The 72,089-nt window shown below is 44.0% G+C and overlaps 1 protein-coding gene across 1 annotated transcript; it reads left to right on the forward strand.

The window, feature by feature from the left end:
* Window positions 1–1,769: 1,769 nt before the first annotated feature.
* Window positions 1,770–45,104, forward strand: FAM107A (family with sequence similarity 107 member A). Its single transcript, XM_069968799.1, has 4 exons — window positions 1,770–1,895; window positions 36,406–36,580; window positions 40,931–41,087; window positions 41,529–45,104. Exons 1-4 carry the CDS (start codon window positions 1,814–1,816, stop codon window positions 41,640–41,642), a joined length of 528 nt encoding a protein of 175 aa, XP_069824900.1. The 5' UTR covers window positions 1,770–1,813; the 3' UTR covers window positions 41,643–45,104.
* The last annotated feature ends 26,985 nt before the right edge of the window (window positions 45,105–72,089 follow it).

The raw sequence follows: 72,089 nt of genomic DNA on the forward strand, positions 1-72,089 counted from the left end.
TAATGTGCCACTGCCCTCTAATGTACTGTGCCCCTTTCCCCTCTAATGTGCCACTGCCCTCTTAAGTACTGTGCCACTGTCCCCTCTAATGTGCCACTGCCCTCTAATGTACTGTGCCACTATCCCCTCTAATGTGCCACTGCCCTCTAATGTACTGTGCCACTGTCCCCTCTAATGTGCCACTGCCTTCTAATGTACTGTGCCACTGTCCTCTAATGTTCTGCACCACTGTCCCCTTGGATGTGATGTGCCACTGTTCCCTCTAATGTACTGTACCACTGTCCCCTCTAATATACTGTATCACTTTCCTCCTAATGTACTGTACCACTGCCCTCTAATGTACTGTGCCCCTTTCCCCTCTAATGTGCCACTGCCCTCTTAAGTACTGTGCCACTGTCCCCTCTAATGTGCCACTGCCCTCTAATGTACTGTGCCACTGTCCCCTCTAATGTGCCACTGCCCTCTAATGTACTGTGCCACTGTCCCCTCTAATGTGCCACTGCCCTCTAATGTACTGTGCCACTGTCCCCTCTAATGTGCCACTGCCCTTTTAAGTACTGTGCCTTTGTCCCCTCTAATGTACTGTGCCACTGTCCCCTCTAATGTATTGTGCCACTATCCTCTAATGTACTCTGCCACGGTGCCCTCCAGTGTACTGTACCACTGTCCCCTCTAATGTACTGTACCACTGTCCCCTCTAATGTACTGTGCTACTGTCCCCTCTAATGTAATGTGCCACTGTCCCCCTAATGTACTCTGCCACTGCCTTCTAATGTACTGTGCCACTGTCCTCTAATGTTCTACACCACTGTCCCCTTGGATGTGATGTGCCACTGTTCCCTCTAATGTACTGTGCCACTGTTCCCTTTAATGTACTGTGGCAATGTGTTATAATGGACTGCACCACTGTCCCCTCTAATGTACTGTACCACTGTCCTCCTAATGTACTGTACCACTGTCCTCTTATGTACTGTACCACTGTCCTCTCTAATGTACTGTACCACTGTCCCCTCTAATGTACTGTACCACTGTCTTGTATGATGTACTGTACCACTGCCCTCTAATGTACTGTACCACTGTCCTGTATGATGTACTGTACCACTGCCCTCTAATGTACTGTACCACTGCTCCCCTCTAATGTGCCACTGCCCTCTAATGTACTGTGCCACTGTCCCCTCTAATCATGTATTGTGCCACTGTGCCCTCTAATGTATTGTGCCACTGTGCCCTCTAATGTACCACTGCCCTCTAAAATACTGTGCCTTGTGATGTACTGTGCCACTATCCTCTAATGTACTGTGCCACTGTCCTCTAATCACTGTTTCCCAATCTGTGCCTCTCCAGCTGTTGCAGAACTACAACTCCCATCATGAGCTGTCAGCAGAACAAGATGGGAGTTGTCTTCTTGCTTTCTGGTAAGCTACAGGCTGCAAAACTACGTTTCTGGTCCAGCATCTACATCATTGTTTGTATCCTTCATTTATACTTTAAGTTGAATGAAAAACATGATTTTTTTATTTTTAAACTGAGGTTTCTCTGCTGAGTAGTGCGGGATCCTGTGAGATAACCCCCAGCATGTAGAGTAAAGTTGGTGGGTGCGATGCTCTGCAGAGTGTGTGGGCTGCTGGGATACAGCCCAGTGCTGGAGGATGGAGCTGCTATAGCAGGGGAGGCTCCGCACAATAGCGAGCAGGCTCGGGTCACGTGACTGCTGCTCTCCTAGAAAACACCGCGGAGTGGTGCGAGCTCTGCAGATCCCGTCAGCTGCAGCCGGGGCTCGGTGTGTGCGGGCTGGACTGCAGGGGGCGCACTCATGTCACAGAGGTGGTTTGACCGGGTGAGGGTCCCTGATACGGCGGGCACCGGGATGCACAGGGCCATGCTGGTCAAGTCCGGTAAGCGAGGGATTTATTCTGTATTCTGCTCATGGCTTCTACATGCAGTGCTGACAGGCTGCAGAGCATCGCACTGTGCGCAGCCCATAGGTGATGGAGCAAGATTGACACCGGCAGTTTACATTTCAAGAGGTTCTGCAGCAGCTTTGCATGTTATTTTATTGCATTGTGTCCTATAACCTGTGGCTTCTGTGGATGTTAGGAAACTACAACTCCCAGCATCCCCTGCCCATAGCATGCTAGGTGTTATAGTCTCACAGTAGCTTCCATCCTTCTGGATTGCTGGGAGTTGTGGTGTACACAATTGTTCACATACAATGTATCCTTTATACCATAGCTGGGACTGTCAGTATCTGCTAGTAATGCACCTGTATACATATGGAGGGGGCAAAGGGATAAGTAACTAGGAAGGAGCAGCCCTTTGGGTGTCTCCTTCTATTAGGTGCAAGTTGTATCTGTCACTGGGAAAGCTGGGTAACAATAAGTAGAGACGCCATTATAGATCTCATAGGTTGTCCCTGATTTCTTAGTGTAAAATTGACATATCTGCCCACTTATATATAATAATATCTTTATATACTTCTTTATTGCTGCAGAATTCTTTCCGTCTACTGTGGGAGTTGTACCGGTGCCCATGGACATGTAGTAAAGTTGGAATTATCTCTGTTTTTTTTCTAGGACAGGGAACCTTGGCTCTACAGCTGTTGCAGAACTACAACTCCCATCATGCCTGGACAGCCAAAGCTTTAGCTTTGTCTGTCCATGCATGATGGGAGTTGTAGTTTTGCAACAGGTGGAGAGCCAAGGTTCCTTACCCCTGTTCTGGGACAATGTTATCAAACCTGTAGCTTTCCAGCTTTTGCAAGACTACAACTCCCAGCATGCCCAGACAGCCAACGGCTGTCTGGGCATGCTGGGAGTTGTGGTCTTGCAACTGCTGGAGAGTCAAAGGTTTAAAGCTACTCATCTACAGTAATAGGAGTCTGTTTTCCTCCTTATACAATGCGTATATAACTGTATAGCTGCCTATAGATCCTGGTGGGTCCATAGGGCGACACAGAGACATTTTTATTCATTGTCAATTGCAATTGTAACTTATGTCGAGAGGGAAAAGGGAGCCCCCACCCCCGCGAGGTACACTGCCGTCATTGGGATAGACAGTCATTGTAACGTCTTTGTGATCCTGCGCTGAGCATTACAAGATTCCTTATAGGAGAGGTCCCCCCATGTATGTCACATCATTCTCACAGGGTAGATAGGAAACCATCAGTTTCTATAGTAAAGTTACTATTCAATTTATGTAGTGATGGAAATATTTGTAAATAAAAATCTAAATATTTACAAATTTAAAATAAATGCTGTTACTGAGAGTTAGAAACTACTTGTTCTGGGAGAGTTTAGTCCTTCTGGATGGAATATCTAGATCTGGATCATACTTGTAGTTGTTCTTCTGTGCAGTTCCGTTAAATAGGTGAAGACCATAGTTGAGCAAATCTCCCAGTAAGAGCTGCCAATCCTGAGTTTGGGCTCTGTTCTTACCATCGTCATGGCTTATGTCGCAATGGAAGCCATAACACCGGCACAGAACCTGCCAAATGACAGATAGCAAATGGGACCAAGGGACTAGTGATGAGCAAACATCAGAAGAACGTCCAGGTCCAAGCCACATGGCCGAACCCAAACACTCAGCGTTCAACTCCTGGCGTCTATGGAGTCCTGGAAAGCTCCTTCACCGGCCTACGTCTGTTTCACGCCCTCCGGCGCTTTGTCAAAGCTGCCTTGACAAAGCGCTGGAAGGCGTGAAACGGACGTAGGCCGGTGAAGGAGCGTTCCTCATGTGTCCTGTTATGCTATTTTAATCAATCAAGGTGGATATATGGTGAGTGCCGCTAATGCTACGTTTACACGGAGCGATAATTCGCCCAATCGATCGTTTAACGATTTTGAAGCAACGATTTGGTTTTGATAACGATCAGCGTTTAGTCCAATAAATCGTTAGAAAAATCGTTTGAAAATTCGTAAGAAAAATCGTTATTGCAATCGTTTTTAAGATCTCTTAAGCCCATCTTTTACATAGGGTAAATCGGTGAAAGACTGTCTACACGAAGCGATCTGCGAATTTTCAGCGAACGACGATTTGAGAACATGTTGAAAGATCAAAATAAACGTTTTCTCACTCGTCGTTTGATCGTTTGCTGTGTTTACACAGTACGAGTATCGCTCAAATGCGATCGCTTATGAAAAAATGTGAACGATAATCGTTCCGTGTAAACGCAGCATTAGAGTCTTCTTTATTATCTACATGATGAACTGATATGATAAGCAGAGCTCCACCTACACCGCTATACCTGCTCTCGATCTGCAGAGCCCTGTAGTTCCTGGATATAGCCAAACATGATGTTTGCTTATCACTACAAGGGACCCCATTGCTTTCTTATAAGGTCCTTCAGGTTCTAGCATGGTGTCTGTGGTTTTGACAGGACGAACAGGGTGGAGCCCCTGACTATAGTGTGCATTGAGCCTTAAGGCCCTATCACACCTAGCGATTAGCGGACGTATTAGGCCACTTAGCGTCCGTTATGACCGATAATCGCTTGGGGTAATAGCTCCTGTTAAAAGGCAACGATCAGCCGACATGTACAATGCCTGCTGATCCTTGTCTTTCAACATGTTGAAAAAAAAAAACCAAGAATGATAGTGACGATCTGCTCGCTTCGTAAAATAGATCGTCCGGGCAGCCCCCCTGCTCCTACCTGCTTGCTGTCGGCACGTGTAATAGCACGGGCAGCGATCAGGGAATGAGGAGCAAGCGAGCGCTGATCTGACAGGTCGGCGCTCACTTGCTCCTAAACATCGGGCCATGTAATAGGGGCTTTAGTCCTGCAAGTATTTCCCTGTATTTCCATTGAATACAGTGGGAAAGTCGAGCATTTAACCAGCATTTAACCTATTGCATTTTTCATTCTAATTACAGTACATTTTGTCCCTTGAAGGGATGCTTAAATAAAATATACCAAAATTTTAATGAAAAAAGGTAATAGGTATAACTGTTTGGCCATCAGTTATTGAAACACCTCAAGGTGTCTGGCCGAGCATCAAGCTCAAACAGGCACCCTGATGCATAACTGAGCACGCTCGCCCAACACTAGTGGAGACCGTCTCATTTCAGAATTCTGAATTTGAAAAATAGAACAACTCTTACAGGACCAAATGAACGGATGGCCATCAGCTTGTTTGTCAGCTGATCACATCTTATAAGTGGGTTTAAAGGGTTTGTTCACCAAAAAAAAAATAAAAAATTCTTTCAAATCAGCTGGTACCAAAGATTTGTAATTTACAAAGTCTCCCAGTACTTATTAGCTGCTGTATGTCCTGCAGGAGGAGGTGTATTCTCTGCAGTATAACAAAGTGTTCTTTGCTGCCACCTCTGTCCATGACAGGAACTGTCCAGAGCAATAGCAAATCTCCATTAAAACCTCTCCTGCTTTCTAGACTACACCACTTCCTGCAGGACATACAGCAGCTGATAAGTACTGGAAGATGTGAGATTTTTTAAAATAGATTAAATTACAAATATTAACCCCTTTAAAAATACGTGTGTACATAATATGCCTTACTAACAGGCCTCTAGAGTGCTCCAGATGACTCCTGACATCCACAGGAGTGTCGTACCCAGGGGTCAGTCAGTAAAAGGGTGAAGGCCTCGCCTGTCTCGGGTTCCTCTATGCTGCTTGTCTTGGCACCACATGTGTTTATTCTGTAATCTTTGTATAACTTGCCGGTATTAGTTTTGGTTGGTTCTTAGGCCGATAATTCTGTAGTAAACATCTTCATTGTCCTGAACTCACCAGGTCATTGCTTTACAGTGACACATCTCTCATCCTCCCCCATATAACATATAGATCCCATGTGCGTCATGTTTACATCCGAAGCTCGGCCATGACTTTTTGTCAGGTTATATGTTTATTGCACCTGTAGCACAATGCTGGCTAGGAAACACATTGTGAAATAGAGCTGGTTTACTGTTGTATATTGTGCTGTAGTTTATCAATGCTGTCACCGGGGCCAAGACAAACACTTATCTTCAGTGGAGTAATAGATGAAGACATGGTGCAAGAGTGGAGAGGTCTGTGGTAGGATCACCCGGATGTAAATAAAAGGACAGTCACATTGGGGCGCTGGAAAATGTGGGGGCTGTCTGTGGTTTTGTTGGTAATGGAACTTGATCAGAATAGAAAGTGTCTTGGCTGTGTGTGGGCAGTGGGATAATGTGTGTGGCCGCCAACAGGCCAAGGTGGGGACAGAATTCAAACTTCTCTTTGGTGAGGTGCCACCTTTAAAAGGAAACTATCAGCAGGTTAGATTCGTCTAACCTGCTGATGGTTTCCCTTTAGGGTAGCTTCACACGTACCGGATCCGCAGCGGATTTGACGCTGCGAGTTTACAGTGAAATCCGCTGCGAATCCATGTAGTGTGAAGGTCTATGGGGTTACATATCCGCAGCGGAATTTTCATTCCACTGTGGATATGTAACCTGGCCCTTTAACCCCCAGCAGCTCCCGTCCCGAAGCATACATTACCTGCTCGGCGCCGCTGCTGTGTGTGAAGCTCCCTGCTCCCCATCAGCCAATCACTGCTGCCGTGCACTGATTGGCTGATGGGGATTGCCGGGAGCCTCACACACAGCGCAGTAATGTATGCTCCAGGCGGCTGGGGGTTAAAGGGGCCGGGTCACATACTGGTAACGGAATGAAAATTCCACTGCAGGTATGTGACCCATTCAACTTCACACTACCAGGATCCGCAGCGGATTTCGCTGCAAACTCGCAGTGTGAAATCCGCCGTGCATCCAGTACATGTGAAGCTACCCTTAAAGGGATTTTCCACTCTTTCCTCCACAAACAGCACCATTACCTGGGTGTGGTTTTACTGCTCAGTTCCAATAAAGTGAATCCAGCTGCAATATCACACAATACCTGAGAACAGAGATGGCGTTGTGCTGTTTTTACACATAGACAACAATGGGAGAGCTTATACTAGGTGTAGGGGCGGCGGCAGATCTTTGCCATCTCCTAAGGACCCTTTAGATCATCTGGGGAGCCCCTCCGCAGCTTCCCGCGGCCCCTCCCCCCACTGCCAGCGCATGTAATATTGCCGGCATCGAGCTGGAAACGAGAATCAAGAGAACGCTGACCTGACAGGTTGGCGCTTGCTTGCTCCTTGAGATCGCCCTGTGTAATAGGGGCTTTAGACATCAGAACCCTCATTATTCTGAACAGCTAGTAATCGGTCCTGTAATAATAAAGCAATGGTATTGGATTTGTCATATCTGATCTTTTGCGCATTCTGAATCAGTAATGTGATGTTTTTCATAGACCATCTGTTCCTGATAGATGCTGCTAAGTCTCGGGCCCTTCAGTTCTTGTATTTTCCTCTTCTGATTAAAAAAAAGCCTGTTGAGAACTTCAAGTATTTTCATTTTATTTATGTGACGTCTTAAAGGGGTACTCTGACACTTTACAACTTTTAATATAATGATCCTTTATATAAAATAAAACATCTTATTCTTACCTCACCACACTCCCCCGATGTCCTCCTGCTCTGTCTCCGGGTCCCCTCTGACTCTGCTGCTGCCTCCACTTCTGAGATGAACTTGTCTCAACAGCGACAACCTGCTCAGCCAATCACTGACTGAAATGGGAGAGCTCCGTGGCCAGTGGTTTGCTGAGTGGGCCGTCACTGCCAAGACAAACACGTCCCCAAAGTGGCAGCGGCAACGGTCAGAGGGAAAACCCAGGGACAGTGCAGAAGGACCCAAAGGGGAGCATGGATAAGTAAGGCTAGCATTATATTAAAAGTTTTCAAAGTTTATCTGGGAAGTTGTATAGTTTATAGTCTCTTTCTACATTGGCAATGTCAATTTAAGTCATCAGACTCATAAGTGGGTTGAGGTCAGTTCTCATTATGCGCAGTTTTGATGCATTTTCTTATTGAAAATGTGTTTTTCAGAGAAGTATTGCCATGAGGAGAAAGTGATTTGACCTGCAATCACAACTGATGTGTTTTATGAAGATCTTGTGGTTACTGTATGTTGACATGTTGCGTTTTTACTTCATTTTTGTAACGTTTTTACTGTGTTTTGGCCTGCAATTTTCCAAAACTTTTGTGAGAATAATGCATTATACCTTGATTTCTGCAAATGCAGTGAAATATTGCCTTCTTTAAACGATTTTGAAGAAATTACAACAATTATATTATTAAATGTGGCAAAGACACAACATGAGAACTCATGTAGCTGCTACATGTCATGATCCCCTCAGGACAGACCAATTCCTTAGACACATAAAACCATTTGATTGTCTTGTGGTCTGACAAAGATCAGCGATAATCGGCTGATCGTGTCTTTTGGTCCTGACCTAAAATCATGTGCTTCGGACCAACAGCTGATTAATCTGTAAAAAATTAAATTAAACAAACTATACTTACCTCTTCACGCTCCCTGATGTCCTGCTAGCTTTGGCTCGCTCCTGGCAGTGTCTGAAGTGACAGGTCCCTCAGCCAATCATCAGGACAGTGGTACAGCCAGTGATTTGCTGAGCAGCCTGTCACTTCCGACACTGCAGGGAGCAGGCTGAAGCTAGCAGGACATCAGGGAGCAGGGAGAGGCATGTATAGTTTATTATGTTACAAGGGCTGCACGGACATCGCTAATGATATACACACAGCCCTTTCTGCACAATTATAGGCCTGTATACAGCCACAACAAGTAAGCGCCGATCTAGCAGATCGGCCTCGCTCATATCATGTCATTGGGCTGTGTAATAAAACCCTTAAAGACCCCTCTGCCATTTGACTGTGGGGGGCTCAAACTGGTTTGGGCCCAGGAGCCTGAACACCCCATAGTTGAATGTAGGATGCAGGTTCAGCAACATGGCTTTATAAATTCACAGAATCTCACCTTTTATTGTGGTGACTCATGAATCCTGTTGTGATTTACTAACAATCAACACAACTTGCCACCTTCACAACTCCATATACATTTATTATATTTGGAAATACAGTTTTCTTAGATGAAACACGCACGTTGCTTCTGTACACCCACATAAGTGGCTCTAAATGACTCCCCGAAGAGCCTTACATAAAGCTTAGCCATGGCACACTGAGTACACTGAAAACAGGGATTTTTTTCCACTTACTTTGCTTTCTATTATCTAAAATATGTGGTGGGTTGATTTTAAGTTTATTTTGCAGTTTGACTATTTCTTTGTATAGGTGTTTACAGCAACTACCTTACCAGAAGTTAGTGGACTTTCTAAACCAGGCAAATGTCAGGCTCTAAGATTTTTTTATTGTCCCCAGAAAACTATTTTAGGCATTGTTCTTTTTTTTGCCTGTTTTTTTTTTTTTTTTTTTTGGCCTGCCATGATTTGGAGGCAAAAAGACAGCTGCATTATGATACTACAAACATAATTTTCAAAATACGGCTATATTTTCATTGCAAAATGATGGCTGTCAAAAATAGGGGCTCAGGAGTTAGCACTGTAGCCTTGCAGCGCTCAGGTCCTGGGTTCAAATCCCACCAAGGGCAACATCTGCAAAGAGTTTGTATGTTCTCTCTTTGAGTTTGTATGTTCTCCCGATAGGTAAATTTACAGTGGGCCCAAATTGACAAAGTAAAGTGCTGCAGAATCAGTTGGCGCAATACAAATAAAAGCATTACATACCCTAAGGGCCAGTAATGGAGTAAAACTGGCGGAACTCTGTGTGAACTGGCCCTAAAGGTGTGATGCTTACAACATGAAGCTATGGCATGCCATCAGTTTATGATCAATAGGGATCCAATTTCTTGGTTTGGCATATCCTAGCTATATGATATCACTTTATAGTATACACCCTTAAAGTAATGTCAAGTTGTATAGTTAAAGGGGTTGTCCTCCCACAACAATGAAAGTGACTCCAAGGAGTACTTACGTGTGTTAACCTAGCAACAAGTTATCATAGCAGTGCCACTTCAGAAGGCTATCTATGAAATTCAGACAAACTTTTTACTTGAGAGACATTCTATGTAGGCACTTTTCATTCCGACAAGCATATGAGAGTCATTAACGATGTACCCTCCTTCTATTACATCAGAATTCCCCTATAAGTATAGAAAAGGGAATGCCAGAGAATTTTTTTCTTTAAATCTTCCCGCACTGCCATATGCCCTGCAAGAAGTGGTGTATTTTTTTCTGCAGACACAGTGCTCTCTACTGCCAACTCTGTCTATGTCAATAACTGTCTAGGAGCCAACCCTTGGCTTGGTCCTTCCACAGGCTCTTTTTTGCATATTCATGTTACCCAGGGAGCAATGTACTTAGAATTTCATTGCATTGAGTGCTTTACTGCTCCACACTGATGAGGGGCAACATCCCGAAACAGCTGTATGTGGATGGATACCTGGCCTTAGTTTTTCCCTTGTCATTACATTGACTTATAGGGCCACTTAATATGGTGGTTTTTGTGGTTTCCCTACAGGTGTCACCCCTTGGCTGGGTCCTTCCCGGAGGGATATCAGGCTAGTCCTCTGTTACCAGACTCTTAAATGAGGCTCCACAGGCTCTTTTTTGCATATTCATGTTTCCCAGGGAGCAATGCACTTAGAATTTCACTGCATTGACTGCTTTATCTAGCAGCCGGCAGTGTTATCTTTGGCTGAGATCAGTGATCTGTTTCTCTTATGGCTCTACTAGCATTTCTCCCACCTAGCCAAAATCCTGCTCCACACTGATGAGGGGCAACACCCCGAAACAGCTGTATGTGGATGGATACCTGGCCTTAGTTTTTCCCTTGTCATTACATTGACTTTTAGGGCCACTTAATATGGTGGTTTTTGTGGTTTCCCTACAGGAGTCACCCCTTGGCGTGGGTCCTTTCTGGAGGAATATCTGGCTAGTCCTGTGTTTTGAGACTCTTAAATGAGGCTCCACAGGCTCTTTTTTTGCTTATTTATGCTTCCCAGGGGGCAATGCACCTAGGATTTTTCACTGCATTGAGCGCTTTATCTAGCTGCCAGCAGTGTTATTTTTGGCTGGTCTCCCTGAGATCAGCGATCTGTTTTTCCAATAACTGTCTAGAGCAGGAGGGTTCTTAATGGAGATTTCCTACAGGTTTCATCATTTGCTGTCACAGACAGAGGTGCCAGCAGCGAGCACTGTGTCAGATTGGAAAGAATTCACCACTTTCTGTGGGACATACAGCAGTTGATAAGTACATTTTTTAAATAGAAGTAATTTACAAATCTGTTTACCTTTCTGACATCAGTTGATTAAAAAAAAAAGTACTGGAGTTTTTAAACCCCTTTGACTCCCACTTTAAGCTGCAGATCTTCATGTTCAGATTGGCTGCCGTATATTAGCAGAAGCCCACCCCAAGCTCACCAGGAAATGCTTTGTGAACTGGTTTCTATTCCTGTAAATAGAAGAATGATTATTCTCTGCTAGCAACCACTGAGACATAGAAGTTTACCAGGTAAACATTGCACATATAATGAAGTAAATGAGCCTCGATAAGGGATCCCGGAGAATTACTTTACAGCTGATTACTGTATTTCATGCCTATTATGTTCTAGCGTTACTTTAGAGACAGTTTCAGCACAGATTTTTGCATTAGGATTGATTCACCACCTTTATAGGATATCAGTTAAATAAAATGTGACGTGTGTTTTCTGAAAGGTTGTTTTTTTTTTGTCCAAATCAAATATCAGAAAAATGAAGGAAAGTAGGAGCGTTTGCTATGGAAACACAATTTAACGTTTAAAAACGCTAAAGAAGATAAGAGCACATATCCCATTCACGGAAAATCAGATAACGCCTGCTTCCTTCAACATAAAGAGGATTCCGTCAGTTTTGCAGTTATCTAGATGCATCCACCCCCACAGATTGCATAGAATCATCAACACTCAGTCCAACCCGACACACTCCCTGCTCCTGGCCCGCACCCTCCGAGACGGCATCACGTGTCCTCAGTCTCTTCAATGGTCCAAGTTAACCCAGGGATGATAACTACAGTCTCCCTCAGCTTCCTCCAGTGCTGCTGTGACCCCCTCCCCCCACACACACACATCCAACCATGCCCGCTCCTCTAAGCCCCCGGCTCACCCCTGTGCTGTGACATCTCCCCCCCACACACACATCCAACCATGCCCGCTCCTCTAAGCCCCCCGGCTCACCCCTGTGCTGTGACATCTCCCCCCCACATCCAACCTTGGCCGCTCCTGTGATCCCCCGGCCTGCTCCCCCCCCCCCAAGGTCCAACCATGCCTGCTCATGTGTTTCCCCAGCCCACTTCCCCCCCAGATCCAAAGATGCCCGCTCCTATGAAGCCCCAGCCCACTCCCCCCTCCTACATCCCACACACAGCCGGTATGACAGCACAGGTGCGGGCTAGGCGGCTGACAGGAGCGGGCACCATCGGCTGTGTGTGTGCCGGGAGAAGTGTCACAGCACAGCTCACCCGCGGCACACACCCCTCCTCTCCCCCCGCGGGGTGCGCTCCTGTTCCAGCATGATCCACACATATATGTGATCGGTGCTGCGCGCCGGCTGCATCACCCCCACTTACCCACGGCAAAACTCCGCCCCATCCCCCCCGCGGGACTGGCCGGCGGTGTGACCCCCACGGCAAATCCCCCCCGTGACTCGCCGGCGGCATCAGCTCCGGTCACCCGTGGCAGCAAAACAACCCCCCCCCTCTGGTCGGTGGCATCACTCCAACTCACCCCCCCCCCCCTTTGACTAGCCTGCGCCCCCCCCCCCCCCGCTCCCGCTACTCACCTGCGGCGTTGTTGCCGTTTAAAAATGCTCCCCGCCAACCACAACTCACCTGCGGCACCGCAACACCCCCCTGCTGCGGCACAACTGCCTCTACAGCTCCCCCCCATATCCCACAACTCACATAACTGCATTGCCGCTCAATCAACTCTGCTATGCTGCTCAATCAACTCTGCTATGCTGCTCAATCAACTCTGCTATGCCGCTCACTCAACTCTGCTATGCAATTCAAGCAACTCTGCTATATCTTGTGGATATCAGCTCTGCTACATCATTTACCAATCAAGCATAAGCATTGCATGATGGGAGATGTAGTTTTCTGGCCGGCACTATGTTGGATATAGGCAGGCTTTTAAAAAAAAACTTGTAACTATGGAACGGAAGCAGCTAGAAAGATGGGGGATGGCTCAAAATTCTCAGGGGGACTTCGTGAGTAAGACCAGCTAGGAGCATTTTATTTTTTTTAGCTCTTGGGGGAAATACCCTAGGCTCTTTTTTTTACTATGGTGTTTTATGGGTTGACATAGGGTTCCACCGTGCTCAGTGTCCTGCTTTAAGTGAAGGATAGGGCGCATGCTCCTCCGCTGCCCCCGCTCTCCGCTCATAGAGATGACATGTCATTTCTTTGAGCGAAGAGGGGAGGAAGCGGGCACAGGCGCATCCTCTCCTTCACTTACAGTGAGACACTGAGCAAGGCGGGATTCCGATGTTATTGCTCAGTGTGAACGGGGCCATACACTAGGGGGAGATTTATCAAACATGGTGTAAAGAAAAACTGGCTCAGTTGCCCCTAGCAAACAATCAGATTCCACCTTATATTTTCCAAAGAGTCAGTGAGGAATGAAAAGTTAAATCTGATTGGTTGCTAGGGGCAACTGAGCCAGTTTCACTTTATACCATGTTTGATAAATCTCCCCCTATGTTTATGGAGTGACATATGCCGTAGGAAATTCCTCCCTCCATATAACTCTATTGAAGTGTGAACAGATCCTTAGCAGTCCTTTGACATATCATAGAGAACACCCCCACTGGTCCATAGAATGAAGGGGCCATGCCGCTCATGCCCTTTAATTATGCAGCCCATCTAAGCAGCGTTAACCCCTTGTTAATACCATATGACGGTAACTTTGAAATTCCTAACCAGGTCGTTGTATAAATCAACATCTTAATTACCTTTTCCAAGTCACATACCAGTCATTCTTTCTTCTCCTATCGAGAACATGAAAAGTAAACTTGAAGTTCTTGCCAGAAACATCTTAGACTTTTAGGTGTGGCTGGGAACTGTTTACATCCCTGTATGAGTAGATTGTAGTTTCAGATTTCACTCTTATGAAAACTTTGGCATTTTGACGTAAATAAGGTTGATCCGTGTAAAAATTCCGATATAATGCAACGTGTTTGTGTTGAAGCAATGTATCGAAGTAACATTTGTTATCTCAATATACAGTAGGTGAAGAAAGAGAGTCAAAGGGAGAGGGTAGTGGAAAAAGAAGGATCCAGTGTGACTTGCTGACAGTATGTCTATGTTCACACATAGGGGGGCATTTATTAAGTCCGGGTTTTTTTTCACAACGGGCTTAAAAATGTCCCCGCAGCACTGACAGTACGCAGATTTATGTAGAGGCGCACTGCCTCTACGTAAATCCTGCGTGTACTGGTGTGTGCACGGAGAGAAACCTACACCAGCTCAGGGCTCAGGTTTTCTTATCATTTTCCTGATGGAAAAATGATGAATTCAGCAAAACCAGAGTCAGTGCCCCCCGTTCCCCTTTCTCTGGCCCCCTAGCGCAACCGGCGTAAACTGGGCTGATGCAAAAATTTTATTTGCAAAACAGGCGCTTACGAATAAATTTATAAATTCAGCCCATTTTATGCCCAAAAAAGTGACACCTTAAAGCTTGGTAAATCCCCCCCCCCCCCCCCCCCATAGTATTTTTGTCAGTCTTTTGCTCTTTCAGCCAAAATCAGGAGTGGAACTGACTGGCTTCGCCAGGGGGGCAGGGAGAGGGTGGAAGGGGGGGGCGCGGACTCTGGGTCCACTTAATTTATCATTTTTCATGCCAAAAAATGATAAGGAAACCTAGCTGGCGTAGGTTTCCTCAGCGCACACACTGGTGCGCACGGGATTTATGTGGAGGCAGTGTGCCTCTACATAAGTCAGCGAAGTGCTGGCAATGTGGGGACATTTTTAAGCCCGGCACAGACAACGCCGGACTTAATAAATGTCCCCCTTTGTGTTTTTTTAACCCACTCCTGGTATTGGTTGAAAAGTACCAGAAACAATAGTAGGTGGGTGCTAATCTCACCAGACCCAGGTAGTATGACAAGCCAAAAAGCAATATGGAGACAGCATGTCACCAACTTTAGCCAACAGACTCCATGTACTTTGCGGGACAGAGCACTGTCCTAATTAGTTTTAATATTTTAGTGTTCTGTCTGTATAATAATAAATATATTGTTGAAGAGGCATTGCTTACATTATATGCATAGACATTGTGGTTGAATTGCTAGAACTAGCCAAGGGAGGTATTTCTGGAAAATCACGTCTTTTAGCTATGTATAGGTGGGCAGCACATTTAGGAAAGAGAAGAAAATTCAGTATGCCACTGCTCAGAAGCATGAATATGATGAATATTATCATCGATTGAGCTGCAATGTGTATATTTGTCCCTCAGAATGAATTCTGCCATTCGTCTGATGGAAGGAAGAATGAGGAGGAGGACACTCTTGTTCACTTACTAGCAATTATGTAAACAGCGTGATGAGCTGAAAAGTGCTGGAGAAATGTCATGCAGTGAGTTGTGTTAACCCTCTCTGCGGGAATGTTACTGGAGGGAGAAATCTCGGATATAATGACATGGAGCAGGAATGCTGCGACTCCTTGGGAAGAGATCTAATCCCCTGTGTGACCCTCAATGTCGCATACTGAATGGAAAACTACCATTCCCATCATGCCTGGACAGCCAAAGCTGAAGCCAAGGATTTGGCTGTCCAGGCATGATGGGAATTGTTGCTGGAGGGCCGCAAGTTTGACACCCCTGCCCCTGGGTTTGTAGAAATCCCGCCACTTGCCATATAACTATCCCCTGTCAGAATGGAACCAATTTCCTAAAGAAATCTCCACAAAAAATCTGTCACATGTGAACATGGTCATTGGCACCTGGAGTCCTATGGAGTGCAGCTTTTGTGTTGACATCTGAATATTAGGAAGTCTTTGCTGCTTATTGATGGGAGCCGCGGTATCATATGATGTTAGACTATTTCACTTATCGCTGGACTGTAAGTGTGGAGCCCACTCGGTTTATCTGACTCCAGCCCCCCTCCTCCTCTCCACGCTAACAGTACCATCTGTGCTCATCCTGCCAAATGTTCATTTTGTAAGCGACATTTCTGCCAGCTCTATAGACTGATATTCCTCTCCCGGATGGCTGCTTCCAACCCTGCAAATCATATTTACTTTATATTAACTGTATTAGCACAATGAGCCATCTTACAATAGACTTTTACCATCCTGGAAATCAGCTGGAAGGTAAATGGCAGAATATCACTGTGACATGCAATTTCATAGCGGGATAATCGGATTTCAATTATCTACCTATTGATTCCTTACAATGGTTTCCCGAAGACAAAGATGTAAAGAGACTGCCATTTACTTTAAGATGTGAATTGTCATACAGATATTAGACTGCAATCTGTAAAAAAATGAGTATGAGGACCTATCCGTTCATGACATAAGCTGAGAACCCGACGCACTGACCCCTCACTAATTTAAGCAACCCATGTGCTATGATATGTTCTTACAATTACGAACCAGAAATCCGGCAGGTTCGCTCATCTCTACTTACAATGGTTTCCATTTATGCCTGTTACCAACCTAAAAACACCAAGGGATGCCCACAGGATGGCCGCTTTTGGGCAGGGTTTGCTTGCACCCCATCTATTCACCAACCTGGTTGCAGGATTGTCACACTAAAATAAGATAAGATACGATAATCCTTTATTAGTCCCACCATGGGGAAATTCAGTGTGTTACAGCAGCATAGGTATTACACATAAAAAAAGCTAAAAGGTAAAGTAAAGGCATTACGATTAAAGTAGACAAAAATACGAAAAAGGTAAAAAAAGATACAATAAAAAAAAACTTGACTATTTTAGTTCTTTTTGTGGAGTGATCCCTGCATGGGTCGGTGTTGGTTGTACAGCCTAACCTCTGAAGGAAGGACTTCCGATATCACTCCTTCTCGCACTTTGGGTGAATTAAACGCTCACTGATAGTACTGCCCAGTGCTATCACGGTCTGGTCCATAGGATAGGACGCCATCTTGGAGCGGTCCCCGGCCGGCAGCAGTAACAGAGATCGCTCCTCCGGGACAACGTCCCAGAGGAGCGATCTCCCCCACTAGACACCAGGGATAAGCTGCGTCTGGTAATCGGATGCAGCTGTCATGTTTGACAGCTGCAGCTGATTACTGTATTAGCGGGCACGGCGATCGGACTGTGCCCGCTAATACCCGCGGTCCCGGGCTACAAGGGGAACGCGGAACCGCGGCGGTTCTGAACACCTTTTACGGGCGCATGACGTAAGGGTACGTCATGCGTCCTTAAGAGGTTAAAGGGACCCATTTTGCTCTTAAAGGGACATATTTCGCTCTTAAAGAGATATTTCACTTTTAAAGGGACCCAGGTCGCTCTTAAATGGACCCAATTTGTTCTTAAAGGGACCCATTTCGCTCTTAAATGGACATATTTCGCTCTTAAAGGGACCCAGGTCGCTCTTAAAGTGACCCAGGTCGCTCTTAAAGGAACCCATTTTGCTCTTAAAGGGACATATTTCGCTGTTATAGGGACATATTTCACTCTTAAAGGGACCGGGGTCGCTCTTAAAGGGACCCATTTTTCTCTTAAAGGGACCCGGGTAGCTCTTAAAGCGAGCCAGGTCGCTCTTAAAGGGACCCAGGTCGCTCTTAAAGGGACCCAGGTCGCTCTTAAGGGGACCCAGGTCGCTCTTAAGGGGACCCAGGTCACTCTTAAAGGGACCCAAGTCGCTTTTAAAGGGACCCAGGTCGCTTTTAAAGAGACCCAGGTCGCTCTTAAAGGGACCCAGGTCGCTCTTAAAGGGACCCAGGTCGCTCTAGCGACATGGGTCTCTGTAAGAGCAATATGGGTCCCATACCTTTTGGAGCGACTTGGGTCCCTTTAAGAGCAACATGCGTCCCGTCCCTTTAAGAGCGACTTGGATCCCTTTTAAGAGCGACATGGGACCCTTTAAGAGCGACTTGGGTCCCGTCCCTTTAAGAGCAACTTGGGTCCCGTACCTTTAAGAGCGACTTGGGTTCCTATTAAGAACGACTTGGGTCCCTTTAAGAGCGACATGGCTCCCGTACCTTTAAGTGTGACTTGGGTCCCTTTAAGAGCGACTTGCATCCCTTTAAGGGCAACATGGGTCCCTTTAAGAGCGGCTCTGCTACTTATAATGGTAAAGATCATTGCTCGGTTACCATGACAATCTTACTCATGTCAGTGAGACAAAATCGTTAAGGACCTTCCATATATTACATCTTCTATTGGCCAATAGTGGACATGTGACTGTGGATGTTGTGATACATTGCCTGACAAGACCTTAGAGTTCCTATTGGCTGCTATATTTCAGCTATTTGCATATGTGCTGTGATTGGCTGTTAGCGGTTAGAGTGTGGCCATTATTTCCAATGGGCCATTATTTTCTTTGGGAAATTCGGGGTCTTTAAAGGGAATCCATCAGCTCCCGGGCACTACCTAAGGTGCTTACAGTGTGCTGTAGCTGGCAGCCCCCAGTAAGCATGGCGCCTTTTTGGTAATTTTCCGTGCAGCGGATTATGTCCAATCTTATGTCTCCTACTGTCACAGAGCAGTTGTTCGTGCTACACTTGTCATGCATCCTCCTCCCTCTTCATGAATAATCAATGCTGCCCGGCCTCCTGCTCGGTCAGCTGTCAGATTGCAGATCAGTCCTCTGTAGGCAGGTTATCTCTGAAAGAATCTTTCCTCTGTAATGTGTTGGAGCTGTGGTAACTCACCTGTCTAGAGACCTGCCAGCAGTAAATTCTCTGGTTTGAACCCCCTGATGGAAATTAAATAGATAGCTTTTTTTTCTTCATTATTGTATAATTTTTAATGCTATGTTTACACACACAGTATTTTTGCTCAGTATTTTGGTCAGTATTTTGCAACCAAAACCAGAAGTTGATTGAAAACACTGAAAGGCTATGTTCACACCCTGTTAAAATTGAGTGGATGGCTGTCATTTAATGGCAAATAATTACTGTTTTTTTGTTTTTTTTTAAACAACGTCAGATATTTGCCATTAAATGACGGCCATCTGCTCAATTTCAACAGTGCGAGAACATAGCCTTTCAGTGTTCTCAATCCACTCCTGGTTTTGGTTGCAAAATACTGACCAAAATAGTTGAGCAAAAATACTTTGTGTGATCATAGCCTTAAAAGTTATACAATAATTAGAAGAAAAAAAAAGACATTTATTTAATTTCCATCGGGGGATTCGAACCAGAGAATGAACTGCTGGCAGGTCCCTAGCCAGGTGAATTACCCCTAGACCACAGCTCCAACACATTAGGGAGGAGAGATTCTTTCAGAGATAAACTGCCTACAGAGGACTGATCTGCAATCTAACAGCTGAGCGAGCAGGAGGCCGGGCAGCATTGATTATTCATGAAGAGGGAGGAGGATGCATGACAGGTGTGGCACGAACAACTGCTCTGTGGCAGTAGGAGACATAAGATTGTACATAATCCGCTGCACGGAAAATTACCAAAAAGGCACCATGCTCACTGGGGGCTGCCAGCTACAGCACACTGTCAACACCTTAGGTAGTGCCCGGGAGCTGACGGATTTTCTTTAAACGTAATTTTTTTTTAAAACGACAAATCCAATCGTAACGAAAAATAGATAGCACACCTCACACCGCCGAGGGCTTCGAAACGCAGTTTGATCGGAGTCTGTGCACAAAGCGGTTCGGGCTATATTACGCGCAGAAAAATGGCTGGAAGAAGAAGAAACAGAAGAAGAATACAGATTACAATATAGTGCTTTTCAAGCACTATAATTACATCTAAAGGGCATCTATGCCAGTAGGCCATAGAATCATTGGTATATGATGCTAAAGGTGTCTTCCAGGACTATACTAAACTGTTTCACAAACATAAAATACAATGAACCCTTATTCGCCAATTACCTTTATTTGCACAGAGAAAAGTGGTCCTTTATGGGGGGCGGTCCTCTCAAATAAAAGAGTATACTACAGCAACATATTCAGTACACAAGGAAATACTAATGATGAAGAAAGAGCCTGGAGAGGTGACTGCTGGACCCCAGATATGTAGAATTAACCCTTTCACTACTCTCCTTTCACTACCCTAGATGACCAGCGATTTTTATATTAGACCCTTGGCTGACACCATACTTTCTGTCAGTAACCTTTTTACTGTCCTAGACTATTAGGGACCTTATATTAATTCCCTTGCGGTCCTAGACACCATGGATATACTGACACCATACTGTAGGTACTGACTGACGTACACTGACACACTTAATTGAGCAGATTACCAGGGATATTGCCATTAGCACAGTCACTGTCCTAGATGACTAAGAATATTGCCATTAACCCTTTTAAAGCCTTACATAATCAGGGATGCTGGCTTTCCATAGGTCTGTAACTGCTTAGTAGCTAGAAAGGAGAAAAGAGAACATTGCTAGTGATGCAGATTACAATAAGGGTGGCCGTGGCTGACCCATGAGGTACACGGAGAATCCCGTATTCAACCTTATACTATAAATAAAAGATAATTATATAGAATTTTCATGCTTTCTCTTGACTTGAAATAATGTAGTTTTGCAGAGATTTATGCTGTCTAACTTTAAAATTCTTTCAATGGTTCTATTTTCTAATTGGGAATAGAAGAGGCCTAATCATTGACATCAGGGACAGAATTATTTTTCACAATAATGATGTGCTCACATCGGTCATCATTAGGGATGAGCGGATCGCCGGACTTCTGGTCCGACGGCATAGGCGCTCTATTATCATGCCTTTGATCCCAGCCGCTTAGTTGCGATCCCGCGAATATGCGGCCAGGATATTCCAGGAAATTCAACAATGATTCCCTGGAATATCCTGGCCGCATATTCCCGTGAGCGCAAGTATGCGGCCGGGATCAAAGACATGATGAGAGTGCGAACTGCTTTTGGTTCAAAAGTCCAAACCGTTCGCTCATCTCTAGTCATCAGTATTGAGGCCTTTAGCGTCTTCATTAAAGGGGTGGTGTCAGGAAGAAAACTAGGTCTATACTGATACATTATGTTAAATGAAGTATGTGCTGCTTTGTTTGATAACCTGTTGCCCTCGGTTATGGCCCGCTAGGCATCCACTAGGTTGAGTCACTTATGCTCTATTCAGTCATCACATGATCTGTCCCATTAGTACTAGCAATTGGTTTTCGCTTCACATGCAAGCAAAGAGGATTGTGGAAAAGTGTCTGCATTGTTGCAGAGAGGAAACCAGGAAACCATGGGGAAGGAAAAGGGTGCAGAGATGTAAATGACTCAAAACATTTGTTCCCCTTTACATATATGTGTGTGGTACACATCTGATTACACCTGCTTTGCTTTGTGACTCCATCCCTTAGTCACTACAATGGCGGCCTAACCTATTTGACTGAGGTAGAAAAGGGACTCAAGTACATCCTCAGTATTACCGATGGAGTCATCCACTGATGGCAAAAATTACTCTGTAGAAAACACTTAATAATGGTCTCTAGCTTTACAACCCAGGTGCCCCCACTTAGTGCACCTGGCTGATAATGTTATCTACTGTGCACTGACACAGCTTCATCCATTTTGGCAAGCAGAGATTTCATGAGATTCTCTCTGTGATAAGTCATGAGGGCAGTAATAACACCACGATCCAATGGCTGCAAACATCATGCGGTGAAATTCCACATGTCAGATTCTCTTTGCAATGACAGGGAGCATTATTTACTAACAGTATGATGTTTGTATTGCACATTTTTTCGTCTCTTTTCACGAACCATGAACAAATGATTTGACATGTTATCCATGCTCCCCTGTTGGCATAGCACAGCATGCCTAGCTATGCTATGGTCAGTCTAATAAACTATAAGTCCCTACAGGCTGGGACCATCATAAAAAACTTCTCCAGTGCCGCTGTGGTACCCCCAGCCCCCGAGGGGGGCTTCTAGTATATGAAATAAATAAATAAAGTGTTATTATTGATTTAAAAAGCCCCCTCCCCTAATAAAAGTTTAAATCACCCCCCTTTTCCCATGTTATAAATAAAAATAAAATAAACATGTTTGCTATCGCCGCGTGCGTAATCGCCCAAATTATTAATTAATTTAATTCCTGATCTCGCACGGTAAATGGCTTAAGCGTAAAAAAATCCCAAAGTGGAAAATTGCGCATTTTTGGTCGCATCAAATCCAGAAGAATTATAATAAAAAGCGATCAAAAAGTCGCATATGCGCAATCAAGGTACCGATAGAAAGAACACATCATGGCGCAAAAAATTACACCTCACACAGCCGCATAGACCAAAGGATAAAAGCGTTATAAGTATGGGAATAGAGCGGTTTTAAGGAACATATATTTGTTAACAATGGTTTGAATTTTTTACAGGCCAACAGATAAAAGAAAAGTTATACATGTTACATATCGTTGTAATCGTAACGACTTGAGGAACATATACAACAAGTCAGTTTTACCCCAGGGCGAACGGCGTAAAAACAAATACCCCCCAAATAAACAAAATGTGTTGTTTTTTTTTCAATTTCACCACACATTTAATTTTTTTTCTGGTTTTGCTGTGTATTTTTATGAAAAAATTCAGCCTGTCATTGCAAAGTACAGTTAGTGGCGCAAAAAATAAGGGCTCATATGGGGTTCTAGGTGAAAAAATGCAAGTGCTATGGGTTTTTTAGCACAAGAAGGAAAAAAACGGAAGTGCAAAAAATCAAAATAGGCCCTGTCTTTAAGGGGTTAAAGCAAATGTACTATCAGATACGTTGATGTGCTTTTGTTTACGTTAATGAATCGGCACCGATACAGGGATGCTGGTGGTGTGGTTCTTTTTTGACTTGCACCCCGGTTCCCGCATTCAGCGCTGGTCTTTTTGGGAGCACCGCCCTTCCCCAGAGCACTGGTGGCAGGCTCGCCAGTCCCCAGCGTGGCAAAATCACCACCCCTCTGTGACATGGCTCCATTGATTCTAATGAAGCTGCGTTGCAGAAAGGAGGGGGGGGAGGTTAGTCACACTGGGGACCAACCTGCCTTTCCCCAGTGCTCCGGGGCAGGGCGGTGCTCCCGAAAAAACTGACGCCGAACGCGGGAAAGGAGAGGCAACTAAAAATAGAAATGCGCCACCAGCATCCCTGCACCAGTGCTGATCCATTAAAGGGGAACTCTGGATAAGGAAAACTTGTTTTCTATTTAAAGTACATTAAAAGTTATATAGATGTGTCTATATAATGTATTACCATTTCTGTACAGTTCTGCTTCACTGGTAGCTGATAGAAATTCAGGAAGTGAAAAAAATGGCCCCTGTACCAATTCACATTGTCTCCTGCTCCTTCTGCTCTCCCACCTTAGGAGACAAATATTCTATGCCTCTGTCTCACATTGTGTGTGTTTGCTGAGCACAGGCTGATGATGATGCATACAGGGGGCAGCGCGTGATGTCACAGGAGGCTTGGCTGAATCCCCCAATCCCCTGAGTGATTCACCATCTCTGACCGGCCAGAAGCAGGTGTTGCACTGATTTGTCTAATTGTGCAGAAGTGTGCAGTGAAATTAGTGCTGTGTTCACATATGTTGGAGTGTCATTGCAGTACTGCAGCGTATTCACATAAATGATGCAGTAACATAAGTAAATTATGCTAAATGGCAGAGAAAATGAGAGCTCTCTTGTGGGGCTCAACTTCAAAGGTAACAGATGCTTAATCATAATATGTGCGTAAAAATTCAAAAAGTTCTTTACTTTATTCCAATATCAGCGTTACAGGTAGAGAATACAGTGTGCTGTGTGGTGTTACAGGTAGAGAATATAGTGTGCTGTGTGCTGTTACAGGTAGAGAATACAGTGTGCTGTGTGGTGGTACAGGTAGAGAATACAGCGTGCTGTGTGGTGGTACAGGTAGAGAATACAGCGTGCTGTGTGGTGTTACAGGTAGAGAATACAGCATGCTGTGTGGTGTTACAGTTAGAGAATACAGTGTGGTGTTACAGGTAGAGAATACACCATGCTGTGTGGTGTTACAGGTACAGAATACAGCGTACTGTGTGGTGTTACAGGTAGAGAATACCGTGTGCTGTGTGGTGTTACAGGTAGAGAATACCATGTGCTGTGTGGTGTTACAGGTAGAGAATACAGCGTGCTGTGTGGTGTTACAGTTAGAGAATACAGCGCTGTGTGGTGTTACAGGTAGAGAATACAGTGTGCTGTGTGGTGTTACAGGTAGAGAATACAGTGTGCTGTGTGGTGTTACAGGTAGAGAATACAGCGTACTGTGTGGTGTTACAGGTAGAGAATATAGCGTGCTGTATGGTGTTACAGGTAGAGAATACAGCGTGCTGTGTGGTATTACAGGTAGAGAATACAGCGTGCTGTGTGGTGTTACAGGTAGAGAATACAGCGCTGTGTGGTGTTACAGGTAGAGAATACAGTGTGCTGTGTGGTGTTACAGGTAGAGAATACAGTGTGCTGTGTGGTGTTACAGGTAGAGAATACAGCGTACTGTGTGGTGTTACAGGTAGAGAATATAGCGTGCTGTATGGTGTTACAGGTAGAGAATACAGCGTGCTGTGTGGTATTACAGGTAGAGAATACAGCGTGCTGTGTGGTGTTACAGGTAGAGAATACAGCGTGCTGTATGGTGTTACAGGTAGAGAATACAGTGTGCTGTGTGGTGTTACAGGTAGAGAATACAGCGTGCTGTGTGGTGTTACAGGTAGAGAATACAGTGTGTTGTGTGGTGTTAGAGGTAGAGAATACAGTGTGCTGTGTGGTGTTACAGGTAGAGAATATAGCATGCTGTGTGGTGTTACAGGTAGAGAATACAGTGTGCTGTGTGGTGGTACAGGTAGAGAATACACCATGCTGTGTGGTGGTACAGGTACAGAATACAGCGTACTGTGTGGTGTTACAGGTAGAGAATACCGTGTGCTGTGTGGTGTTACAGGTAGAGCATACAGCATGCTGTGTGGTGTTACAGGTAGAGAATACAGCGTGCTGTGTGGTGTTACAGGTAGAGAATACAGTGTGCTGTGTGGTGTTACAGGTAGAGAATACAGCATGCTGTGTGGTGTTACAGGTAGAGAATACCGTGTGCTGTGTGGTGTTACAGGTAGAGAATACAGCGTGCTGTGTGGTGTTACGGTTAGAGAATACAGCGCTGTGTGGTGTTACAGGTAGAGAATACAGTGTGCTGTGTGGTGTTACAGGTAGAGAATACAGCGTACTGTGTGGTGTTACAGGTAGAGAATATAGCGTTCTGTATGGTGTTACAGGTAGAGAATACAGCGTGCTGTGTGGTGTTACAGGTAGAGAATACAGCGTGCTGTGTGGTGTTACAGGTAGAGAATACAGCGTGCTGTTTGGTGTTACAGATAGAGAATACAGTGTGCTGTGTGGTGTTACAGGTAGAGAATACAGCGTGCTGTTTGGTGTTACAGGTAGAGAATACAGTGTGCTGTGTGGTGTTAGAGGTAGAGAATACAGTGTGCTGTGTGGTGTTACAGGTAGAGAATACAGCGTGCTGTTTGGTGTTACAGATAGAGAATACAGTGTGCTGTGTGGTGTTACAGGTAGAGAATACAGCGTGCTGTTTGGTGTTACAGGTAGAGAATACAGTGTGCTGTGTGATGTTAGAGGTAGAGAATACAGTGTGCTGTGCATTGCATTATGGAACCTGTAGTACTGTGTTCAACTGTTCAACCAGTAAGTACAGCTACACAATCCAGAACCCCCCCCCCCCCCCCCCCCAGCAAATTTAAAGGGGTTATCCAGCATTAGACATGGGTACTTTCTTCCAGAAACAACACAACTTTTTCCAGTTCAGGTATGGTTTTCAATTAAGCTCCATTCACTTCAAAAGAACTGAGCTGCAAAACATGCACCCAAACTGGAGACAAGAGTGGTGCTGTGTTTGGAATAAGGTGGCCATGTTTTTCTAAAAATTTAGACTAAATGTCTGACAAATCCATCCCAGTGCTGCCTTGTGCACTTCTTCAATATGTTTGTCACCATCTTCTTTTCATTGATATTTTTTCCCACTGCTTTAAAGACTATTGTTTGCTGGCAGGGGTAACTTGAGTTTGTGTTTTACTAAACTTCCTTTGCCAAGTCCCTTTGTGATTTTTACTCCTCACTTTTCTTTATCACAAAAACTGTATCCTGCCTGGTTAAAAAAAAGGACCATTTGATGGTGCTGGCATTTGCCTTACATAACAAGCCTGGCTTTATAGTGGCCTAAAAGACAAATGACAGACTCTTGTGCTTGTCCTTTTTGTTCACTTTCTCTCTTTTTTTTTCATTTTCTCTTTTCCATGTGCATCTAAATCCCATTCTCTGTCTCTGAGTTACTGATACAGTAGGAGCCCCTGGCTTCACACTGCTTAATGCCCCATGACACTTACCATGCAGTGTTTCTCTAGCAGTACTAAAGGCTTGGTTCTCAGTCGTGAAAACCAGCAGGTTCCCTGGTATTACAGCATGCAGGCAGTGTTATGGGTTTTGGATAACAGCAGTACTAATCCAGGCATCACGCTGACTGATTCACCTTTAAAAAGAATTATTATAATAATATTTATTTGCATAGTGCCAATACATTCCGCAGTGCTTTTTTCCTCTTTTTTTGTACAATACAGAGGTTACATTTACACATTCACTGAGGCTGGGTTCACACTACGTATATTTCAGGCTGTATTTGGTCCTCAAGTCAGGTCCTCATAGCAACCAAAACCAGGAGTGGATTGAAAACACAGAAAGGCTCTGTTCACACAATGTTGAAATTGAGTGGATGGCCGTCATATAACGGTAAATAACTGCCATTATTTCAATATAACAGCCGTTGTTTTAAAATAACAGCAAAAATTTGCCATTAAATGACAGCCATCCACTCAATTACAACATTATGTGAACAGATCCTTTCTGTGTTTTCAATCCACTCCTGGTTTTGGTTGCTATACAGCCTCACAAATACAGCCTCAAATATACTGTGTGTGAACCCAGCCTTTATACATCACAGAATTAAGTAGTTAAAATAAATAAAAAATACAAAAGGAGTGAAGGATCTGCTTGCAAGAGCTTACAGACTAAGAGAACTGGGGGTAACAGAAGCGGCAGAAAGTGCTTTGTTTGCAGATGGTAAAGCCATTGTACAAAGATTCGGAAAATTCCTATAAGTGTTGGGTGAGCCAGTCACCCGCTAATCTCTGAGTACAGGTACAAAGTGTATCCTCAGTTGTGAAGTCCAGTATGTTCCCTGGTAGTTAAGCATGCACTGTAGCCCATTGTGACCCAAATGCAGGTATTGTGGCCTAGGTCTAGAGTAGTATTAATAAAACAGCCATGTAGACAATTTGTCCCAGTCCATACACCTCCGGGTTCAAACACTTTCTGAAGGACAGAGAATATCAGATATCTGGGGGTCTGGCGAATTGGACCCCTGTGATCTTTAGGGTCCTATTAGACAAAGCGATTTTTACCGATTAATGAATTAATGATTTTTACTGATAAATGAATAAAGTTAACCTGAAATCGTTCACCATATTACACAGAACGATAGTCGTTACACTGAATGACTAGTGAACGAATGCGACCAAACGTGGAATTACCGTCAGGTCATCGCTCTCTTGCTTCTCGTTCCCCACTCGCTGCCGGTGCTATTACTTGCCCCAACAGGGAGCGGGTAAGTGCGGGGGGGGGGGGGGGAGGAGACAGGGAGCTGCTGGGGAGGGGGGGGGAGCTAAGGATTGTCCGGGGAGCCCGGAGGAGATAGCTGCGCTCCTATTCCACAGAGCGACAGCAGCAGATCATTGCTATCTTGGTCATTTGTCTTTCAACGTGTTGAAAGACAACAACAAATAAGGATCAGCTGACATTGTTCAGCCAGCATGTTCAATGTCTCTCTATACATTGTTTATGGAGCTGCTGGAGATAGCCGAGTACAATAATCGGCTATGTTTAGCAGATCCAATAGCAATGAATGGAGTGATATGAAACTTTTTTCCTATCTTGAAAATAGGGGATAAGTGTTCCACCAGGTCATACATACTCTGTAGTTGTCAATCAGAACTTGCAAACTAAAATATTGAGAAGAATGAGGTCAGCATCAAGAATCCACAGGTCTGGACTAGTGTGCTGAGGTCTTTGTCCAGATACCCCATAAGTGGAGTATTTGGAAACCTCAATACAAGCGCCTGTCCTTATGGGATAGTCATTCAGTGCTGTTCAAGTCCGTAGTTTAGGCAGAACCAATGTGCTCAGAGAGTCTCATGAGAAATGTTCCCTCTTCATCTGGGCGTTGGGCCAGGCTCCTTTCTTCACCATACGGCTTGCTTCTTTATACATGGCCAAACCTCCCTCATCTCTGACAGATTCACTCAGACCATTGAAAATGAGGAAATAAAAACTTTTTCTTTGAGACTGGAAGCCAGGCCTTAAGGAATCTGCATTACACCATACGCCAGTGGCTGAAGGAATACAAATGTCTTAAGCATTGTTGTCAAACAAAGATCCACTGTTGTAGGGAGGTTTAACCACTGCAGAGATTACGCTGAGGATCTCCATCTACATTCTGCAAGAGTTATTTAGATATTATATTACAGTGCTGCCCGCGGTGTCTGGTCAACAGAATTGTCTCTGGGAGGTTATATAGGAAGTGCATTATATGCTTTTACTAAAACCCTAAAAATATACTGTAGAAGCAACACACAATACATTTTTTGTAACAAAAAATGGAGTTAAAATGGTTGAAAAAAAAATAATATATTCCTAAAATCCGGTAAGTATGTGGTGAATTAATTTGTGGACTATTTTTGAGGTACAGAGGACTAGAAAAAACTATGGACCAAGTTGTAGAGCTCATGGAGAATTATTATACGGTAATATTTTTTTTTTCTAGTAGAACTACTATATTCCCATTACCAGCTCCTCTGATCCACACCAGAACTCATACCCGCCTTTCCACCTATATTTCAAAACCCACCATCAGAGTTGTGTCCAACTTTAAAAGGTGACTGTATTTCCTATATCCAAGAGAAGTATAGGAAGATCCAGTGCTTTGGTGAAATATTGTTCAGTTGTTCAGCATTTGGTTACTGGTGGCTGAAGAAGTTGGATGCAGCCATAGGGGTCCGGGAAAAAGACATCTAAAGGAAGTGCTGGACTTTCTTTAGATGTCTTTTTGCCATGAGCCAGTAGTTTATCCAAGGACATGTGACGTCATCCATTGGTGCTTTCCTTGGATTCTTTATTTCTCTTATTTCATTATATGAAATGGTGCCTAAATTCTTACAGAAGTTAGACCATCCAGGTCCTGTTGGGACTTCAGGAGACATGTCAGTTATATACTTACCTGTCCAGCTCCCCGAAGCTGCCGGATCTTGGGCTGCCCCTTCGCCGCTGTTAGTGTTTTGGAAACATCCTGTGACATCTTGTTCTCTCCGGAAATGGCCAGTCAGGGTAGAGTCTATAATGTCTATTCAGACTGGCCATTTCAGGAGGGAGCAGGCACAAGATCCAACAGCTGCGGGAGAGCGGGGCAGTTAAGTATACAACACTGACATATCCCCTGCAACCCCGACATGATCCGCAATAACTTCCTTAATGATGTGAAAGATGTTTCCATAGATTTTTTATATTCTATGTCAAATTATAGGTCATCCTTTACTCACTCATGTTCCTGAACTCAATGTAACCTTTATCACCTGTCTAAAAAGAGACATCTGTGGTAACAGCTCACTATTCATTGCGGCCGAATAGTCTGCAACAAAGAAAGTGAGAAGTGAAAGCAGTCTGTATGGAGTGTAGGAAGATTCCCTTAGGGCAGGAGACTGGTTCTTCCATATTGGAGGCATTGTTTATTGCATCTTAGGAGGCCATTGGTGGGAACAGCTAAGTGCATTCATTGATCTGGTAGCTTTAGAATCGTTCGTCTTTCTTCTCCTTTCCATGGTCGTCTTGGGACACAGAATGGACCACTTAGGAAAGTAAAGGCATTCTTTCACTTATGGTAAAAGGAGTCCATCCAAGATCACATATGCCTGTAGTTCATACCTACTTTTAGCATTGTGAGTACTCCTTTATATAATAGTATACACATAGTGGGTTGCTAGAAGAATGCACCTTCATGTGCACATGGCAGGGAAATTAAACAAGAAGCTACACTTCATATGATTGAGTACATCTTCTATGTAGTGCTGTGGGATACGTTGGCACTACTTGAAGGATAATAATGGTAGTATATGTCAGTACTGCAGGTGTCTTACTCGCTTCCTTGCTGCACTCTACATTATTCATGTTTGTTACCCAAATGGAAAATGAAATGTATAATAACTGTGTTGTTGGAGCACAATCCATTGGATGCCTTTAATAAGTAATGGGATTAGGTGTCTTTAGTAACGGCCTTTGGGTTCCTCTAAGTATTCTGTTTTGCTGTGTCTTAGACATATCGGATGACTGTTGCTTTGCAGGCAAATACAGTTTCAGGTTATAAAGAGGGTGATAATTAATGCATCACAACAAATTAAAGGACGTCTGGACTTGTGACTTCTCTACCAAAGACAAATTTAACACCTCAAAGAGAGTCTGAAGGATGCCCAAAGACCAGAATTTTTGTATATGGGGTGTAAAGGCAAAACCAGTACTGCGTCTTATAGGTCGTCTCTACGTGCCATATTGAGACCGAGGATGTTGTATGACATATTAGAGGGCTTCCTCAAGACCCCCCTCAATTGGGGACATCTGCTAATAAAGAATGACTCCCACTTTACAGGTCTTGGCATGACCATAATTTACACAGTTACCCATTTACCAGCTGTAACTTCAGGGAGCCAAATGGCTTAGGCTGTGTTTACATGACCATCGGAGTCTCCGACAATAGATTCACCTGTTTTAATGGGGAGAATAACACAGTGTGCAGTTCTGTTCTTCAAAAACACAGACTACACTATGGACCCCAATGTTAGGCAGCTTCTTTAGTGACCATCGTTAGATGCGTCCAGCATTGCTGTCATAGTTTCCTCCTTACTTTACAAAGAGAATCATAACCTGGCTTATGTCTTTTGCAAAACAGGGTTAAAGGAGAAGTCCGGCTTCAGCCATTTTTTTCAAGAGTCGGGGAGGAGGTGGCTGAACATAACAACATGCGCCTATCTTCCTGGTTCCAGTGCAGGAGTCCACTGTCGTCTGCTCCAGTTCCTTGGTAGCGGGGTACTGCCTTGGCTGCTGACTGGCTGAGAGGGCCTGACACGTCACAACCCGGGTCCCCTCTCAGACCAGGAAGCAGCCGAGGAGCTGGGAACTGGAGCGAGGGACAGCAGACCCAACGTTGGAGCCGAGTAGGTAGGCAGTAGGCACATGTTATGTTCAGCCACCTACTCCCTGGCTCTTTTGCAAAAAAATGTCCGACACCGGACTTCCCCTGTAATGTCTGTATAACTAGGCTTCCAAAGCAGAGAAGGATTTAGTATCTGCATTCCTGGTGATCTGGAGGAGAGAATAATGTAATATCTGTTTCTAGTGGTCCAGGGTAGCGGAAGGGTTATTATACCTGGTTTGCCGTATTTAGTAAGTGCTTTGCCAATTCAGGAAGTCTACACATGAGCACGTTTTCCTTAAAGGGGTTATCCAGCGCTACAAAAACATGGCCACTTTTCCCCTACTGTTGTCTCCAGTTTGGTGGGGTTTTGAAACTCAGTTCCATTGAAGTAAATGGAGCTTAATTGCAAACCGCATCTGAACTGGAGACAACAGTAGGGGGAAAAGTGGCCATGTTTTTGTAGCGCTGGATAACCCCTTTAAGCTGAAGTTTTTAAAAAGAATTTGTTAGCTGTATATCATGGTTGAGAGCTGTGGACATGGGCAGATAGCTGACAGGGAGATGAAACAAACTATGCCTGCTTCTTAAGGCCCTATAACTAGGCAGATGTAATAGAGCCAGTGATCAACAGACGGGCGAGCAAACTCACACGCGTTGGATGATGGCGGTCTGTCAACATGTCAAAAAATAATCTGCCACCGCCACATCTTTACGAGTAATAAGAAATGCACAACTGACTTAAGGAAAGGACTGCAGGAACATCACTAGTGACCTGTTACTAGTGAAAATATCATTAAATTTCACAGTTATCCCATATAACCTTTTTTTATTTAGAATCTCTCGTGTCCACAAAATTGATTAAAATGTTAAACATACATTGGGTTTACATTTTTATTGATTGTTCCTCTAATCATGTGGCCCCATGGCTCTAGTGGAGGCTTGTCGGTGGGCAGCATGTACTCGGCTATTTAAAGGGGTTATCCAGTGCTACAAAAACATGGCCGCTCCAGAGACAGCCCACTCTTGTCTCCAGCTTGGGCGGGGTTTGGAGTGAATGGAGCTTAATTGCAAACCGCACCTGAACTGGAGACGAGTTGTGTTGTCTCTGAAAGAAAGTGGCCATGTTTTTGTAGCGCTGGATAACCCCTTTAAGCTGAAGTTTTTAAAAAGAATTTGTTAGCTGTATATCATGGTGAGAGCTATGGACATGGGCAGATAGCTGACAGGGAGATGAAACAAACTATGCCTGCTTCTTAAGGCCCTATAACTAGGCAGATGTAATAGAGCCAGTGATCAACAGACGGGCGAGCAAACTCACACGCGTTGGATGATGGCGGTCTGTCAACATGTCAAAAAATAATCTGCCACCGCCACATCTTTACGAGTAATAAGAAATGCACAACTGACTTAAGGAAAGGACTGCAGGAACATCACTAGTGACCTGTTACTAGTGAAAATATCATTAAATTTCACAGTTATCCCATATAACCTTTTTTTATTTAGAATCTCTCGTGTCCACAAAATTGATTAAAATGTTAAACATACATTGGGTTTACATTTTTATTGATTGTTCCTCTAATCATGTGGCCCCATGGCTCTAGTGGAGGCTTGTCGGTGGGCAGCATGTACTCGGCTATTTAAAGGGGTTATCCAGTGCTACAAAAACATGGCCACTCCAGAGACAGCCTACTCTTGTCTCCAGCTTGGGCTGGGTTTTGCTGCTCAGTTCCATTGAAGTGAATGGAGCTTAATTGCAAACCACACCTGAACTAGAGACAAGAGCCGTGTTGTCTCTGAAAGAAAGTGTCAAAACCAAAAAAGAAGAAGAGGGGGAAAAAACCACCCCACTAGCAAAACATGCAGGACCAAAAATCACAAAATATGTATATGTTATTTATCTTTATTTGCATATATAGAAAAATGTATTTACAAAGCAAAAATTTAAAACAATAAAGGAACTGACACATAAACAGATCCCCAGAACAATGGTGGTGGTAAATAGTACAAAACAATATGTATACAAAGTGCAGAGGTAATAAATTAATTTACACAAACGAAGCACTGGGCATTGGGCATGTAATTAGCTAAATTTATGCATAGTGCTTTATAAGGTGCATACAAGTCCATAAAGTGCATATTTAGATACTACCCATATGTCCTTAGTGCAACGACCACCATACCACTCACCCGACGCGCGTTTCGCCTACTTGCTTTATCGAGGGTTCCAGTTCTTCTCGTCTTGTCAGAGAAGCTGATCCTGATGCTGCCTACAAGCTGAGAAAAAGCCAAGGATCAGTGCATAGTCTGTTCAGCACATGTCTCTGTTATTGCCCCAAATACAGTACAGAATGTTAAACACTTTACATGTGTCCATTTGCACTTTTATGAGCTATTCTCACCTTTCCATGCTCTCTGTGTCTTCCTATGTCATCTTGGGGTCCCCAACTGTGCAATCCCGCCTCCACTTCCGTCTGGGGGTGACAGCCCACTCAGCCAATCACTGGCCGCAGCGCTGTTCCGTCTTAGTCAGTGATTGGCTGAGCGGGCTGTCACCCCTAGATGGGCTTATCTTTGTCTATGGCAGCACAGAAGTTTTTTTGAAGAAAAAAGGTGGAGATGGCAAAAATGATGTCATTTGCTGTCCCAACCCACCAAAAAAAGGTCACATGGTGATCTGGGGGCCATTTTACAGTCATTTCTATCAGGCAGGATATTTCTGGCAGGAGGAGCTTGGTGATGTCACAAAAAGAACGGATCCATGATACGGATGGTTTTGTGGATTGCAATGTACTCTCCGCAAATTTTGTGCTCTCCATAGACTTCTATTGGGGTGTCCGTTCCGTAATTACGGACCGTATTACAACATGTTAATTTTTTTTTGTCACGGATTGCGGATCCCCTAAAAAACTGGATGTATGAATAGCACCATTGAAAATAATGGGTTGTAATGGATTCCGTATTTCCTGGTCCGGGAAAACAGATGAAAAGTACTGAGGTGTGAATTAGGCCTTTCAGTGATGAAGATAAAAACATGAATAGGGCAATCTATGCCTTTAATTTTCCTTCGAATGAGGCTCCGGACCATTATTTGAGGAATTGCCCTAAATGCGATTTACCTCGCGCTGATCTGCTCCACTGTATGTGGTCCTGCCCGAACATCCAGAGGGGTTGTGTGTAAAGTTTATTAATAAGGTTTGGGATTTTCATGTCACACCTGATCTGCTGTGCTGCCTTTTCCATTATTTACCGTCTTTGCTTCCTTGTGACTCTTCAGGGGTTATATCGAGGTGAGGTATGCATCTATCTATACTTGCGTTCAAGAAATGTCTTCTAAGGCCTTGGCTTGTGGACTCTATCCCCTTCATATCAGAATTGTCCGACCAGTTAAAGGATTTTCTTTTTATGGAGAGGTTGGATTCCATTGCACACTCCTGGTAACTCTTCCACGTTTCGCTTTTTTCCACTTGGCGCAGATTCATTGAACGTGAATTATCTCCAATTGGGAGAACGAATTGATACAAATTCGCTGTTCTGAGTGGTACGCTGTTCTGAGTGTAAGGAGGATCTTTGGGGTACACTTGGAGTTCCTAAAATTCCTTAGTGGGGAGGGGAGTGGCTGGTAGACTGGGGCCCTCGGGCCTTTATTCTTACAATAATCATATTTTCTGGCTGCAGTTTTTAGTTTTTGTTTGTTGTTTTTTTCAGAGGTTTATATTATATTTATACTAAACCTCTAGCACTGTAAGATTCTCTTTTCTTCTCATTGTAAACCTGATATAACGTCTGCTATTTAGAAATATTTTACATATTTCATATAACTCTCATTGTTGCTGGTGTATGCCACGAAATTGTAGGCATATTACTACCATGTTGTATCTTGACAATATCACTTCTCCTGTTGTACACAATTTCTGTCATCCTATTTTCTATGTGCTCCTTTTGTGATGTACCTGTGATACCATGCCTGCGCAATAAAATATTGTTAAAAAAAACATGAATATTTCTAAGGCTCCTACCTAAAAGTCGTTATGAAAGATATAAAAAACAGACAGTCCCAATACAGTCATCTTTGGGGCAAGTTGGAGGTCTTAAAAACAGGGGAGTATTTTATTTGCTGTTGCCGTTCTACTTTTGTTTATAATGCTGTCTCTAATTTATTTATTTTTTTTCATTTTTATAATTTTATGTTTATCTTTTCTTTTTCTTTCTCACTGTATTTTTTTTCTTCAGATTTCTCTTGCTTTTTAGATTAATCCTTCTCTTAATGTATTTCTAACAACCTCCCATTCGTATAACACAGCTACAAAGTTAATATTAACCAGGAATTGATGTGTGGTTTTATAGGACACTGTGAATGTATGCTAATTCCATTTATACATTCCTAGACCCTGGAGGCCTTTTGGCCTAGAATAATTGTGCACCTGACCGACTTCACATAGAGATCAAATTCTTGGGGAATTAAGTTTGCTTTTAAAGAAGCTCAAAAAGTTCTCATTACTTTCTTCAAGTAATCCTGATCCTGACGCTCTCTATCAGGACTTGTTACCACAGTCATATGAAAAATCTTCTTTTCTGGAATCACCCCGAGTCACTAACTGATCAATGCACTGATTTTATAGCAGACTTTATTATTATTATTATTATTATTATTATTATTATTATTATTATTATTATTATTAATAGACATTTGAGCTAATTTATGCAAAACATATATATATATATATATATATATATATATATATATATATATATATATATATATAATGTTTTAGTATCCAAAGTTCAGGAATCATTAACAATCTAGGTGATGGCTGCAATACCAAACCCAACCAGTGGACATGAATGGTGCTGTTTCTGGGAAATAAATTAAACTTTATTTTCTAATCTTAGTCATCCACATTAAAATGTGCCATCTGTAAGGGGGTAATACCAATGGGCACTTAGTGCATCTGCTGTATAGCCCCATTCTTGGTTGCGAGGGTTAGCACACTGAACTATTTAAGTAGGAAATCCATGTCTGCAATTCTTAGGTCACATTTATTTTTGCATTAATATATGTATTGTCATGTATTTGTTTTCTGCCTGCAGCTTCCATGTACTCTGAGATACAGAGGGAGCCACCTGATATAGGAAGTATTCTGGCCCATCCTGACTATCTGGATTCAAACCCCGAACTTATCAAGCCCAAGAAACTCTTGAACCCTGTGAAAGCGTCTAGAAGCCACCAGGAGCTCCATCGTGAACTGCTCATGAACCATCGGAGGTACAGTTTGTATTTTACATCTAATTGGATAAATTAGTTAAATTTGTGAGAGTAGTAGATGCTTGGAACACACTTTCAGTAGATGTGGTTAGTCAATCAACAGTAATTAAATTTACATGGGTACATTCAGTTATAAAGAAAATCTCTTCTTATCTGTCTGCCCCGCTTGTAAAACTACCAAAAATCTTTTCATTTTTGGGTCTGTGATCCTTTCCTTTCCACCTTTCCATGTCCTAAATCACTTTCCTCCCTGGTTGATCAGATGCTCAGTACTACAATTCCCAGAATGCATTTTTCTAAGCTCTTTATCAAAGCCCTCTCCTCCTGTCTACTCCCCTTCCACAGCTGTCCTGTCAGTTCCTCATCCTTACTTTACACAGTGGAGTCAGAAATCCAGAATGCTGTATACATTCCCTGTCTGCTTCACTTCCTGTGGCATAGTTCAGCACAAGGTAGCATTATATCAACATATCTCATTCCTCCTTAGTTGTCCCCATAAAGGTATGTTTAGATTGTGATGTAGGCTGTAGGGGCTGGTTAGAGATGGTGACATCACTCAGGGGGTAGGGCTTCAGATCATGTGTGATCTTGGGAGGGAGGAGCCAGGGAGCTCCAGAGACAACACCACACTGAGGATGAAAGGACTACACAACTTCTTGTCAACTATACAATTGTTAAAACGCTATATTTGTAAGTAAAAAAAGATGGCCTCTTTCTTCCAGAGACAGCACCACTCTTGTCTCTAGTTTGGGTGGGGTTTTGTAACTCAGTTCTATTGAAGTGAATGGAGCTTAATTGAAAACCACACCTGAACTGGATTTTTGCTGTCTCTGAAAGTAAGTGGCCATGTTTTTATAGCTTTGGATAACCCCTTTAACTTACTAATAAAGCGTTATAACAATTGTAGAGTTATACTTAGGGAGTACTTAGGGCAAAGTTTCCTGGTATAAAGTCTTTAGAGCCACCCTGTGTCATCGGAAATCTAGGCTTTACACACTGTCATTTAAACAGAGTATGCCAGTATTATTAGGGCATTATGTGGCACTGTTGTTATTTTGACTTTTTATTGCTGTGTTATTTGGGCTTTGAAGTGTCATTATTTGGAAACTGCATAGTACTTTATGTACTTATGTACTTACTTTTTGCCTTGTTGCTCTTAGTCTTTCAATAAACTGGAGCGTTACAATTGTTATCTAATGTATCACCCGTAGCCTAGTTTTCTTGAGCTGTTCTTCTTTTCTTCCAAAAAAAATTGGGACATCATCCCCATAGACCTTAATCTGGGCTTCAGGACAGCAGGGGGATTGCTGCCGCTGCTAATATATTAAGCTTACAAAGGATTGTGTGTATACAATTATAGTAGGTTCTAACAGTAGGGTTTTCAAGCCTTCACATACAGCCGGGATGGGGAACCATTTTTTCTGCCTAGGATCATTTGCATATTTATAACATGGTTTGCAGGCCTGATAGTGTAGCGCACTTTGCTGACGTTAAAACATGCCAACTATTAAGTTGGCGCTTGCTGCATCTATATTAACTTTGTTTTGGGTGTCAGGATGATCACAGCAATAACCAATTTATATACCCGCATTTTCCGGCGTATAAGACGACTGGGTGTATAAGGCGACCCCCAACTTTTCCAGTCAAGAGTTTGGGATATACCTGCCCTATAAGACTACCCCTCTTCCAACGCACACCAAATAAAATTTAATAAAAAACGTCAGACAGCAGCGAGATCTGAGAGGCAGAGAAGGAGGTACAGTAATACTGGTAGGATACAAGGGTGGGCCAGATGGATGGAAGAGGTGTGTTTTTCTGGGCACAGCGCCACTCTACTGTATCTTTTTCCATATGCCGGACACCTACAGCTTGCTCTGCCCTTCATACAGTCGCCGCATACAGCACAGATGTGGCCATTTTTGAGCCCCACCACCATTTGCGCAGCGAACTCAGATTCTCCAGTCCAAAGTATTTCAGCACCCTCCCAAGACAACACGCGGCGTATAAGATGACCCCTGGCTTTTGAGGACACTTCTGGGTTAAAAAGTAGTCTTATACACAGGAAAATACTGTAGTTTTACATTGTCTTCAATACTTTTAAAAAATGAAACTATAGGGGGATGTTAAGCAGAACTGGCTCAGTTGCCCCTAGAAACCAATCAGATTCCACCTTTCATTCCTTAGGCTTCGTTCCCACTGAGCAAAACTAGCAGACAATTCCGGGGTGGAATGCCGTTAGCCTCCCTCTCATAATGGGAGTCTATGGGAGGCACGCACTCCTGCTTTGTCCGCGCTGAAGAATGAACATGCTAGTTTTGCTCAGTGGGAACGAAGCCTTACAGATTCTTTGGAAAATGAAAGGTGGAATCTGATTGGTTGCTAGGGACAACTGAGCCAATTCTACTTTACACCAGTCCATAGCGGACTTGCCGAACTGTTTGGCTTCACCAACACTCACCAAACCTGAACGCCCAGCATTTGACTCCCAGTGGCTGGAGAGGTTGGACGCTGCCCTAGGGCTGCCAGGAGAACATGGATACATGCTGCATTCAACTTCTCAAGCCACCTGGAGTGAAATGCTGAGCGTTGTAGTTCAGAAAACATTTCCGACAACTTTCAGACAGCCCCACGTGGATGACTACCCCCATCATGCTACATTAATTTGTGTTTGTATTGTGGGGGTTGTAATCCATGTGAGGCTGTCCACAAGGTACATTATTACTGTTCTTTTTAGAGGGGCTCAATGACTCACTTTTTGGTAGACAGACTAGCTGGCCATGACAGGGATGTTGCAGCCGTAATATCTTCTCCACCTTTTCATCTGAGCTCATAAGAGGACAGAATTCCTTGCCCTTGAGTACAACTCTTTAATAGAGTATCCTCTATCCCTGAACAGCGGTTGTCAGCTCAGTATCACTCTCCATTTACAAGTCAGGTAGAAGCCTGACGACAAGGTCACCAGGGAATCCTGTCCGACAAGTAACCTTTATACTCACATTTACTAGCAGCACATGGCTCAGCCCTCATATAGTATGCATTACAGCCCGTTCCCACTGCCACAGTCAATGGCAGCAATGATACACAGTGTGCTCTAAACACACATATAGTCAGGCATTGAGAAGTAAACAGACTAGGCAAGTAGTAGGGCATTTCTTACAAGCTGTGTTCTGTCACCTTTTATTTTATTATTCTTATGGCATTTTCAGTTTGTTCTGGCTTTTGCATTTACATTGCATTGTTCTCCTGCATTTATATTTTTAAGATTTATGTTGGAGGTAACAGCATTAGGACATACAGTACCACATACCGTCAAGATCAAAGATTATTAGCAATATATTTATTTATTCTTGTATTTACTTTACACAGTATATAAATGTACAAGATCTATCTCCATTTACATTCATAATCATGGACACTGTCCTGTGCATATTTACCATTATAGCAGCAGTGTGTATAGCTGAGTGTAAGTGCAGGCACATTATAGCAGCAGTGTGTATAGCCGAGTGTGAGTGCAGGCACATTATAGCAGGAATGAAGAGGACGGGAAACACAAGGGCTGACAGAGACTGCAGGGAGCAGGAAGGAATGAGCAGGGCAGATGTGGGCACATACATGCAGCACTCTCTGTCCAAGAAGAAAGGGGTTACAGCTATGAGGAGATTACCTCCACAGTCCTGTCCCCTGATGTAAGCCCCAGCCTGAAGTGGATCTGCTATGATTTGGATGATAAGGGAGACTTCCTAGGTCAGAGTACAGGGCTGTAGACCCCGCTGTGTAGACCATACCCCTTCCCCACTTCCCCTCCCACCCAGTACAGGGAGATCTTAAACCAAAGCAATGCTCTTAAACCAAGTTACTTTTTTTCTTTTTTTTTTAAACTGTGAGCTTTTCTTGCAAAGCGCTCTCAATCCAAGTTACTCTTAAACCAAGGTACCACTGTATTCGGTTTATTCAAAGTCCCTGATTAAAGATCATACAGATTATGTCAAGTTGTCAAACAGCTATATCTGTGTACTGTGCAAAATGCATCTATAGCTTCAGGTGTTTATAAGATTTTTAATGAGAATAAAGTATTTTCATCAAAGGAAATTCTAAGAGCCATGATTACATAGGTTCAGTAAGATCCTGCTCTGATCCCATTATGTCATTATTGACTAGTGGTATTACTGCGCCCTCTAGGTGCAGAAAAGTGTATTGCATCTACAGGAGAAGCTCAATTCACTCCAATATTTCAGATTGAGAACATTTTCATCAGGTCCTATTGGTATTTTTTTATGATGCCTCATTGTGAGCAGATTTCATGGATACCCATCATTGCAGTGGGTGATTAACCATATCTGCTTCTCGTAGAGGTTTGAGCATTGACAAGAAGCCGGAGCTCCAGAGAGTGTTAGAGAACCGGAGAAGAGACAAGATCATACAACAGAAGAAACAAGAGGAGGAGAGTAAGAAGATGCAGTCGCCATTTGAACAGGAGTTGTTAAAGAGACAGCAGAGACTTGAGCAGGTACCTGCTTCCATCTACTGAGTACAGTCAGTGCCTTCAGTCAGTGGTATTGTGTCTTTGGTGCCTGAAGAACATTAGAAATACATGTCATTATTTACACAGTATAGCGCCACCTGGTGTATACCAATGTGTGCATCCACCTGCATCCACCAGGTCTTCTGTAGAGTAGCCAATAGAATTAGCTTTTCTTGTCAGCAAATGACCATAGCCACAGGAGTATCATAGCATTATATGTGAGAACACTAGAAAGATACTATATTAGCAGGTGCCAGAGGGGGGAAGGAGACTGATTCTGCCCTGAGCCCACCCCTACTACCTATACAAACAAACTATTGTGTTTATATGACAGTGAATGACAGTATACATTATTGCAGTAAATATAACGTGGCTCTATTCAGAATATATATTATATATTTTTTTTGTTTACTTTTGCCTTTTTAGCTTGAAAAAGAAGAACAGGATCCTAAAGAGGAAAGTCATGCTCCCGAATTCATAAAAGTGAAGGAAAATCTCAGAAGAACGGCGACATTACCAAGTGATGAGAGAGTAGTGTAAAAACAAAAAATTGCCAACCAGGAATGAAGTTCTGTGTCGAGCGGGATTTGTGATGTCACTTGGGCATCTGTGTACTTGACTGACATGGCAGATTGTTTGTGCAAGGAACTATCCCTTCTCCCGACAGCAGTGTACACCATAAGAAGCGATGTGACACCCTGTATTTAGCTGCCACAGCATATAGTACATGATGGCTAACCCTAACACCAGTGGAAGTGTCCTCATACAACTGCACGTGGCTGTGGAGATTGTGGCTGCTGTGTTGCCCACGCTTTCCATATGACTCGATGGTCAAGAAGTGTCAGGTTGTCAGTAGATAACCTATCCAATGTGTATGTATATGTTCAGTGACCCCCAAAGGGCCACAGGGGAGCATATGGATTATTAGGCTGTGTTTACTACATACCTTGTCTGCATGTCAAATTCCAAGATATGTTCTCTAAGTGTTGCACAATCATATTTACTGCCGCATGAGGTGTCACATGACCAAGGACACCGACGCCATTATGTTACCAGCCGATGGTCTGGGCAGTATTACAGTCCTAATTCCATATTACTATAATGCAGTATTACCTGCATAAAACAACCGCCGAATGGTAGCGAGTTAGTGAACAAAGTGCACTCCTTAATGCAACTTGCTATTTTACCTTCTGACCACTAGGGGCAGCAGTGTGGTTGTTTGATACGGATTTTTAACAATTTGCAGATATGACTTTAGAGTCAATGATGGCAAAGTTGCTGAACCGAATTGTGAATGTACAGGGGAAGATATCTCAGGCATAGGCAAAGCCAGTATTCAGTCACGCCTTAATGTAAAACTAATAAGTCTCAGTAAAGGGAAAGGATCAGCACTAGTTAGCAGAGTTGTCCTATCAGGGACCACTTCTCTCTATATGTCTTACAAAGGGGAGGAGGCAGCTCATATATTAAAGCTGTGATGAGACAAACCTATTATATGGTATGTCTATCCTCTTCTCTTCTCTATTCTCTTATCCAACTGTTGCAAGCCTACAGCTCTTGCATGATGGGAGTTGTAGTTCTGCAGAAGCTGGAAAGCCACAGCTTAGGAAACATGGATGTCAAACTGGCGGCTATTTTACAACTACAATTCTCAACTGTTTTATAACCACAATTCCCATCAAACATAAACAGCCAATAGGAGTTGTAGTTTTGCAACAGCTACAGGGTCAGCACTTCGACACCTCTGGTCTAGATACAGAAACACAATTTACGTCAGGTTTATAAGCTTGCATATTTAGGCAATTTTTTACAAATTTTGCCCCAAATTTAGTGTCCTAGTGTCAAATCTTAATTCACGCCCCTTTTGAGCCACTTCAGAAGGCCACACCTCCTTGTTAGATGCCACACCTTCTTGTTTTTTGGTGCAAATGACAAATTCTGGCAAATCTGCCCCAGTATCAGTGTCTATGAATGAAACCAGATATCATATAAACAATGCACACAACAATATAATGGACCTTTGCGTTAATTAGTGACTGATCCTTTCCCTTTAAGAACATGGCCCTGTCAGTATCACATCCTGCTGTGCAAACCAGTAGAGCATATATTTATTTTGGCGTCTGTGCGATGCCAGCTATTTTTCTATAGAGTCTTCTAATCGGAATAAATCAATAGATGTATAATATTTGCATACGGTATATTGAATACAGCACAAAGTATTTTTTTAAATCTAAATCGGACCTTTACAGTTTCTTCATTTGTTGCCCGCACTAATGATTATGAAATAATATGTTGCACTTTATGTATTAATAGGATTGTTCTAGTTTTCTCTACAGATCTTTATACCAGATATTTGCAGACCCTATTAATATTCTCATTGCAATCATAACTAAGACTTCAAAGGGTTATCCAGTATTCAGAAAACATGGCCCCAAAAAACAGCGCCACTTAGTTTGGGGGTGGTATTGCAGCTCAGTTCCATTGAAGTGAATGGGTCTGGATTGTAATACCACACACAACCTGAAGACAAGGGTGGTGCTGTGTTTTTTGTTTTCTTTTTCTTTAAAGAAATCAGCCATGTTTTTCGAATCCTGGAAAACCCCTTTAATGGCTATTGGGCTGATAAGAGTAGTGATATCTGTCATAACAGTAGTGGCATTTGACAGACGCCACCCTCTTCTCTTATTTTTTAGTTACTACTTTTATTCCCATTAAATAACAATTATTTGACCATCTTTTCATAGAACTCTGTGCCATTCCTCTGTTGTCCATTCTGATAATGCAGGGATACTCCCCATTGACAAGAATGGTGACACCCAGTTGTAGATTTCCAGGAAGAACAACAGAGGGACAGTGTAAAACCTTTTCAAGTTAAGCGTCTCATAAACTTGTGCCTTTGGGGTGCTCTTTATTTTATTTTTTTTATATATATTTAAAAATTGCATATCTTTAATATCCATCATCATTGATGTTTTCTGCCACATGTGTTATTAATTAAGTTAAAGGGGGGTTATCCAGATTGACAAAAACATGGCTGCTTCCTTCCAGAAACGTCACCTCTCTTGTCCTCAGTTTGGGTTTTGTAGCTCAGTTCTATTGAAGTGAATGGAGCTCAGTTGTAATACCACACACAACCTGAGGACAGGGGGGGGCACTGTTTTTACTAGAAAGTAGCTGTGTTTTTTCTAAGCCTGAAGAACCCCCTTCCATTTCCATTGCTAGCCACTAGGATGCATATGGATGAAAGTACGATATGGGCTAAAGTATAGGCAATGTGCCTTTTCTGTGTGGAACAGATGGCACAAGAATCATATTATGGAACTACGTGTAAATAATTGTGGAAAAAGACGACAAAGTGGGAGAGGTGTCTGTGTATGCAAGGAAATAAGTGGGTGACCATAACACTCTAATTTAAAAAATGACTAAGAGTAGTTGCTCCCCGTTTACAGTAGGAAGAGCAGCTCTGGAGCACAAACTTCTGCTCTAACAAGTGAAATTCTGTGTAAATTAAGAGAACATGAATATTCATAAGCAGATGTAGATTGTGGTATTTGGAATATCCCAATGGGCTTCATTGGGATTTTGGGATTATTTATGGATCTTAAAGGGAAGAATGCATTAGTCTATTTCATATTCTTAAATGTTCTGTCTTCTTTCAAAACATTACTTCTTAGTCAGTAGGAATCTCCAAGCTTCTAATGTCTGGTGTACTTGGCTTACTATAGTCTAAACACTCAGGGGTCTATTAAAGTGGTAGGTTGGTTTAGAAATAAATCTTCAAATATTAAATATTATGCACCTACCTCCCTGGCTCCAGCGCTGGGATCCGTCCAGGGGATTGGGAACCGGAGCAAGGCACAGCAGACCCCTGCGTTGGAGCCTGGGAGGTTGGTGCATGTTATGTTCAGCCACTTCCCCTTTAAATCTTGCTTAAAGGCATTGTCCAGAAAAAAAATTATTGATAGCCTATCTACAGGTTATATAAATTTAGGATGCATTCACACACACAGGATCTGTAGCAGCTTTGATGGCGCAGATTTGGACTTGCAGATTCAAAGCAAAGCAAATCTGCGTCATCAAATCTGCTGCAGATCCTGCACGTGTGAACGCACCCTAACAGCAGGTGTTGACACCCAGCACTCTTGTCCATCAGCTGTTCACCACCCACACTATAGGGAGAATGGGATTATTGCAGCCTCAACTCCTTTTCACTTTAATAGAAGCCTAAGGTGCAGTAAGGCGGCATTGATTATGTGTGTATTGTATTGTATCAGTACCAATCATTTTTTCCTGGACAACCTATAATATAGCAGATCTTTCCCAGCACACCCATGCATTCCACAAAGAGCCCCTTAAAGAAAACCTTTAATCACTTTCATGCTGCCTGAACCATGATTCAGCAGGGTGGTCCCTGGCAACTTTTCCCCTCCCACCTGCCTGGATTGACAGATCTCTGTTTGGGTACATTATTTATCAATCATGGCCACCAGGGCAGGCGGAAGCCACTGAGGACAGTCCTGATAACTGCAGGAAGCATAAAAGTGATGGCATTTAATGTGAGCCTGTGTAAAAAAAGAAAAAGTATAACTTTTTACCAATACTAGGCCAAGAAGACCTTCAAAAAATGACAGGCCTTATTTAAAGGTTTTCTAGGATTAAAAAAAAAAATCATAGTTTATTAGTAAGGCTGAAAAAGACACATCTACAAGTGCAACTAAGGGAGGGGGTGGATGATGGGAAAGGGATGGATGATGGATAAATTCCATATGTCTACAGTTCAGCTCTGTGGCCATGGAGGAGATTTGGAGTTCGGGATGAGAGAAACTGAGCTCTACTCCCTATATAGATATATTACCCACATCGTGTAGATTGCCTTAGTGACAATACCTTCTATTTATTTCAGGCTGGACACATGATACATCATCTCAGCTTTCTTTTAATTGCTATCTTTTATAAAGGCTGTATGCTGCTTATAGTACTGGTGTATATCTCCTCTGTGTTGGCCCTCCTCAGTGTTAAGCATACTTGCCAAATTGTTCTGGTTTGGCAACGTTGTCCGAACCTGAACGCTCAGCATTTGACTCCCAGAGGCTGGAGAAGTTGGATGCCACCCTAGGGAGTCTTTAGGCTGTATACAAGTTTCCAAGGACTCCCTAAGGCAGCATCCAACTTCTTAAGTCGCTGGGAGTCAAATGCTGAGTGGTCGGGTACAGAAAATGTTGCTGAACCCAGTTTGGCAAGTCCACTCAACATTACTCCTCAGAGATCAGGGCCCGGGTGCAGTGTTCTCTCTAAGCTTTGGACCCTGGAAAGAGTTAAAGCAACATGCTAATCGGGTTAATGAGCCAAATAGTAGCAGTACCTGGTAAGCAGGCTGGAGCTTTTCACGCTGTCATTTCCCGTTCCGTGTTCCGCACAGAGCATGGACGTGGAATGCCTGTAACGGACTCTCCCCTGGCCTGGCAGCATCTGTGATAAGATGCTGGGAGTGGGGGAAACTACAGTTCCCCCACTCTCAGCATCTAATTACAGATGCTGCCTGGGTGGGGGAGAGTCCGTTACAGGCATTCCACGTCCACGCTCTGCGCGGAACACGGAACGTGTGAATGGAGCCTTAGAGGCAACAGTTGTCTGGTGCTGTCTCTGCACCCTCTATAGCCCTTTATGCCCATGTCCATTACCATTAGAAGCATTCATGGTCTGTTTGGATGGTCTTTATTATACTATATTACTTTTGGTACAACTGGAGTATATTCAGTATAGATTGTAAGGATGATGATTTCAGATGTTCCCTGCTGTGACTGTGGGTCAGGTTTGGTCAGTATTTCAGTATTAGTTATGTTATGTTTTTTTTATATAGTTGCTTGGGTCAACCTTTTTTGCTCTGGATGGGTGAAACCCTCTTTCCTTTTCACACAAAAGTGATGTGACTAGACTAGTCACAGCTGGGATGGGGAACATTTGGCCCTCCAGATCTTGCATACTACAATTCCCATCATGCCTGGATAGTCAAAGCTAAAGCATAGCCTGTTCAGGCATGATGGGAATTGTAGTTTTGCAACAGCTGGAGGGTGGAAGGTTCCTCATCCCTGAGTTACAGAATCATTTATTATAACCCCCATTAACATGTTGTAAACTAATTTCTATTGATACACTGACCCTACTCAGGAATTACAACCAGTAGGGCAGTCAAGAGATGCATTCAGAATTCTGCTGTCTTTAGAGCTAAAATCTCCCAACATTCCTTGCTTGGTATATATCTACATAGAGCTGCAAACATACTTTAAAGTGACTGTACCACCAGGCCCAGGCAGAAGCACTGGAGGCAGGCCGACCCACCCTTAGTGGGAGGAAACCCTAGCCCCTCTATGATAGGGTTCCATTGATTCTAATGGAGTCATGTCATGGAGGGGCTGGGGTTTCTTCTCGCTGGGGGTGGGTCGGCCCGCCTCCAGTGTTTCAGCCTGGGCCTGGTGGTACAGTCACTTTAATGTCTTTATTTCATCAATCCATCGAATAGGACGCTCCTCGGCATAAGGGCTATATCAGGGCTCCCTCCCTAGCTGTGACACTTCCAGGTACGCATAGTGGGTGAGTGGTGAGCTTACACTTTCTATATTTTTGGTCTCTTCTGTGTTGATGTGGAGGGGAGGAATGGAGGGGTGTGCATGGTCAGGGCGATCCCTAGACCATGGCTGGGGATTTGAACGCCTGGATCCAGAACCATCAAAAGCTATTTGGAAAGTGGGGGCACAGAAGTGAATACACCCATACATAGCCTTATTTTACATTCAAGTTCAACTTTTAAAAGCCACTATATGTATCACTATAGGGGAAATAAAATTGCCCCTCTCAAGACCCATCTACCAGAACTATGTATATTTCTTCTCATACAGCCCAATGCACTACTATTGCCACATTCCTTTATATACACTGGATAGGATTTTTTAGGGCATTTTTTATTCTGCTGCAAGAAAACCAATGACTAATACAGTATATTGTGCATTCAGGTACTTTCTATGCCTTTCATATGCAAATAGATTACAGTAATGGTCCGTTTACACAGAGCGAAAATTCGCCCAATCGATCGTTTAACGATTTTGAAGCAACAATTTGCTTTTTATAACCATCAGCGTTTAGACGAAGAGATAAAATCGTTATTGCGTTTTTTTTTAGAATCACTTAAGCCTATCTCACACATAATGTGAATCTGGGAAAGACTGTTTAATTTTAGACGAAGCGATCTGCGAATTTTCAGCGAACGACCCACAACAATTTGAGAACATGTTGAAAGATCATGAACGATTTCTCGCTTGTCGCCTGATCGTTTGCTGTGTTAATACAAGCTTGATTATCGAACGATAATGGTTCTGTGTAAACGGACCATTAGGAGGATCTTTCGCTCCTCTGACATGTCTGGTTTAAAGAGGATGTACCACCCGGTACATCCTCTTTAGGGTACAAACACACACACCATATATGCAGCAGATCTGCAGCAAATTTGATGGTGAAGACTTGATGCTGTGTTCAGTTATTTAGATCTAATCTGCTGCGTATTTGCCGCGTATCGCAGCAGTAAATACGCAGCGTATATGCCGTGTGTGTTTGTACCCTTAACCTGAACCCATGGTTCGATCCAGCGGTAACGGCTGGTGCTGAAGCACTGGAGGTCGGCCCGGCCCACCCCCAATGGGAGGGAATTCCCTCCCCTGTATGACGCGGCTCGCTTAGAATGAACGGAGCCGCGTCATCGAACGGCGCTGTGCACGGGAACTGGGCAGCGGTCCAAAAACGGACCGCGGCACCTGCTTCCCCGTGCCGGCGCCGATCGATCCGTGGGTTCAGGTTAAAGAGGATGTACCGAGTGGTACATCCTCTTTAATGAATACATCTATTGCTCATTATTAGATTTTTGCATTGTATAACACTATACTATTACCGTTACCGTTCCTGCTTTTTAACTCAGTGCCGCTCCTCCTGGGTGCCTGGAAAAGCTGGATCCAGACCTGGGAAACTACTTCCAGTTTCCCAGAACTGGATCCAGCTTTTCCAGGCACCTAGAATGGAGTGGCACTGATATAAAAGTCTGCTGGCTGATTAGCCGACTGCCAAGCTCATTTGCTCATCTCTAATTATAAAATAATATAGCTTTATTAAAATGTATAATTTTTTTATTTACATATACACTTCCGTTTTCTTACAGCAGTAAGAGGCGACACGGCCCCCTCTGCTGCCACTGAGGTTTGTGTCAGAAACTGCAGGGCTATCTAAGCTGTGCAGTTCCCAATCCCCTGCTCTGGTCTAGCGCTGCTGCACAGCATTATACACAGCTGGGTCCCGTTTTCTCATTACTGTGCTAGAACCAGAAGCAGAGAGAGTGGTGAGAGCAATCACCTCTCACTGTACAGAGGCTAATGGACACAGTGATCGTGTTGGGGAGCCTCCCCCTGGGTAAAGTATATAAGAATATACAGTACACGGGGCCAGTCAACAGAAGTGCATTTGTAAAAACCAAAAACTATGGGGGATATCAAACTGGTGTAAAGTAGAATATGCTCAGTTGCCCCTAGCAACCAGATTCCACCTTTCATTTTCCAAAGGAATGAAAAGTGGAATCTGATTGGTTGCTAGGGGCAACTAAAACAATTCTACTTTACACCAGTTTGATAAATCTCTCCCTATGTGTTTATTTTAAAAAAAAAGTTATATTACAAAGTATTAAAACTTTATTAAAGCAATGTATTAGCAAAAAAGAAAAAAATAGTCTCCGGAGTACCCTTTTGTAGTATTTACAAAAACAGAATTGTTAGGAAGGATTCTCTTTAAGGGCTCACCTCACTTAAGGCCCTTTTACACAGAAAGATTTTCTGACAGATTATCTGCCAAAGATTTGAAGCCAAAGCCAGGACTGGATTTGAAAAGAGGAGAAATCTCAGGTTTTCATGTATGACCTGATCTCTGTTTATAGTCTGTTACTGGTTTTGGCTTCAAATCTTTGGCAGATAATCTGTCAGATAATCTTTCTGTGTAAAAGGGCCCTTAAGGCCCTATTCCACGGAACGATTATCGTTCGTATTTGGCCGATATCGGCCGCTACGGACGATAATTGTCCGGTGGAATAGAGTGCAACGATCAGCCGACATCGTTCATGTCGGCTGATCGTTGCAGTCGCTTGTTTTTCAACATGTTGAAAAACAAGCGACTGATATAGCAGCGATCTGCTGCCGTCGCTCCGTTGAATAGGAGCATCGGCAGCAGACGCTGCTATATCCTATGGGCTGCCCGGACGATCAGCGATCCCCTGGACAGCCCCCCCGCAGCTCCCCGCCGCCCCCTCCCACACTCACCCGCTCGCTGCCGCCGCGTTGAATAGCGGCGGCAGCGAGCGGGGAACGAGGAGCAAACGAGCGCTGAGAGCGCTCGTTTGCTCCTCTAAACGACCTGTGGAATAGGGGCATTAGGATCAGAATAGATCTGCACTTTTTTAGGCAACATGATTCTATTTTTTGTAATTTCTTCTAGATTTGCCCTCACACGACTACTGAAAACATATGGTATACCATTAAGCTTATATAGAAGCATCATGGGAAGGCAGCATTAGAAAATCACTTCAGAGGGCAAATAGGAAGCAAGATGGCTGAATTTCTATACTTGTCACATTGGCTAGAACAGGTAACAGCACAAGGCATATAACCTCTACAATAGTCTCTAGTATTAATCTGTGCCACACTACACTGTATATAAGAAAAACTAATTCCCAGAATGCTTCTTCAAGGAGTGTCCTATCTATTGCCTATAAAGATCACTTGTAATATTGTAATTTTCAGAAAACCATATATAGATTTTTTATAACGCTGATCATTAGCAGTGAAACACTATGGTAACCTGGCAGGTTTATTGTGCCATGTAGACTTTCCTGGTTTTAGGGTCAAGCTCCATCCCATGAGTCTATAGAATGTGACTTTAAGGCTAGATTCACACTGGACGTATCTGCAGCGGATTTCACGCTGCGAGTTCGCACGGCTTGGCCCCACCGCAGTCACTGATTGGCTGCGCGGGACCTCCGGGATCGTGGAACAGGTAATGTGTCATTCCGGCGGCGGGGGATAAATGGGGCCGGGACCTACATACTTGCAGTGGTATAACAATCCTGCTACAAGAATGTAATCACATTGGAAGTGACAGGAGAGGTATCCACAGCAGATTTCACTGCGAGTGAAATCTCCAGTGTGAATCTAGCCTTAGGACAGTATTACAATGCACTTATTTGGTGCATGAAACAAATATAATGAATTTCTTTATAAAGGTGAATACTTGTCTATAAGCTGTGACTGTGGCTGCTATCATGTGGCAGAATTTAAAGGGGTACTCCAGCGGGGGGGGGGGCACTTTTGTGCTGGGACCGGGGAGGAGGTGGCAGAGGGAAAAGACGTCCACTCACCTCCCCGGTTCCAGCGGGGGGTCCTGCAATGCCGCGCTCCGGTGCCCGATTCCTGGCCGCTTCCGGGTGTCTGACGCGGGCCCGTGACGTCTTAGGTCCACTCAGCCACTCAGTAAAGGAGGCGGGATCCGTTTCAAGTCCGTTCAGATCCCGTCTCCTTCACTGAGTGGCTGAGCAGACCTGAGACGTCACATCTCGGGCCTGCGTCAGACACCCGGAAGCGGCCGGGCACCGGAGCGCCGCAATGCGGGACCCGCCTCTGGAACCGGGGAGTTGAGTGGACGTTTTTACCCTCAGCCACCTCCTCCCCGGTCCCAGCAAAAAAGTAGCACTCAGTTTGGCAGTGATGGCAGGGGGAGTAGGAGTAAGGAAGCATTGCAGATTGGTGCACCTCAGGAGCTTAGGGAAGCCTATTTGACTCCTTGCACAGCAAAATAAAAGCCTTTGTGAATGTTATGGAGGCACAGACCGATATATGAAAGGTATAATGTGTCTCCTTGACCTAATAGTGTCAGCATTTTAGAACTATAATTGCAACTCACAAATCCTCTTTAGGACCTTTTCTATAATATGGAAATACTTAAATAGATTTTTCAAACTAGATAACCCTGTCCCAAAAAAAGCTTTCCTGGGAATTAGCTATATGCTCCATCTGTATAAGCAATCTGGCCAAAAACTACATAAAAAATTACTGTAAAACATTAGCTTCTTTATTGCATAGCTTCTGGCACAGTAACCTGGGTCCGACCTCTGCACCCCCCATCGATCTCCGTATTGTGCCCCGGCTTCTATATTATGAATAGAGCCACAGGTACGGCTGGTGACCCACAGCTCTATTAATTCCTATGGAGGCAACAGAAAGAGCCGAAGACAGCGCTCTTCCGGCTTACTCGCTCTTTCCATCACTCCACAGAAATGAATAGAGCCGCGGGTCATGTCCATACATGTTATTGTCTATTTAGTTTCCTTACCCAGTTTGTTGCTTTTTTGTAATGCTGGGAGGGTCAAGTTGCTGATGAACTCACAAAGTTGCAGATAGGGACTTGTTTACACCAGCCGTATCGGAAGGGAGGGGGGAGTACGGAGAGAAAAGCTTACGCACAGTGTTTTGTGCCTTGAGCAGAAAGCAGCAGATGAGAACTGGGGAAGGAGACTAAATAGATAATAACAAATATATAATGAATTGTTAATCTCACCATGGGCAGCAACAAATAAAGTTATGTTTGAGCAGAATACCCCTTTAACATTAGAGTATAGCACTTGATATAATTGACGCAGAATATTTATCATTACAAAACTATGGCTGCTTGCTTTTATTTGAATAAAAACAGCACCCATAACTCAAGTCTGCTTGGAATGATTGTGAGCTGCAATACCAAAAACAACCCGTGGTCAAGAGTGGCGCTGTTTCTAAAAGAAAGCAGTCCTGTTTTTCTCATTTCATACCTGTGTGTAATATATTATAGAGTCAGTTACTGTCCAGTGGGAATAAAATATAAGTAAGTCTGGAAGGGCCAGGAAAGTGGAAAGATCTCTGTTGTTTCCATCCTGAAATATTCTTGTTAATCTTAAATTAGAAAAATATGTCCGACTTGTTCCAAAAACAGTGCCAAGCCAGTCCATGACTGATGCAACCGGGTTGTAATGCCAGATACAACATTTGTAGAGGTGGGGCGCTGTTTCTGTCGGAAAGTAAACATATTTTCTAATCCTGCCCAATTGCTGATGCTTGTAGGTTCTAGCACATATAGCATTGTAGTGTCTGTTAGTTCCCAGGAACGTGCCCCATTCATCAGTATACGACATGCAGAAGTCCATGTGCTTATGGTCAAAATATTTTCGATGACTTTCTGCAACAAATCAGACAGATGTGATATATACCATTATATAAGGATATATTGGGTTTGTCATCCATTGCTTTGACTCTTAAGTGTCCAGACAACCTCACCCTTATACCAGTATACCCCTCTTCCCTCCAGTTACCCATCAGCATGGCTGTATCTGCCATAGTTTACTATAGATTACATAAAAACCCTGTTTACACCAGTTTCAGAGTCAACCTGCATAAAATCCTATCACCAATATATCTGGTGATGCAAGAAGCAGCCATTGAGAACTGATTTTCTTAAAAGAGTGAAAAAAACATGGCAGCTTTATTTTAGAAACAGTGCCACATCTGTGTACAGGTTGTGTGTGGTATTGCATCTCTGCCCTATTTGCTTCAATGAAGTTAAGCTGCAGTACAACACACACACACACATTGTCGCTGTTTGTGAAGTAAAGCAGCCAAGAGACACACATAGGAGGCCTTATTAATAAATAACAATATTAGTTGGATTTACTACATTGCAACTATCCACCATCTTACATCTTACATAGTCACAGTTTTGTTTTGTTTTTGTTTTTTTTGGGGGGGGGGGACTTTTTTTCTGTTACTGGACAGCTCAATGCTAATTTGATTTTCATGTTATTTTTTTTCTTATATAGAAGGTGGGGGGCTATATATATATAATATATATATATCTGTGGTAAAAGGCTGTACAAGACTAAAAAAAATGTGGCTGCTAGAAACAGCGCCACACCTTACCATGGGTTGTGTCCGGTATTTCAGCTGAGCCTTATCAAAGTGAATGGAGCAGAATGGCAATACTATAAAACATCTGTAGATTAGTACAACTCTCTTTTTGGAGAAAGGCAGCCATGTTTTCCTTATACATCTCAAGGATTATTATAACATAAATTTTTTGGCAGCTCAAAAGCGATACCACATTTGTTCACCTTTTGGCATCTTAGAAACGCCTCACTTAGTCTTATATACAAAAAAAATTATGGCCCAATAACAAAACTTATATATTTATTAGCTTGTCATTGATGAACACTAAGTAACATATCTCACTTCTACGGATGAGCGAACCGGCTGAGTTTCGGGTTTGTATGAACCTGAACTCTCAGCTTCTGATTCCCGCTGTCTGGACGCTCCGTGCAGCGGGTGGATACAGCCTGAGGACCACCTGAAAAACTGGGATACAGCCTATGGCTATGGCTGTATCCCAGTTTTTCAGGTGTTCCTCAAGGTTGTATCCACCCTCTCCACTGAGCGGGCAGACAGTGGGAATCAGAAGCCGATAGTTCAGGTTCATATGAACCCGAACCTCAGCCGGTTCGCTCATCCCTAGTCACTTCCTTAGGCTATGTTCCCACAAAGTATCTTGGTGAGTAATTTGCAACCAAAACCAGAAGTGGATCGAAGTCACAGATAGGCTAGGTTCACACACTGTTGAAATTTAGTGAATGACCGCCATTTAATGGCGAATAAAGGACGTTGTTTAAATGACGGCCATCCACTCAATTTTAACAGTGTGTGAACAGAGCCTTTCTGTGTTTTCAATCCACTCCTGGCTTTGGTTGCAAAATACTGAGCCTAAGGGTGCGTTCACACGTACAGGATCTGCAGCAGATTTGATGGCGCAGATTTAAATCTGCAGCAGATCCGCAGCAGATTTGATGGCTCAAGAGTTACTTTGCATTAAATCTGCAACTTCTGATCTGCAACATCAAATCTGCTGCAGATCCTGTACGTGTGAACGCACCCTAAAGGAGAATTCCCAATGATTATGTTTCTGTTTCCTCAGAATTGGCAGGATCCCCACCAATAACAAAGCTGATCCACAGGCTATACACAGTACTGGCAGTCAATATGGGAGATGGAGTGTTTAGATATGGTCTAATATTTTACTGAAAACCAGTGATATTAGTTCATGTTCCCACACATACAATTTTTTTGTATCCAGATTTTCACGTCAAGCCCCAGTCCGATAACCTAATGTAACAGTACCGGTCATCAGATCTGTGGTCAGGCCGGGTCTTGTAGACATAATACAGTGCAATTGTAATGCACTCATGTAAAACCGGCCTAACGCATAGAAGGTCTTGTGACGATCTGTTTGCTAGAAGCCTACATTTTGCATATGGTCCCCACTCATAAAATGGCTGCCTTAGTTTTGTATAAGTGACAGGAAGACTTTACTAGGGGCTGGCGGGGCATTATTCTGTGCATTGTGCCCCAGGATGATATTTGGAGCACAGTAAATTATTCTGAAAGTTCGTCAAGGCAGGTCAAATGAATGTTGTATATATTTTTTATTAAGCGTTTTCTGCTTTAACTGTGACTTGTTACCAGAAATACTTATTATGACTGTAATAAAGATCTAACTATCATAAGCACCTGAGCATTCTGGTTTTTTTTTACTTTAATTTAAGACCAGGATAACCATTTTCACTTGCATTTGTAACCCGGTAATTTTCTCTTTTTTCTTCAACCCATTTTCTTCAAATAATTTTCATCTTTGTATAGAAGTGAACTATCTTACATAAAAAGGTTCAAGTGTAATATAATGAGATATGTGTACACCTGTGCATATCATATACACAATATACCATGACACTAAAGGAAACAACAACTTGCTATTTCACTATAGGTAAAAGTATTACATCTGTTTTTAGAGATCTGTTGTTTCAACAAAATTTGCATAGATCAATAGTGCAAGAGGAAAAAAAGGATATAATAATCACGTATGGGAGATATCAATAACTGATAGGCGGGGTGCAACACCCGACCTCTGCTGTTCGGCATCACACTATACAACGACCAGAGTTAAATAGTTTATAGTTATTGTTCACCCCCAAAAAAATTAATATTATAACCTCCAACTGTATTTAACAAGTACGGCCAGTAGGTGGCAGGATTGGCAGCAGAGAGTCTCCACTCTCAGTGCATATTTGTTATCTAAAGGCTGGCACTATATCGGGGGGGACATGGTGGCTGGTGTTCTATGTCTGGGGGCACTGTGACTCAATGTTGGACATGCTACGGTATATGTGAAACATGCATGAAATATAGTGTATATTTCTTTGCAAAATAATTGGACATGCATTGTAATGGTTTTTCACACTGTCATGGTTTAACTACTGTGCAGCATTCTCATGTCTGCCTGATTTTACACATCAGCCAGTTTCTCTGCTCTCCTGCCACTCTATTGCTGGCCCTAGATTTAAAGGGCTAGCACTTGGAACATTTTGTATTACCCCCCCCCCCCCCCAAACAAATCTCCATTCTGCCAACTGTGCCTAAACAATAATCTTCTATTATAGAAAGGTGGGCTAATAACAGCTGCCCCTGGGTTTGCTATATGACTATACTTCTGTGTTCTGCCTACCTTAACCTGTTCTCCTGACCTGACTACTGAATGATGTCTGCCTGTACTGCTGTGTTACCTGCCTTTATCTGCCTGAAAACTGCCAGACCTTACCCAGTGCCCGAAAACTGCCAGGCTTTACCTAGTGCCTGAAAACTGCCAGGCCTGACTTAGTGCCCGAAAACTGCCAGGCCTGACCTAGTGCCCGAAAACTGCCAGGCCTGACCTAGTGCCTGAAAACTCCTAGGCCTGACTACTCTTCCGTCACCTCTTTCTGTGCCATACTATATTCTTGTCAGCAACAGTGACCACCCTAAGAGTAGCAAACTGGGAGTCTCCTGCTACAGAATGGTACACAAGGCCTTCTTAGACTCTGGCCTGAATACGTTGATTCAATTGAATGAAATTCTTTAATTTTATACTTTCATTATTGCTGCAATTATCACCAATTAGAACATTAGTCACAGCATCAATAGAAAATATATGAAGTCCTGGAATTAATGAAAATATAAGTATACTTAATCCTGTGGGTGTGGAGAAAATATAGAAATAAAGTGGGAGATTATCTGTTTCATATTTATTTATTAGCTTTCTCTTTCTGCACCCCTCCAGCTATATATACAATGCTCTAATTCACACAATAGAGAGGTATATATAGGCCAATGATGCTTTCAATAGGAATTATTCTAAGGGCATTTTCTAAAACAGGGATGGGAAACCTTTGGCCCTCAGCTATTGCAAAACTACAATTCCCATAGTGCCTGAACAGCCGAAGCTAAAGCTTTGGCTGTCCAGGCATGATGGGAATTGTAGTTTTACAACAGCTGAGGGCCAAAGGTTCCCCATCCCTGTTCTAAAACATAACTCCCTTTTATTGGCTGCAAAACATTTTTTCTCCTATTAACCCTACAATAAATAGGGTCTTATCCCTTGGGTGATTGATATACAAGTCAGGGTATCACCTTCAGGATAAAGCTCAGTCGAGCTCGGAGACAACAATGGTCCTTCTCAGGCATTATTATTATTTTCTCCTATTACAGTAGTCACATGACTCTGTATACTTAGAAAACTCACAGAGCGAGACCATAGTCTATTAAATTCTGCTGAAAGTCTTAGTATCTAGTTATCCATGAGTATAGAATATCTATAGTCTAACCAGCATGAAATCTCTAATAATATCGACATTTATTAAATGGTTTGTCTGAGAGTATAAATTATGAAAGCTAAAGGGAATGTTATAAAATAACAGAAAACTATTAGTCACCTGTTAGATCTGGTATATTGCCAATGCTCTAGTGGACCTCCCCCCATGATGACATGGCAGAGAGCCAGATATAGAGAAGATGGACAAGGGATGAGGTCAGGTTTGGCAGAGGAAGTAATTTAACACCTCGGCTCAGTTTTGAGGGGATTTGGAGTAAACCCATGGAGGGTGAAGAGTGGCGCCTAGACTTTCAGGTGTGTTGGAGCTAGTTCTGTCATGATACAGGTGGTCCTGAGGGCCTCTGCAGAGGGACAGTCTACTGGCACCTCCCTGAACTCTCCCTCCTGGGGGTTCGCTGTAGTGGTTGTGAGGGGGCTGCACCTAGGTGTTTGATGGTAATGGTGGTACTGGCGGTCTATGTGGTGGACCTTGTAGTTCCTGTTCCCACAGGGCCAACTCCCCGATACTGCAGACTGGCTGATGACCTAGTGACTGGGACGCCTGCGGTGTTGGTGAGGTGCAGATGAATATGCTAGACATCAGGGAGACCGGGTTGACTTGGTGCAACAGTAACCTCTACTTCCCAAAAATCTTCAAGGCACATACAACCAAGTACTTTCATAGTTCTTTAAGATAGGTGATGGCCTGAGATGGATTACTGGGGTGGGTTGTTAAGAAAAGATCATGGAGAATAGTCACTAAATAGAGTCCTAGACTGGGTATCTATGCCATAACATTGCAAGTAATGCAGACCAATGGGGGCCACCAGAGAAGACTACTGAAAGAGTGCTGGGCTTTTCAGGTGAGTAATGGTTGGTTGGTTTGTTATTTTATGACACGTCCTAAAGGTCCATTAATTTATTATACTCTCTAGTAGTATAGGGCCTGTAACATCAGGTCTCTGAACCAAGGAGCACCAGAGACCAGAGCTCGGTAATATCGGCTGTGGAATGGGGGCAAGGAAGGTAAGTGTCTGTGTCATGTGCACCTTGTTTTGCACTATGATTTAAGAAATAAAACCACAGTTTTTTTCATCGTTCATCCAAGAATGCTGTGGATTTTCTACTGTATATCAGTACCGGTCCGTGGTCAATTTGTATTCTCTTAATAGTGGACAGGATTACCTGGGCAATCCATACTTCACAAGGGCTTCAACTTTACAAACTCCAGGGGTTTTGAGGCCTTCACTAGATAACGGGCAGCTAGGTTGATCTGCACTTACTAGCAAATGACGAGGAACCTTAGCTAGTAAAGTCTAAACTCAAAGGATTTCCTCTTTTAGGGTTGAGAATAGACAGACGTACTGTATACAAAGGGTCTCCCACCTTGTAGGTGCAGTGTCCCAGAACATGCAGACTACTACTCCTATTATGGCCATTTCTCTTGCTGTGTCCATGCCTGTTCTGGTAAGTGTTTGCACTGCAACTGCTGCTGGTTTTCCCCTAGTATTCTCTGGTAATGTGCATTCTCATGTGTATTCTCATGTATTCCTGTGTATGATTACAGTGTACAGTGGTATGCAAGGCTGTTGATCACGTGACCTGTAACCATGGTTCCTCCAATGGCTGACTAGCTCTGGCCAGGAGCAACCATGTGACCTCCCACTTCCTGCTGACAAGTTGTTGAGCCCCGGCTTCCAAGCAAGGAGGTTGTGTGGTTCTATCCTCTCCCACAGAAGAGTGACTAAGTCTGCTGCTATATACAAGTCTTCGGCTGTATCTGCCTGCTCAAGTGACCGGATTCTTCTCTCTCATCTGGGTGTCATTCCGTTATCTCTCCTCATCGCTGCAAGGATTCACAGCAAGTATTATTCTCAAGCTAATCCACCCAGCAACGCTATTTCTCTCATACTCCTACTCCCATCATCCGGCACGTATTCTCACAGCTTATGCAGCACCACTCCTGCTTTATTTGTCCAAGCCTGCTATATACCCGGTTGCATCCGGACAGAACTGTTGCTACTAGTTACCTCATCTATAATAAAACCGCTGTTACTGAACCCTGGCATTGGTGTCCACTAACTGGTGCCCTGACTAGGTGCAGCGAAGAATCGCATGCCCATCATCACCCGCAGATTCCACAGACCGGCCCTACAGCTGTGCCGCCCTCAGGCCTATACCGTGACAAGTATAACCCCTGCAGCTGCCCCGGTCATTGCCCGCTCATAACACCAGCACTGCGGAAGTGGCCCCCAGGGGCCAGGGCATCGCATTTTTGGCGTCACGAACAGGATATACCCGCCACGCGGTGTACCAGATCTACAGTTTAATATCGTCTCCAGAGACTGTGCTAAAATTGCCATGGGAGTTCTGATAACTGAGTCGCTGCGCGGCTGGGACTGTACACAAAATGGCCGCTTCTTGCTGTTATTTCTACCTGCGCCATCCCCCAGTGACGAGGGGGTTCACTGCCATGCGGCCGAGAAGCGGGAATTGCTTGGCGCCATTGATAATGACTGCGTCTCTCCTGATTGGCCGGCCGCTTCCACTGACGTCATTGTTGCTGGGCAGACTTTGGAGCCTGATCCTCCAGCCTGGCGCTCCTCCCCTTCCTGCTACAAGTTCCGGCCAGTGGAACGCAAGATGGCGGCCTATGAAGAGCACCTGCCTGCAGCCCCAGCGCTTGTGATGCCTACACTGCCTGAGAGTCTGCCTCTGCTCAATCCTGCGTGCCTGCTAATGCCGCTACCCTCCGACAGCGATATCAGTTGGGGCTCTACACCAGTCTCCAACGGTCCGGACGAAGAGCCTGTCTCCATCGCCAGTATCTCACCGGGACCTGGCCGATCCCGCTCCTCTGATTCTGCCTCCTCCGCAGCAGGGTCCACATCACCGGGGGTCGCTGCGATCGTAAGTGGACCGCCGCCATTGTTTTCTGTCCCCGACCCTAAGGGGAAGAACTCGGCCAAAGCCTCCATACCTCCGGGCTTGTGGCAGCCTCCCGGGCGTGAGTCGCCGCCCCTTCCACAACGGGTGTTCGGGTGTGAGCCAAAGATCCTGCCGCTGATAGAGGAGATTCAGCAGGCCCTCTCTGCCCTGCCGCCTGCCCCTAAAGCTGCGACTGCCATGCCCACCATTGTTCCCTCAGCTCCCACTACAGCGGGGCAGTCCACAGCAGCTAACACTGCCGCTTCTACAGCCGTGTCTAAAGCTGCCTGCTTCACCACTACGGTTACCTATCATGTGGCCCCCATCATTTCTCCGGTCACCACGGTAACCCCTAGTGTTGTGGTCACTACTGCACCCAGCGATGCTTCTGCTCCAGGCCCTTCACGCTCTCGCTATCCGTGGAAGAAGAAAAAGAAGAAGCCTACTAAGGGTCCTCCAGGACATTTCTGCTAAGTATCCACTACAGAGACCAGAGCCCTTGAACTGTTTTTGTTGTCTAACTGTTTTGTTCCAGTTCCTGCAACGTTCAAGGTTCGTGCCTGGTCCTCCTGACCAAGTTCCCTGTACTAACCAGCCATGAGCTGATGGACACTTACAGTAACAAAAGGTTCTCTAGTGCCTGTCCCAGAGCCTTTTACATGGACGATGTCTAATTGCCTAAAAGAGACTCTACCTAACAGAGACACTTAACCCATTCCTTCCTAATGCACTTTCCTGTGATTGTGTGTTCCACACAGGGTATTATTGCACTCATTTCATTATTGCATTTTTTTTTCTACTATTGCATTCCAGTGTTATCGAAGTCTTTGTATTTCCTCCTCTGAGTAAGCACAAGGTTACATAGATTGCCTCAGAGTAGAGCGCCTCTTTTGTAAAACAGTATATTTTTCCAGTGTCTAAGTCAGATAGCTCCTCCTCTGAGTAAGAGAAGTCAGTTTACATATACCTCAGAGAAAGTCCAGTTTATGTAGGAGTGTATTTTCTCATCCAGTCTCAGTATTGTGTATTATTATCATATCTATAGCTGGAAAGATTTAGTTGAGCCAGTTCGTATGCAGATTTTTCTCAGGTTTTCATGCAGATTTTTCTCAGATTTTCATTCAGATTTTTCTCAGATTTTCATTCAGATTCATGTGAGCCAGTTCTCCTCAAGACCTCGCAGTATTTGTTGTCTGTTGTGTTTCCTTCCTTTTGTTTCCAGTATTTGTTCGCCTCTGTCTTGTCCCAACACAGTAGTTATCACACATAGTCATACCTAACCTTCACACTTGTCCATACATATCGCACCTTGGATACCTTTTCGTGTGTTTGGCCTGTGGAGTGCTTGTGTGTGTGATTGAGTGGTATGAAAGGGAGCTCCCCATGTATGTTTGCTTTTATTATTTTGTTCTTTTCTCTTCCAGGTATCCAAGACACTACTCAGACACGCCAAGGTAGTACACAGGTCTTCACGTTCTCTTCCAGTAGGGTAACACATTTAACAGAAAACCTACTGTCTAACTGGCTGGAATATTGAGGGTCACCCGCCAGCAGTTAAGTTGTCCTGGCTTACACGTCAGATGGTTCACGCACTAGCTACCTGGTCGCCAGAGTACGTTAGGCACCCCTAGGTGAAGTCCTGCCACTAGGGTTTCTCATCCTCTCTCTTTTCTCACCTGTGCCTTGGGCGTGGGAAACACACACCTCATCACACTCACTCTCATCATTCATTCCTGTTGTTTGATTGTCCAGTCTATTCATGTTTGCTGCCTTCTAGATTCGCCGAGGTCGGCTCAAACTTGCTAGGGAGGTATGCAGTGTCCCAGAACATGCAGACTACTACTCCTATTATGGCCATTTCTCTTGCTGTGTCCATGCCTGTTCTGGTAAGTGTTTGCACTGCAACTGCTGCTGGTTTTCCCCTAGTATTCTCTGGTAATGTGCATTCTCATGTGTATTCTCATGTATTCCTGTGTATGATTACAGTGTACAGTGGTATGCAAGGCTGTTGATCACGTGACCTGTAACCATGGTTCCTCCAATGGCTGACTAGCTCTGGCCAGGAGCAACCATGTGACCTCCCACTTCCTGCTGACAAGTTGTTGAGCCCCGGCTTCCAAGCAAGGAGGTTGTGTGGTTCTATCCTCTCCCACAGAAGAGTGACTAAGTCTGCTGCTATATACAAGTCTTCGGCTGTATCTGCCTGCTCAAGTGACCGGATTCTTCTCTCTCATCTGGGTGTCATTCTGTTATCTCTCCTCATCGCTGCAAGGATTCACAGCAAGTATTATTCTCAAGCTAATCCACCCAGCAACGCTATTTCTCTCATACTCCTACTCCCATCATCCGGCACGTATTCTCACAGCTTATGCAGCACCACTCCTGCTTTATTTGTCCAAGCCTGCTATATACCCGGTTGCATCCGGACAGAACTGTTGCTACTAGTTACCTCATCTATAATAAAACCGCTGTTACTGAACCCTGGCATTGGTGTCCACTAACTGGTGCCCTGACTAGGTGCAGCGAAGAATCGCATGCCCATCATCACCCGCAGATTCCACAGACCGGCCCTACAGCTGTGCCGCCCTCAGGCCTATACCGTGACAAGTATAACCCCTGCAGCTGCCCCGGTCATTGCCCGCTCATAACACCAGCACTGCGGAAGTGGCCCCCAGGGGCCAGGGCATCGCATAGGGTTTACCTAGCATATGCCTATGAGCTATTGTATATTTTACACAACCAGCAACATTCAAGAACATTCAAGTAGATATGGACTTGCAAGTGCAAACATTAGATAGGTTGAAGGCATGAATGTATATTACAATCCTACTAATTTCTATGGCAATGTTATAAGCATAGCATTGTATATAACCTCAATGTACAAATCATCTACTGAAGTGTATTCACTGATAATCCCTTAATCTCACATTTTTATAAAATCCAAACAGCCTTGTCTATGAACCACATTCCGCATCCTTCAACAGAGGCCCCTGTATGTGAGGAGACGTATTGATAACATAATAATACCCTCTAATCCCAGAATGAATGACACAATGCAGCCAGGTATGGATACAGGTAGCTATAAAAGACTCTACAGAGGATGAAGCAGTGCTCAGAGACATGAAGCCTTTGCTGGCGCTGAGTGTTTGCTGTGGGCTGATTTTCCATTTTACACACTCAGGTAAGAATTTGCACCTATTGGGGTAAGTTTATATGCCCCGGCGATGGTGCCGCTGGATCACTACCTTTTCTTTAAGATGATGCTGGCACTGAGTCCAGTTCTGATAATACAATAACACAATTATTATTTTTTTCTTATCAGTCTTTATACAAAAAGCTGAGGCATCCCATTTCCTGCCCGTAGTTGGGAAGAAATCTGGTGGCAATGGACCTTGTTCCGTCGGAAGGTGTGAGAATGAGAACAGTGATGCCATGGACGAGCGCAATATAAGGGTTGGAAAATGTTCTGGACAAATGTTGTTGTCTATCAGCTGTCTGTCTAGTACTGGATATGTTCTCTAGTTAGCTACTAGAAGGGTCATCTGAATTGTGGACTCTCCCTCTTCTTAGAAAATTTATTTTTTTAGGGTTCATGCAAACAGGGCATGTCCGTAATCAGAAAACTACTTCAGGTTACTGATATGCAGTATTACTGTTTTCCCGTAATTTTAGCATATAGGGCCTACATATATGGTCAGTACATTATCCATCTGTTGGCCACAATTCTCATATATATGGGAATATTAAAGTCTGCACAGATCTGGTTTGGCTACATTTTGGTCCGTTATAAGATTCTCATGGTGTATGGACAGCATTGGAAGTGGTCTTTATAAATGGCCATAGGATCTTTGACAGTGGATTCTATTTTTTACATTCCTTTTTAAGGTGCGATCGGCTAGGAGAGGGGAGTCTTCATCATCCGAATCATCCATGGTTCCAAAGGTACTTTTCCATTTAGAAACATTCTATTATTTACGGATATGTCTGTTTGTACCATAGATGTTACCTACAGGACCTATAGTTTGGTGGACTGCAAAATGCCATACCCAGAATAGTCAGAAAAAGAGTCTGACCCTCAAAGCCAAAAAAAAACCACATAACTATTACATTTGCAGTTAGTTATGATGAAGTCTGACTGTATATACTGACTGTATATTTCTTTATTGAGAGAAATTTTCCTTCCCACTATCATACCCCCCCCCATGACCCTACATTATTATTATTATTATTATTATTATTATTATTATTATAGTTCCCCTTCTGTCGCACCACAATATTTCAATTCCCACCATGCACCCCCATGTTCTCATAATTCTAGCTCTGGCTCCCCTCTTTGTGTACCATACTATTATAATTTGCCCTGTGTACCCTCACACTATTACAATTCCTTCCTTTGTGCCCCAATACTATTATAATTCTCACTCTGAACCCTCACACTGAGAGGTGTAACTTGAAGCCAGTGGGCCCCAGTGTAAAATCTGTAACAGGGCCCCTCAACTAACATGCTATATTCATATGGGGGAGAGAGACTTTATGGATCCCCCCCTCTGACTATTTCCTCTCTGAGCCCTAGTATTATCATAATTCCCCCTCTCTGCCTCCGACTTTTGTAATTTCCCATCTATGTCCCAACAGCATTATAATTCCCCCTCTGTGTCCCCAACTTTTATAATTCCTCCTCTGTATCCCAGCACTATCATAATTTCCCCTCTGTGTCCCCTCTTAGGGCCCTATTACACAAAAGGTCAAAGGCCCGATCAATATTATAAATGACCGCCGATCTGCTAGTTCGCAGCTCACTTACTGGGCCTATTACCCAGCCCAATAATCGTTTAGCAAGGGCTGCAAAGACATTGTTAAAGTAAAAGTACTGTCAGGCCCGGGCTGAAGCACTGGAGGCGGGTCGACCCACCCCCAGTGGGAGGAGACCCCCGCCCCTCTGTGACGCAACTCCATTAGAATCAATGGAGCCATATCATAGAGGGGCGGTGGGTTCCTCCCACTGGAGGTGGGTCGGCCTGTCTCCAGTGCTTCAGCCCAGGCCTGATGGTTCATTCCCTTTAACGATGTCTGTGTAGTCCTTGCCCAAACAGATAATACATTACCTATCCTCATTCCCTGTCTTTTTCTGCGCTCTGCATGCTTCCCGGTCCTGCGGCTGCAGCTTCAGAGCAGGCTGGGCTGACAGGACGTTTGGCCAAGTGCAATGGTGCATACGTGAGCATCAGGTGCAGATTCTGAATCCACAGCAGGTCACTTTATGTTCTGAATACATTGTACATTTGTTGCAGATTTTTCTGGGTGTATTCAGGAAGTCCACAAAATCTGTAATGGAATTTTGTTGCTGTGGATTTTGCCAGCAGCTAATCCACACCAAATTGTTCATGAATTGCCTCTGTGGATTTACCCGTAGAACGGATATAGCCTTCATTTAACATTTAGTGATGTAATTAACAATCTCATATACATTTATTGGTAAATCTAATTGGTTTCTTACATTTGTTCATTACAGGACATATTACTGCCTCCAACTCCTCCTGTGGATGTCACAAAATAGCGCAGTGTCTGTTTCTGGCCCCCATTTTATTGTGTCTGCCATACTGTGAGTCCTTTGTGGTTATGCCAAATTTTGCTCTTACACAGTTTGACAAACTGATGCAAAATAAAGTAAGCATCCAATTCTTGGTTTGTTGCAAATTTGTTTGTAAAACAAGGTACTTTTAGGGGGTAAATTTACTATATAAACAAGATACCAAGGGACAGGTTCAGTCCAGTGTATAAAGAGCAACTCCAGTAATCCAATGAAAAAAATATAAAATGCTCAAAAAGCATACAGGTGCACTCACTGATCCCCCACCGACTATTTGACAGCTTTCCCATTTGTCTACACTGCTCCTAGCTGCAAATTTAAAATATTACAAATGATCCTAGTTTTATATCATGGCACCAGGACGAGAAACTACATCTCCGTGCATGCCCTGCACCTCAGAACCAACTGCTGGGTACCCATCCTGTCTTGTAGTATCAACTGTATCTATCTATTCATCTTCATAGATAGAATAGAGAAAGAGAGATACGAAACAACAGTGTTTCCTTTCCTCTATATTACTCGAGAGGCTGTTGTTTCTCTGCCCTTGGCCAGGTGATTACTGTGTGATGACAGCAGTGCCGTATTTACCACTAGGCACCCATGGTCTGGTGCCTAGGGCAGCACCTTTCAGGGGGGCAGCTCCAGGAAGCAGGGGGAAGAAAACAAGGGGGGGGGGTTATGGTGGTATTGGTGAGGTCTGGTATGGCGGTGTTATCCAGTCACAGTATGGCGGTACTGGTCAGGTCTGGTGTGGAGGTGGTAAATGTGATGCCTGGAGCTATTACCTACCAAGCTACCAATCCTTTGGTGAGAATTTCTTCAGACAATATGCAGACTGTTCTAATCATTGATTCAATGTTAAAACTCCTGATGCTAATTGGTGAGTGAAGATGGGGTGTCTCAGAAGGGACAGATGAGTGGAGACAGATTTTCTGCAGCTTCAGGGTGTCAGGATATGCTGTAAAGAAACGGCCAAATTCACGTAATAGAAACCTATTACACACAAGCTTAGATTATGGGTGGGGATTAAACACGGTTAAATCTTTAACTGTTGTTCCCCTTTAAGAACGGGATTCAGATGGTCCTCGCAACCAAGGGAAGTCAAGGTTCTTGAACGGTAGAGGTTTAGAAGCCACAAGGCCCCCCACACCCGCTGGGCAATACCAATGCTAAGTGACTAGTGTAATGAGAACTATGAGGAGTAAGGGTATAGCCACACTGTGTTTTTGCAGTCCATTTAACTTATCCATTTAATATTATAAAATGGATGAAAAAACTAATGCAAAAGTGGATTCAATTGTGTGCATCCATTTTTCCATTGATTTCCATGATAAAAAACAGAACAGATCAAACTGGGTCAGTCCTTATTTTAATTTATTACACAAAAATGTGTTTGACCATGTTTTTGTGTACTTTAAAGGTAACTATTTAAAAACGGAAGTTCTCAGAAAAACTTGGATCCACTTTTATTTGTTATTCTGTATTATTCAGCTACAATAGATAGATAGTTCCCCTTTAATTTTTCTAAATCTATCAGCAGGTTAGATGAATCTAACCTACTGATATGTCCCTATTGCACAGGAGACGCTGAGGAGGGAGGTATGTGTCTTACCCTTCTGGTGCAGTTAGGCTGCATTCCCACGTTCCGTGATCCTGACGGACGTGGAATGCATGTACCGGAGTCCCCCTGCGCCCGGACAGCATCTGTAATTAGATGCTGGGAGTGGGGGAGACTGTATTCATAAGCGCCGCACTGTAATGAATCAGCCGCGCGGTGCTGTTACTACAGCGCGGCGCTTATGAATACAGTCTCCCCCGCTCCCAGCATCTAATTACAGATGCTGTCCGGGTGCGGGGGGACTCCGGTGCATGCATTCCACGTGGGAATGCAGCCTTAGTGTTGTGCTCCTCTGTCCGGTGAGACCGTTAGGGGCACTGCCAGCCCCCATAGTGCCGATGCCCCCCAGCCGGCCCGCCCCTTTCTAATGATAATAAATGGTGCTATGGGGCAGTGCTCTTTACAACCCACTCCCCCCTAAAGTGCGGCTAACAGTCTCACTGGACTGAACACATGATGAACTACGCAGAGGAGGAAGGTAAGAGACATACCCTCCTCCTTAGCGTCTCCTGTGCAATAGGGACATATCAACAGATCAGATTCATCTAAACTGCTTATAGTTCCCCTTTAATGTAACACTTAAGAAAAAGTATTTGATGGTCATACCAGCGGTGTGCCTCTTTGGCACACCGCTACAAACAAAACAGAATCAGAGCTGCAGTGTTTCCATTTGGCTGTCCAGGCATGATGGGAATTATAGTTCTGCAACAGCTGGAGGGCCTGAGTTCGACAACCCTGGTCTAGATCATGCTAACCCTGACCCTTCTCAGTTTAATATATGGCCAAATCCACTTTTACTACAATGTAAGAGGGAAGCACGCAGGAAAGCATGCAGTCCCACACTGTTATATACTATGTTGCCCCCCCCCCCCCCCTAATGTACTCAGGTATTGATTTTTATCTCGAGATGAGCGAATATACAGTAAGGACAAAGCGAAGCACATTTTTCCCTATCTGTATTCCGCTCATTGCACTGCGGCGCTTTTAAGTGTGCTCTGCTCCGTGCCGCTCCTTCCCAGGTGCTGGGAAAAGATGGATCCCGTCCTGGGAATCTTCTCCAAGTTTCCAGGACGGGATCCATCTTTTTTCAAGCACCTGGGAAGCGCCGGAGCGGAGCACACTTCAAAGCGCCGCAGCCCGATGACTGGAATACAGATAGAGACGAAGTGCTTCGCTTTGTCCTTACTGTATATTCACTCGTCTCTAATTTTATCCCCTTTAGTGCATTTACCACTCACCGTATAGAACAAAGTTGAGCATCACAGTTTATCTATAGATCTGACATGATTATTCATTTACAGCCATAACCTTGTCTGCAATCCGATCGTCACTGGGTAAAATACCAGCACAGAGGTATATGTAACTCTTCACCTCCATTATCTAAGAAGAAGCTTCTGCCCTAGTAATAACATGAGATCTAGCGAGGTGTCTGTGAACACATCAGTTCCTGGCAGGTTTCTATACTATATCAGTGAATGCAGCTGATATCCTTGTGTGCTTTGACCTATTAATAAGTAACATTTCTGGATGATAATGGTAACAAAGTAACCTAGATGGATTGACAATAGTGATAAAGATGGCTGTGCTGTGTACCAGTAAAGGACTGGTACCCCCATGTATTACAGGGACAGTGTATTCATTTACTGTATATTCCCCATAGGGTCGCTGCCAAGAATTCCCCTCAGTTTACAGCATACTTACTGTATTTGTCTGCACCCTGGCCATTAATGATATTAACCCCCCAAAAACTTTAATTCTCTTATTTTGACTATTTAAGTGTTGGCACATATGTTACAGCTGAACACTGGAAACACAGGAAACCTTGTGATCAACTTATCCTCAGGAGTGGACTTTCTAACAAAAATGGATTCCAGAAGCGGACAACAACTTTAGGTCAGGCCAAGAATTTTGTGCCCTGAATTTAAAAGGGGTTGTTCAGCTATTGGTCTTTTTTAATATATTGCTGCTGGAGCATATAAAACAACAAACATGTCATCCTTACCTATCCACACTCCCTCAGCAGGGGCGGGCTGGGCTGGCGGGCAGGGTGGCATATGCCCACCGGGCCGGTCCGCCACAGTACATCAAGGGCTGCAGGAAAAAAAAAAAAAAAGATGTTTTCCCCCCATGGTCCTCGGTGAGTGGGCAGGGCCACGGTCGCAGGGGCGGAGCCATGGTCGGGTGTGGAGCGCTGACTTGTGTGACTTCACTGATGGAGCAGGCAGCACAGCTCACAGCTTTCCTGCTTCCTGCAAGGATCTGTGAGGGCTGCCCCCTGCCCTGGAAGAGAGGAAAGACCCTCCTGCCTGGGCCTGAAGGAGACCACCATTTGCCATGGCCTAGGTAAGGGAAATAAGGGTGGTCGCGGGTGTAAGGGGGCAGGGCCAAAGTTGCGGGGGCGGAGTTTTCCGGGTCGGGGGCATCCACTAGGCCTGAACAGCATCTGGGTGGCATGTTTATTATGAATAAACAGTGGTCAGTATAATGGAGGTCACCTAGCTTTCCCAGCATCTTGTATAGTAGTCAGAATGATGGAGGTCACCCAGCTTTCCAGCATCTTTTACTCAGTATGACAGAGGTCACCCAGCTTTCCCACCATCCTATACTCAGTGGCTGGTAGCCTCGGGGAGCCGCATAGTAAATCTATACTGAGCAGCTGGAAACCATATCAGCACAATTGTGCTAATTGGTTCCCTATAAAGGAGCACTCCAGCCCTTACCTATTATTACCCACCCCACATCAGTGCAGGGACGGTAGAAGATAACACAGACCTGTACTTGTGCCAGCAGCGATGTTCCAACTGTTTGGATAATGTCTCCAGCCCTTCTGGTCATTTGTGACCAGGGAATTTCTACTGCTCTGTGTGAAGGGGCCAGAAGTCACTTTGTCAATGTAAGTCTATGGGACGGTTCCGCTTCTGTTATGAGCTTCTCTGCTCCCGCCACTCTCTGCTCGAAGAAGTGACATGGCACACTGAGACAGGCCGGATACTGCGTTGGAAAGCTCCGCCGTGGAATTCTACCCGATTTACTCAGTGTGAATATACCCTTAGGCTATGTTCACACAATGTATGTGTTGTAGAAATCATGGCCGTTGTTGCAAATTGCAACAACAGCCGTGATCTATAAAGCATACACGTTGTATGTGAAAGTACAGAATCCCGGCCGGAGTGTATACACATAGTACATATATACATACATGTATACACTTCGTCCGGGATCCCTAGCTGCGCCGCATGAAACTGGCATGTCATTCATTGAATAGTGGCTGCAGAAAACCCTGTCAGTTCACAGAATGGAGTGTGCAGCTCCGGCTCCGGCCGCACGCTCCATTGTGAGCAGCAGGGAATCCTGATGCGGGCGCCCATTGATGCGCCCACATCCGAATTCAACGGCGCTGAAGATCATCCTGCAGTACCGGCCGGGTCACAGAATGGCCGGTGTCATACAGAGTCTGAACATAGCCGCATACAGTAAAGTGACTTCTGACTCCTTCACAGGGCGCAGTAGGAATTCCCTGTTTACAAATGACTGGAAGGGCCGAAGATGTCATCCGAACTGTCAGAACAGTGCAGCTAGAGGACTTACAGGTCCGAGTTGCCATCTACCTTCCCTGCACCCCTGTCCCTCAGTGTTGCCGGTGTCCCCCACTGACCGCAGAGCCTCAGCTTCCGAGAAGAACAGCCAATCACTGGTGAAGGGGCTGTCACGTTTTAGTCAGTGATTGGCTGAGTGGTCTGTCACTCCAGAGAAGAGTTTGTTTCAGAAGTGGAGGCTCTGCAGTCAGCGGGGGACACCGGCGACACCAGAGGACATTGAGGGAGCATGGGTGGGTAAGGATAATATATGTATTGTTTTATATTGAAAAAAAATTACAGCCAGACAAACCCTTTCGCAGCATAAAATCTGCTGTGGATCCGGTGTGTGTGTTTCTACCATTAATAAAGAATTTGGTTATGTAAAGGCATCCCTTTTTGGTGTCATGCAACCAATATAACATCTATTGCACCATTACACAATCTCTGCCTTAAAGGGTATTTAGATGTTCAAAACTTGACTCCATTTATGCGAT

Source organism: Dendropsophus ebraccatus, chromosome 4 (assembly GCF_027789765.1).
Source record: "Dendropsophus ebraccatus isolate aDenEbr1 chromosome 4, aDenEbr1.pat, whole genome shotgun sequence".
Taxonomy (NCBI): Eukaryota; Metazoa; Chordata; class Amphibia; order Anura; family Hylidae; genus Dendropsophus; species Dendropsophus ebraccatus.

Bases quoted from the DNA above. Each gene is read 5' to 3' on its own strand.
- FAM107A (XM_069968799.1), top strand. From the start codon at position 1,814: ATGTCACAGAGGTGGTTTGACCGGGTGAGGGTCCCTGATACGGCGGGC. The intron at 36,581-40,930 runs GTACAGTTTGTA...TGCTTCTCGTAG, and splicing joins CTGCTCATGAACCATCGGAG to AGGTTTGAGCATTGACAAGA. The intron at 41,088-41,528 runs GTACCTGCTTCC...TTGCCTTTTTAG, and splicing joins GACAGCAGAGACTTGAGCAG to CTTGAAAAAGAAGAACAGGA.